We start from the raw sequence: 70,814 nt of genomic DNA, 5'->3' as shown, positions 1-70,814 counted from the left end.
TGCTGAGTAGTACTCCATTGTGTAAATATACCACATTTTCTCTATCCCCTCTTCAGTTGTGAGGCATCTAGGTTGCTTCCAGGATCTAGCTATTACAAATAATGCTGTTATGAACATAGTGGAACATCCTTGTTGTATGAATGTGCATCTTTTGTGTATATGCGTAAGAGTGGAATTGCTGGGTCTTGTGGTAGGCTGATTCCCATTTTTCTGAGGAATCTCCATACTGATTTCCAAAGTGGCTGTAGGAGTTGGCACTCCCACCAGCAGTGGAAGAGTGTTCCCCTTTCTCCACATCCTCTCTAGCATAAACTGTCATTGGTGTTTTTGATTTTAGCCATTCTGACAGGAGTAAGATGATGTCTCGGGGTTGTTTTGATTTGCATTTTCCTAATGGCTAAGGATGTTGAGCACTTTCTTATGTGCCTCTCAGCCATTTTAGACTCCTCTATTGAGAATTCTCTATTTAGTTCATTCCCCCGTTTTATAATTGGATCCTTTGGTGTTTTGGAGAATTGCTTCTTGAGTTCTTTATAAATTTTGGAGATCAGCCCTCTGTCAGATATGGAGTTAGTGAATATCCTTTCCCAACCTGTGGGTTGCCTTTTTGTCTTGTTGACTGTGTCCTTTGCCTTACAGAAGCTTCTCAGTTTCAGGAAGTCCCATTTATTAACTGCGGATCTCAGTGTTTGTGCTACTGGTGTTATGTTCAGGAACAGTCTCCTGTACCAATTCATTCAAGGAGGTACTACAATTTCTACTGGGTCCATTTCTTTCAATTCATGAAGAGTATATGTACCTTTTAGCATCAACTCGGAAACCTTTCCCATACATGTATGTAATTATTTACTCTATTTGTGTGGTAAGAATATACATTCTAAGACAACATCTTCACTCTGCATTAGTATTCCTGTAGAGGAATGCACAAAGGATTGAATAACCAGAATGCAGTCAAGATCCAGACCCAAATGATTCACATGTGCATCCTGCAATTTTTTTTTCCACAGAAAAGTCAATTCTCTCTCCGATTCTGCTGATAATTCTCTGGGACTATTCACATCCTTGTCATCTTTTAAAGTTTGAAACAAATTATTCAGTTATTCAGTTCTGTAGTGGTTACTACAATAGTGGTCCATAGATGGGCAATATCTCCCAGCAATTTTTGAAAGTCATTTAGTATCCACAATTGATCTCTCCTGATTTGTACCTTTCATGGTGGAATTTTTGTAGACCTATTTTATATCCTAAGGAATTAACTGTATCTCCTCTTTGTATTTTTTCAGGAACAGTTTGTAATCCCCAGCAAAACTTACCTTACTTCTTTTTAAGCACCTTTATAAAGTATGTACATTTGAATCAGCTAATTAGATGTTGTCTACATAATGGTAAATTATAGACTGTAGAAACTGTGCATGAATTATTTCCTATGGCTGCCACACAAATATTGGGACAGGGCAGAGCTATTTAACATTCCCTGTTTAACACTGAAATCTCTTAACAGGCTGAGAATTTTAAGTAGGCACCATGAAGGAAAATTTTTCCACTAACTTTTTCTTGTAGAGGTATAATGAAGAAACAGTCTTTCAAGTCAATAACTATAATAGACCATCCTTTAGGAAATAGACAAGGCAAAAGAATTCCAGGTGTTAGAAAGTCTATCTGTGGGCATGGAAATGAGGATACACTAGACCAGTATACTAGAAGTGGAGTTTATTAGGGGAAAGAATTTACACAGAAGCAAGTGATTGTTGCTGTGCTCCGGCTCCAGGCATACAGGCACTACAACCCTGATGCTCTCCACAAGCCGAAGAAGGGGCTCTAAGCCCCAGTTCTATCCCTTTTAACCCATTGTGTCCACACCTGTGACCATGCCCAAAAAGGTGTGATCAGTGCTGCAGGTACGGGTGGTGTGTGTGAATTTATCAGCTGAATTACTTCATTTGTAGCAATCAAATCTGTTAGCATTCTCCATTTTCCAGATTTCCTTTTAATAAAAAAATAAAAGAATTCTAAAGGCTGGTTGATTCATCAATATGTTGAGAATTTAGCTGCTCCAGAACCAGCTATTCTATTCAAAGACCTGTAGTTTTTCTGATGTCAAATGTCATTGATTGACACAGAAAGGTGTGTAAGTTAAGCATTTGAAAAGCAGGGCTATTGGTACCTCTGATAGATCAACAGCTATTGTGCCCTGTTTTTTCACAGCCTGAATGCTTGGTGAATGTTGTCTATACTACCTTTTAATATTTTACCCAGAAACATGATTTTGTTTATGGTCTGTTTCTAAGATTAGAAGAATGTTAATCTAGGTATTCCATTGCTGTAACAAACAAAAACCCCATAGGTTCACTATTTGTTAGCTGCATATGGCCTCAATTTTCCTCTCTGCCCTTCTGGCCCTATACACTTGACACATTCTGTGCATCATTTTACCGAAGACAAATTTCCAGTCCCTTAAAAACTGACCATCTACCTCCTGAAGAGGCCAATTTTGATGTCAAGATTTGGTGTAATTCTAGTCACATCTTTCCCTGTGTTCAAAAGACCTTCAATGATAATGTCATTTATTTGTACCCTTAGCTTTGGTCTTTGATAATTTGTATAAGTTCCCCAAAATATTTCTTTTATGATTTCTCTTGGAATTTTTCTTAATGTTCTAAACTTGTTCTGTCATCCAGAATAGTATTTTTTTTACAATAGGCACTGGATCCTTTAAGTGCTCTGAGGATGAGTTTCCCCCACAGTGAATGAGTGAACCACATTTGACATGAGGGTCCATAAAGGACCCCCAGGGTGTTTCCTGATGCTAATTGCCTTTGTCTCTTGTTGATCTGCATTTATTGATCCAATGTTATCCTTTGCCAAAACTTTGCATACCCCAGAATGCAAGGAACTTCAATTTGGATTAGAAGAAATTTTGTTTCTAGGAATGCCCTGTCTACATTACCTTTTTTAGGTGGCCCTGTTTGTCACAATTAAAACATTTGACATTTTGGTGTCTCTTTATGCCTTGCTTATTTTACCTTCCAAAGCCAGTGTCAAGTCTGCCAATTTCCCATAACCATTCTCCATGGTCTGCTTTTTTTTTCAGTTAATTTCCCACTGTCCTATTCCAAACTCCGTATCATTTTACTCAGTTTACTTTTTGGCAATATTATAAACCATTTTTAAGGATGCAGTATAAATTGCCAGACTAATAAACCTATAGCTGAAAGTATATTCATCCCAGCTAGGTTGCTCTTCTCTTCTAGCATCCCACCCATAGCAGAAATGAGCAGGGTCCTAATTGCTTGTACAGTGGTATTTCCTGCCATTGACATGGGAAAGGTTTACAAATTGTAAACTCTGATTCATATATTTATTTAGCCATTCATTTGTTTATTTGTTGGTCTAACGTTGTCAAGTAATTTACCTAGGTTAAAATCCTCAGAGAACCCCCCTGCCCACTGCTTGAGGTGAGTGTGGGCTCTTCTCGGAGCCCCAACTCCTGACATCCCCCTGCTTCAATCGTTCTGGGCCTGCCCCTCACCTAGAGTGTCTCAGACACACCTGCACCCATCGTGAGACCCACCAGAGTATTGGACTGCTTGAACCCACCAGAAGAGAACCTTAGACCCGTACCCACCAGGAGAGGAAGAGACCCCACAAGCTCCCATAGAAGAAGGAGGGATGGGAAGATGACAAAACACTCAGCAACAGAAAAAACAATATGACCCCACCAGAATCTAGAGACTCTACACCAGGAAGACCCGAACATCAACACAGATGACACAGAAAAGAATGACCTTCAAAACAACATCATGAATATGATAGAGACCTTCAAAGAAGATGTGAGAAAATCCTTTAAAGGAATAGAAGAAAAAATAAACCAAAAAAATGCAAGAAATCTCTTAAACAAAGCCAGTAAAAACAATCAAATGGATGAAGGAAGCAATTCAAACAAGCTCAAGACCTGAAAACTAAAATTGAGGCAATAAAGAAAACACAAACTGAGGGAATGCTGGAAATGGAAAAGCTGAGTAAATGATCAGGAACTGCAGATGCAAGCATAATCCACAGAATACAAGAGATGGAAGACAGAATCTCAGGTGCTGAAGATAAATTAGAGGAAATAGATTCATCAACCAAAGAAAATCTTAAATTCAACAAATCCTTAACACAAAATATCCAGGAAATATGGGACACCATGAAAAGACCAAACCTAAGAATAATAGGTATAGAAGAAGGCAAAGAAACCCAGCTCAAAGGTGCAGAAAATATATTCATCAAAATCATAGAAGGAAACTTCCCCAACCTGAAGAAGGACATACATGCCCATGAAAGTACAGGAAGCTTACTAAACACCAAAAAGACTGTACCAAAAACAAAGTTCCCTCATCACATAATAATCAAACACTAAACATACAGAATAAAGAAAGAATATTCAGAGCAGCAAAGGGAAAAGGCCAAGCAACATATAAAAGCAAACCTATTAGAATTACACCTGACTTCTCAATGGAAATCGTGAAAGCCAGACAGTCCTGGATAGATGTTCTACAAACCCTAAGAGACCACAGATGCCAGTCCAGATTACTATACCCAGCAAACTCTCAATCACTACAGATGGAGAAAACAAGATATTCATGACAAAACCAGATTTACACAATACATATTCACAAATCCAGCCCTACAGAAAGTTCTGAAAGGAAATCTCCAACCCAAGGAAATTAACTACACTCACAAAAATATAGGTAAGAGATAATCTCACTCTACCAAAAGTCAGAAATAGAGGAAAAACTCACACACAATACCACCACCAAAAATTAATCCAAAGCAAACAAGAAACAACAATCTATGGTCATTAATATCCCTCAATATCAATGGTCTTAACTCATCTATAAAAAACACAGGCTAACAGAAAGGATACCAAGACAGAATCCATCCTTCTGCTGCATACAAGAAACACACCTCAATTACAAAACAAGACATTACCTCATAGTAAAGGATTGGGATAAGATTTTCCAATCAAATGGACCCAAGAAACAAGCTGATGTAGCTATCCTAATATCTAACAAATTATGCTTCAAACTAAAATTAATCAAAAGAGATGAAGAAGGTCATTTCATATTCATCATAGAAAAAATACATCAGGATGAAGTCTCAATTCTGAACATCTATGTACCAAATACAAAGGCACCTACATTCATAAAAGAAACATTATTAAAGCTCAAATCACACATTAAACCTCACAAACTTATACTGGGGGACTTCAACACCCCACTCTCACCACTAGACATGACCACCAAATAGAAACTTAACAAAGGACTAACAGAAGTTATGACCCAATTGGGTTTAACAAACATCTATAGAATATTCCATCCAAACACAAAAGAATATACCTTCTCAGTGCCACATGGAACCTTCTCTGAAATTGACCACATACTTGTCAATACAGCAAACCTCAACAGACACCAAAAAATTGGAATAACCCCCTGTATCTTATCAAACCACCATGGCTTAAAATTAGAATTCAACAACAGCACAAATTGCAGAAACCCCACAAACTCATGGAAATTGGACAATGCTCAATTGCATCACTCCTGGGTAAAGGAAGAAATAAAGAAATAAATCAAATACTTCCAAGAATTCAATGAAAATGAAAGCACAACATACCCAAACCTACAGAGCACTCTGAAAGCAGTTCTAAGAGGAAAGTTCATAGCACTAAGTGCCCACATGAAGAAACTGGAGAAGAGCTAGAGAATTAACAGAACACCTGAAAGCTATAGAACCAAAAGAAGCAAACTCACCCAGGAAGGCTGGATGTCAGGAAATAATCAAATTGAGAGCTGAAATCAATAAAATAGAAACAAAGAAAACAATACAAAGAATCAATGAAACAAAGAGTTGGTTCTTTGATAAAATCAACAAGATAGACAAACCTATATCCAACCTAACCAAAAGGCAGAGAGAGAAAATGAAAATTAACAAAATCAGAAATGAAATGGGGGACATAACAACAGACACTGGGGAAATCCATAGAATCATCAGGTCACACTTTGAAAATTTAAAGGAAATGGATGATTTTCTGGATAGATATCAATTACAAAAATTAAATCAACAACAGATAAACAATTTAAATAGACCTATAACCCCTAAAGAAATAGAAGCAGTCATCAAAAGTCTCCCAACTAAAAAAAGTTCAGGGCCAGATGGTTTCAGTGCAGAATTCTAACAGAAATTCAAGGAACAGCTAATACCAATACTCTTCAAATTGTTTCACACAATAGAAGCAGAAGGACCACTACCAAACTCTTTTTATGAAGCTACAAACACCTTAGTACCCAAACCACACAAGATACAACTAAGAGATAGGGAACTACAGACCAATCTCCCTCATGAACATTGATGCAAAAATAGTCAATAAAATACTGGGAAATCAAATCCAAGAACACATCAGAAAAATCATCCACCATGATCAAGTAGGCTTCATCCCAGGAATGCAGGGATGGTTCCACATAAGAAAATCCACCAATGTAATCCACCATATAAACAATCGGAAAAAGAAAAACCACATGATCATCTCACTAGATGCAGAAAAAACCTACAACAAAATCCAGCACCACTTCATGATAAAGGTCTTGGAGAGATCTGGGATAACAGAAACATACCTAAACATAATAAAAAGCTATATTTAGCAAACCGACAGCCAACATCAAACTAAATGGAGAGAAACTCAATGCAATGCTTCTAAAATCAGGAACAAGGCAAGGTTGTCCACTCTCCACATATCTCTTCAGTATTGTACTTGAAGGTCTTGCTGGAGCAATAAGACAACAAAAGGAGATCAAGGGGATACAAATTGGAAAGGGAGAAGTCAAACTGTCACTTTGCTGATGATATGATAGTTTACATAAGTGACCTGAAAAACTCTACCGGGGAACTCCTACAGCTGATAAACACCTTCAGCAAAGTGACAGGATACAAAATTAATTCAAAAAACTCAGTAGCCAATAAATGTGCTGAGAAAGAAATCAGAGAAACATCACCCTTTACAATAGCCACAAACATAAAATATCTTGGGGTAACTCTAGCCAAACAGATGAAAGACCTGTATGACAAGAACTTTGAGTCTTTAAAGAAAGAAAGAAATATGATACCAGAAAATGGAAAGATCTCTCATGCTCTTGAATAGGTAGGATCAACACAGTAAAAATAGCAATCTTACAAAACCAATCTACAGATTCAATGCAATCCCCATCAAAATACCAGCACAATTTTCACAGACCTCAAAAGGACAATCCTCAAATTTATGTGGAAAAACAAAAGACTCAGGATAGCCAAAAACCCTGTACAATAAAGGAACTTCAGAAGGCATCACCAGCCCTGACTTCAAGCTCTACTACAGAGCTATAGTAATGCAAACAGCTTGACTGACACAAAAAATAGACAGGTATACCAATGGAATTTAGTTGAAGACCCTGATATTAACCCACACACCTGTAAACACCTGGTCTTCAACAAAGAAGCTAAAAATATACAATGTAAAAAAAAGCATCTTCAACAAATGGTGCTGGCATAACTGGATGCTGGCAGGTAGAAGAATGGGGATAAATCCATGTCTATTGTCATGCACAAAACTTGAGTCCAAATGGATCAAAGACCTTAACATAAATCCAGCCACACTGAACCTCTTAGAAGAGAAAATGGGTGGTACCCTTGAACAAATAGGTACAGGAGACCGCTTCCTGAACATAACACCAGTAGCACAGACACTGAGGTCAACAATTAATACATGAGACCTCCTGAAACTGAGAAGCTTCTGTAAGGCAAAGGACACAGTCAACAAGTCAAAAGGCAGCCCACAGAATGGGAAAAGATATTCACTAACCCCACATCTGACAGAGGGCTGATCTCCAAAATTTACAAAGAACTCAAGAAGCAAATCTCTAAAACACCAAAGGATCCAATTAAAAAGTGGGCTACAAAGCTAAACAGAGAATTCTCAATAGAGGAGTCTAAAACAGCTGAGAGGCACTTGAGAAAGTGCTCAACATCCCTAGCCACCAGGGAAATGCAAATCAAAACAACTCTGAGATACCATCTCACTCCTGTCAGAATGGCTAAAATCAAAAACACCAATGACAGTTTATGCTAGAGAGGATGTGGAGAAAGGGGAACACTCTTCCACTGCTGGTGGGAGTGCCAACTCCTACAGCCACTTTGGAAATCAGTATGGAGATTCCTCAGAAAAATGGGAATCAGCCTACCACAAGACCCAGCAATTCCACTCTTAGGCATATATCCAAAAGATGCACATTCATACAAGGACATATGTTCCACTATGTTCATAGCAGCATTATTTGTGATAGCCAAAACTTGGAAGCAACCTAGATGCCCCTCAACTGAAGAGTGGATAGAAAAAATGTGGTACATTTACACAATGGAGTACTTATTCAGCAGAAGAAAATAATGGACCCCTGAAATTTGCAGGCAAATGGATGGCACTAGAAGAAACCATCCTGAGTGAGGTAACCCAGTCACAAAAAGACAAACATGGTATGTACTCTCTCATATATGGATTTTAGACATAGATCTGGGGAGTGCCAGCCTACAATCCCACGGCCAGAGAGTCTGGGAAACAGAACCTTCATCCAATGACTGATGGAAGCAGAGGCAGACTCACACAGCTAAACACTGAGCTGAACTCAAGGAATCCAGTGACAGAGAGGGAGGACTGATGACCAAAGGGTTTAAGACTGGGCTGGTTTAACCCCCCAGAAACAGCTGGTCTGAACAAGGGGTAGCTCTTGAATCCCAAACTGATGGCTGGGAATCCAGCATGGGACTGATCAAGACCCCCTGAATGTGGGTGTCAGTGAGGAGGCCTAGGCAATCTATGGGACCTTGGGTAGTAGATCAGTATTTATCCCTGGCATTCAAATGGACTTTGGGTGCCCATCCCACAATGAGAGATGTACTCTTACCCTGAACTCTTGAGGGAGGGTCTAGGCCCTGCCCTGGATGAAATGACCGACTATGGACACCCCCATGGAGGACCTCACACTCCCTGGAGAAAAGAGGGGACATGGGGGGGTTGGTGGGAGGAGGGGAGTGAAAAGGAGAGGGACCTGGAATTGACATGTGAAGCAACCTTGTTTCTAATTTAAATTTAAATTTAAAAATAAAAATAAAATAAAATAAATAAAAGTGGGCTGATGGGGGAAATCCTGTACATTTGTCAATAAAGTACTGTTGAGCCAATAGGAATCTAGATGGGTGGGACTAGGAGTCCAGGAGGATTCTGGGAAGGAGAAACAGGAGAGAGTTCGAGATATAACACCATGGGGTAGGAGCCCGGAACTATTCTCCGGTAAGAGACATACTTAGATTAACAATTATGGGGTAATTACTTAAGTCAGAGCTAGCCAGTAAGAAACAAGCAAGGCCAACAGCTTCACAATTAATATAGCCTCCTGTATGTTTATTTGGGACTGATGCAGCTCTGGAATCAGGCTGGCGGGAAGGCATTTTCTCAAAGAAAAAGCTTCTCTTAACAGAATGGTTGTCAGGAGCAGGATTGAATTTCCATGCAAAATAACAAAAGATTTAAAGGAATTTTAGAAACAGAAGAACAGAGAGAAGCACAGATTTTTGGTAGCAGCATTTTCTCAGGTGGGCTCTGTTTTGCTATCAACAAGCCGAGATTCACGTGGCTCGCCTCCCGGAGTCTTCCTGACTCGGCATAAAAAGAAAAAAAAAAAACAAGGTTGTTTTAAGAGACTCTGCTAACGATTGAAAGGTGTGTACGTACAGCTGGAAGTGGCAGCTTTTGCTGGATGTCAGCATGGACTGAGGCGGTAAGCTGGAATCACGCTTACGCCCGCCATCTTCGAAATGGCAGTTTAAAACAGCCACGGTTTTAACAGATAAGACACGTGGCCAGAAAAACGTAAAGATTTACAGTAAAGTCAGACTTGGATGAACAAACCTCTAAAGGTTTACAGTGTGTTTAAAAATATACGTGAGATTGAGAGAGAAAATGAAACGGCAAAGTGGTAAATAAATACAAAAGCCGGCTGTGGTGGCACACGCCGGTAGGATTTACTTCAGAGGCAGAGGCAGGCGGATTTCTAAAGAGAAACCCTGTCTCAGAGAAAAAGAAATAAAAGTAAAAGAAATAAAGTAATAATAGATAAATAAATAAGCAACACAAAGATGGAAAATACACAGAGAGTCTGGATACTGTATACTATTGTGTTTTTCAGTTTTTTGATTACTCAGGAAGGAACTGCTAAAGTACACTTGATTATAAATGCTGCTAAATTAATCCAACTTCTATATTTTAAAAATGCCTTGACTTCAAAATTTAAGTATAATGATATGTTACTTGGGAAAGGAGATTTTACTTATGTTTCTACAGAAAATGAAAAGCTGAGGATTCCTTCCAGGCTTCTGTGGTTTGATGAACCAAGACCCCCAGAAGCAGTGGGCCAGATGTTCCAACAATTGAGACAGCTAAGATGATGCAGCCTTACAGACCACGAAAATAAGGACTTATACAGGTTTCTGAGTTTTGTCATGATCCCCATGGTATGAACAGCGCCCCCTTCCAGCACGAAGCAGTTTGGAATGAGCGACATCCCAATTCCCATCTTGTTTATAAATCTTTGTTTTCATTTAAATGGGATTGTTTATAATTGGTTAATGATCACAGCCAATCTCCTTTTAATGGTAAAAAGGGGAATTATGGTATGGGTATTGTTTTTCATTTATCGATACAAATTCAAGGTCAATTTTGTGATGCTTATATTTCTCCTCTTGATTAAGTATTGTGCTTATACTGATCTTTTAAAACTTAATACATAATTGAATACAGACTATAGATAGTTAATGATAATAGAATTTATAGTTAGGTAAGTTAGGTTTTCTAGATATATAGAGATGTATTTGAGACAGACAAATAGTCTTCAAACCTTTCAAAGACCTTCAGAAAATGGCATTTAAAATGGTTTAGGGTTTTTCTTGATACCTCTGTCAATCCTAGTGTTTATATATTTTCCTTCTGTGGTCTTTGATGGAGTTGAAGACAGATAGTTATAATTATAGTTTTCCTTAGTTATGATAAAAGATGAGCTAAATATAGAACTTTGGACTCACAAGGATGGGATGGATGATATTTTCTTTAAATCTTGCTAAAATATTGTAACTATGTTCTTACTTGATAACTATTCTGTTATATATAATTTGACTATGTTAAAGTTAAGACCTTTCTTTTTGTTTAAACAGAAAAGAGGAGATGATGGGGGAAGTCCTGTACATTTGTCAATAAAGTACTGTTGAGCCAATAGGAATCTAGATGGGTGGGACTAGGAGTCCAGGAGGATTCTGGGAAGGAGAAACAGGAGAGAGTTCGAGATGTAACGCCATGGGGTAGGAGCCCGAACTATTCTCCGGTAAGAGACATACTTAGATTAACAATTATGGGGTAATTACTTAAGTCAGAGCTAGCCAGTAAGAAACAAGCAAGGCCAACAGCTTCATAATTAATATAGCCTCCTGTGTGTTTATTTGGGACTGATGCGGCTCTGGAATCAGGCTGGCGGGAAGGCATTTTCTCAAAGAAAAAGCTTCTCTTAACAGTGGGGTACAGAACTTGTACAGCCACTTTGGAGATCAGTATGGAGATTTGTCAGGAAATTGGAAATCAGTCTACCACAAGATCCAGTAATTCCACTCTTAGGCATATACCCAAAAGATGCCCATTCATACAACAAGGATATATGTTCCATTATGTTCATAGCAGCATTATTTATAAAAGCCAGAACCTGGTCTTCCAGGTTCTAGACGGCCCTCAACTGAAGAGAGTGGTTGAATAAAATGTGGCACATTTACACAATGGAGTACTACTCAACAGATAAAAACAATGGAATCTTGAAATTTGCAGGAAAATGGATGGCACTAGAAGAACCCATCCTGGGTGAGGTAACCCAGTCACAAAAAAGACAGACATGGGATGTACTCACTCATATATGGATTTTAGACTTGGAGCAGGGGATTGCCAGCCTACAATCCCACTGCCAGAGATTCTGGGAAACAGGGAGGACCCTAAGAGAGATATTCGTGGTACCCCCAGAGAAGGGGAATGGAATGGGATCTCCTGAGGGGATTGGTAACATGGGGGGAGAGGAGAGGAGAGGAATCTGGGTAAAAGAGAGGGGTAGGAGAGGAGGGGAGAGAAGGACATGGGGGAGCAGGAAGATTGAGTCGGGGGAAGAATAGAGGAGAGCAGGATGAGAGATACCATATTAGAGGGAGCCACTGTAGGTTTGAGAAGAGATCTGGCACTAGTGATGTTTTCAGAGATCTACAAGAATGACACCAACTGGCAATCTAAGAAATAGTGGAGAGGCTACCTTAAATGCCCTTCTCCAATAATGAGATTGATGACTACCTTATATGCCATCCTAGAGTCTTCATCCAGTGGCTGATGGAAGCAGAAGCAGATAGGGAGGAGTGATGAGCAAAGGAGTCAAGACTTACATGGTGAAACACACAGAAACAGCTGACCTGAAGAAGGGGGATCTCATGGACCCCAGACTGGTGACTGAGAGACCAACATCAGACTGAGGACTGATTTAGTCCCCCTGAGCATGGGTGTCATTGAGGAGGCCTCTGCAATCTATGGGGCTTTGGAGAGTAGATCAGTATTTAGCTCTGGCGTACAAATGGACTTTGGGAGCCCATTCCACATGGAGGGATGCTCTCTCAGCCTGGACAAATGGGGTAGGACCTAGGCCCTGTCTGGGATGATATGACAGACTTTGAAGACTCCCCATGGAGGGCCTCACCCTCCCTGGGGAAGAGAGAGGGGATGGGGTGGGGAGTTGGTGGGACTGGTGAGGGAGCTAGGATTGGCAGCTTGTTTCTAATTTAAATTTTTTAAAAAAAGAAAAGAAAAAAGTCCTAGGAGAATTGTTGTAGGTTTGATAATCTTGATTGACCAGCAAACAGAGCCAATGATCAGATAGCTGATTCGGGCAGACTTAAGGATGTAATAACGATATTTGGCCAGCAGGTGTCGCAGTTGTTGTGCCAAAGCAGGTCGGGGAGATCCTGTAGAGCTGCTCTGACTCAATGCTCCAGTAGCTGACTGTCCTCTGGAAGGAGCTCACACCTAGGTCAGCCCCCAACCTGCCACCTGTGAGTGCTAGGCACTTCAGGGACCCCAGAATGGGGATGGGGATGGGAAACAAATGAACTATGTGCTTGGGCCACAGCAGATTATGTACACTGAGCATATTTGGGTAGAAAGAGCCACTGTATGCCGCAGCAGCTGTACTTTAGCCTTTGATTGAGCTGTATTTGGGAGGTTAGCCGCAAATGATGAAAATGCTCTAAGCAGCAGGACCAGAATATGCCTGGCATCTGTGCAAGCTGAGCAGGACCCATTCGGGAAGACAGCCTGCAAGCTGCAGCAGCCCAGAGTAGCCCAGGCTAGCCTAGGGCAGGTACTCCCTTCAGATCGCAGCAGGAGACTGTGGTGAAGGAGGTCAATGGGGAAAGAACCCCAGAAACGTCTGGGACCTAGCAAGCACCACACTGGCTGCACAGCAGCTGCCGCCAATGCAGTTAAACGTGCTGAGTGCCAGAGTCTTTTCTGCAGTCCCCAAAGTATTCAAAAGTCCCCAAATTCAAAGTTCCTCCTGAAATTCAAGGCACACTCTTAAGAGTCGAGCCATGTAGTGGCCAAAGGAGTAACAGGTCCAGGCATTCTCCAGTAAGCCAAGACCACATGGAAATACATAGATTAATAGAAATGAGTTACTAATTAAGACAGAGTTAGCCAATAAGAAGCCCTAGCCATCGGCCAACAGTTTAATAGTTAACATAAGTCTTTATGTGCTTATCCGGGCCTAAAGCAGCAACAGGACCTGGCGGGAAAGAAAAACTCTAGTGACAGCTGAGCAGCTGAGCTAAGAACAGCTCTTTAAAGGAAAGCTTTCCAATGTGATTACAGACCTTCGATCCCTTATTGGAAGGATCCTTTTGTGTGTGTGTTTTATTTTAACTTTTACTGATTTTTTTCATATTTCACATAATGCATCAGTTCTCACCCATCTCTCTGTCCCCCACATCTGCCCTCTGCCCTTGCAACACTCCCCAAACAAAACACAATTTAAAAGAAACCCAAAACAAAACAACAAACCAAAAAAAGAAAATAAACAAAAACAAACAACAAAAAGGGGAAGAATCTAGTGAAGGCTGTCGTGCGACCCACTGAGTTACACAGTTGGCCCCTTAGTCCTTTTGTCTTCAGTTGTCAGTGTTCTTTGCCGTGAGGCACTGGTCTGATTTGAAGCCTCTGGCTCCTGATACACCATCAGTAATGGACTCTCACAGGGGCTCCCTTCGACATTCTGTTGTTGTCCCGTGTCATGGGGATCCTGCTGTTTTGGGATCTGTAGGTTCGTCCCCTTCACCTGCTCCAATAGTTCACAGATGAGGCAGATGTCGGGGTGGGTCACCTCGTAGCCCTGGTCCTGGTCCTGAGCGGTAGCTGAGCTGGACAGGCCACCAGATCTCCCCCAAAGTCATCACCCAGGTGAGCTCTCCAGCACTGCCTAGGCCAACCCACCCAACGCGGCCTGCAGCAATGAGCAGGACCACTTCTCTTGCTCTCAGGCCCTCAGGCCTGGCTGGTCCCCACTCACACCACCAAGGCCAGCTCAACTGACTTTCCCAGGCAAGGCGCCGTCAGAGGCATGTAAGGTGGGGGAGAGGGGTGTCAGCTCGTCTGTTCTTAGGACTGGTTCACAAAGTTCCCTGAAAAAAAAAATGGTTACCTCTAGCTTGCTGCCCTGGAGAGGTGCAAGGTCTGCTCTCAGCAAGGTCTGTGCTGCAGCTGGTGCGGGGTAGGACCAGTTCTCCCAGTGTTGTGACCCCAGTGCCCGCTTTCCTCATCGGGCAGCTCTAGGGTGCTGCCTGTGTGAGGCCAATGTCATCGATGAGGGGTAGAGCCATCTCTCCTGACTACAGACGCATCCCTCCTGCTGCAGTCCCCAGGGAAGGGAAGCAGCAGCTATCCCAGGGCCAGGGTGGGGTGGGGCCAGCTCAGTGCAGCCCTCGGGTTTCAGTGCGATTGGTCCCTGTGGCCCCTGTTTTAACATGAGCCATGAACATCAACCCAGACCCAGCTGCAGAAGCACCCTAGACCCAGACACGGCCCTTGAGAGCAGCCTGGGCCTGGGTGTCACTGCGGCTCTGGTGGCAGCACAGGCCACGCAGATCGGCATGGCCCTGTTAGCATCATGGCCCTTGGACACAAACATGACCCGAGGTGGCTGCCCAGACTGCAGGCCTCCGCACAGCCCTAGTGATGACAGGAGTTACGGACATCAAGTCAGGCCTCCTGAACTGCTTCAGGGCCTCGGACAGAGGCTAGCTTTTGGCAGTAGCCCATGGCCATGATATCACCTCGGGCTCAGGTGGCAAGCGGGCCATTCACGGTGGCCTCCTCCTCACCACCCTCGCCCTTTCAGATCTGCTTTTCTCTCCTGCCCGTGAACTGCTCCTCCTCTCTCTTCTGCCCTCCAGACTGTATTCACTCACCTTAATGGTGTCTGACTGCCTGGTGGCTTAGGCACCAGGCAGCACTTGGTGGAGTCCTGCTCCCTCCAGATGCACGGCATGGCTCTGATCTGTTGCTCTTTCTGTGTCCCTGCGTGAATCCCAGGCAGCTTCTAGCTGAGTCCTGTCCCTGTGTCTCGCGGCGTGGTGCTGAGCTTCTGCTTCTGCAGTGCTGTGGTCAGGAGCTAGGGTCCCTGGGCGGCTTCTAGTTGAGTCCTGTCTCTGACACCTGCATGGCATGGTGTGGAAGCAGCCCAGGGCTACCAGCTCCTGGTCGAGTCCTTCCCCTGCCAGCTGCGTGGCGTGGTGAGGCACTGTTGCTGTGTCCTGGCCGAAAGTTCTGGTGGGAGGATTCCTGCTGTCAGCACATCTTTTCTACTGCTCCAGGGTGGAATGCATGAATTCTCTTTAATGCTAAGAACCCCTTAGCAATCAGAGATTCTTTGTCAATGTTTGCATTGTCCATAGTAAACACCATTTTCATGGTCAAACTGTATGCTTTTCAATCTCTCTAACGTTTTGATTCCTGTCTTCATTGAAAACCTAACTTAAAGCAGTGAGTAATGATTATGTTAAATAACAACCTGAATATTATATTGCCTTCAATTGCTTCTGCTTCTGTGCTCTGCACAGTTCCATGGATTTTATCTGACTGGGGTGGTGAAGGATTCAAGATAGGAAAGACACACAGACATAGGAAACTTGGGGAGGGTGGTCTAGGCTCTCTGTTGAAGAAGCAGAATGCCCTGGTAGCTCAGTGTTTTTGTTGTATACAGTTGAACAAGGAGGTGGGGTTGTTGCATGCAGCTGGACAAGGAGTCAGGTTTAGCTAATGTAGACAGGAGCAATCTCTCTAGGGGAGCAGTCTTCAGGCTGTAAACACCTGAGGGGAGAAAGCTATGGAGGACATTTTCCGCACATACTATCAACTTTTGCCTTTGGACCAGAGAAAGGTGTCATTTCCCATCTTTGTGGTGCCAGTCTGTATTAATCCCTGTTTGTACCTGAGAATGGGAGTGTGAATTGAGACATGGCAGGTAAAGACATTAAGGAAAAGACACAGACACAGAATAGAGTCAGGAGGGAAATCCAAAGAATACTGAATGCCCCAAGTTTATTCTTCGACATTCTCAAGTACCCCAACAAAAAAGTGGATCATGGCAAAAGACTCCTTCCTTAATTCTCCAAACATTTGGTAACCACACCTTAGATTAAATTTCTTGTTATCTGGCCGTGGGGGTTAAGAGTAACCAGACCTTAGGCCAGGTCTCTTGTTATTTAGCTAAGACATCCATGACTAAGACCAAACATCCTGCAATAGTCACACCTTAGAACTTTAGGTCTTATGACTTTAACCTTGAAAGACTAAGGATAGTTTCGAACTCTCTGACCATAAGCTAAGATGAAGTGAAGCCATTTTTATGGGCCCTGACAATTCCCCCTTCTAAATATAATTAAGTAATACCTGTGCTTCTGCCACAGGACAGACGGCTGTCTGTCTTAGGTTGTCTTCTTTCACCTTCCAGATTTACCCGTCATTGGAACACATTGCTGCCATGTGTGACCTGTCTTAGGTCTCCTGGAGGCAAAAAGGTTTTACCCGTCTTTGACTACCAGCCTCTGTAGTAATAAAGGTTAGGAGAAAGTGCATAGCTTGATGCCATGCACCTCTGAGACAACTTTTCATCGAAAGTTCACAAGAAGCTTGATCATACTAAGCAATACATATGCTTTTATGGCTACAGTATCTCCTATTAAAGGAATAGAGGATTATCAAGATGAAATGGCCTTTTTAAATTGGTTGAGGTATCAAAATCTGCCTTCTTAGTTGCATTGTATCAAATGACTCATTAGCATCATGTCAAATTCCTATCAGAATGAGCACTGACATTTTTCTATCCATTAGCATTTACATAGCATAGCAAAGGTTGCAAACATTAAGAATTCCAATATGATTATTAACAACAGACACATAATCAGCTAGATTACAATCTCATAATCTCAATTCAGTCAAAGGACAATACAGTGTTCTCATGGTGGGTGAAATGTGAGTAACTCCACAATTCTGAACCTTTTTTTTCCCCTCTTACAGTCCAATGCATTGCTGCTTTTAATTTCCACAGTTTGAGATACGGAATACCAGCAGCAATCCTTGTGTCCAACTGCACCTCTCATACTGAAGAGGGGCTTTAGCCATCTATAACCCCCATAATAGTGTTCACTTGTTCTAGTGAATCATTTTCCCGAAAAGGGGAAGTCTCTGAGGTAACAGCAGAAATGAGTTTCAACTGGCAAAAATGAGTTCTATGTCCCAAGATGCAGTGTGTATAAACTGCTAGACATTCAGTCCTTGGCTAGATCCAGGATAAAAACTCACAGACTTCTGGGAAGTTGATGCAGCAGGTTTGTTGAAAAACTGGAAATCTCCAAGTGTAGCCTCCTTCCCTTCTCAGACTGCAGAACGATGACATCAAAGGGGCAGGAGCACAGCTTCAGTAGATCTCATTCGAATTTGTTTGGGGTCAGTGCTCCAGCAGTCACAGTATCATCAGGTCTGGCATTCTTCTGCTCCACACACCTCACCAGATGTTCTGGCAGCCATTGAGCCTTGTATTCTCCCTTTGAGAAAACACGAACATGCCCACAACCCCATATTAAAACAGGATCGGGTCCTTTCCATAATCCAGTGCAAGGGTCCTTCCATTAGGCATCCACATTCAGAAAATTTAAAATGAAGAATGCATCTCTTTTGCTACTTTTAGTTTGAAATCTATTTCTGAGCTTGTTTCTTTAGTCCCCTTGATTGGAAAATATTTTCCCACCCCTTTACTCTGAGGTGACATCTGTCTTTGTAGTTGAGGTGTGCTTCTTGTATACAGCAGAAGGACAGATTTGTTTGCACATCCAATCTGATAGCCTGTGTCTTTTATAGGCAAATTGAGCCCACTGATATAAAGGAATAATAATGACCAGTGATTGCTAGTTCCTGGGGGGAAGTGTTTTGTTTTGTTTTTGTTGTTAGCGGTGGCATTGTGTGTGTGTTTTTCTTCTTAGGGATTGGCAGGTGTGGGATTATCTATTGCTTGTGTTTTTGTGGATGTAGCTAACTTCCTTGGTCTGGAATTTTCCTTATAGTATTTTCTGTAGGGCTGGATTTGTGGAAAGATATTGTTTAAATCTAGTTGGGTTTTTTTCATGGACTATCTTGTTTTCTCTGGTGACTGAAAGCATTGCTGGATATAGTATTCTGGGCTGGCATCTGTGGTTTCTTTGTGTCTACACAGTGCCTGACCAGGTCCTTCTGGCTTTCATTGTTTCCAATGAGAAGCTGGGTGTAATTCGGATATGTTTGCCTTTATATGCTACTTGGCCTTTTTCCTTTGATGCTTTTAATATTCTTTCTTTATTCTGTATGTTTAATGTTTTGATCATTAAGTGGCAGGGGAGCTTTTTCTTTTGGTCCAGACTATTTGGTGTTCTGTAAACTTCTTGTACTTTCATAGGCTTCTTTAGGTTGGGAAAGTTTTCTTCTACGATTTTGTTAAATATATTTCTATGCCTTTGAGTTGGACTTATTCTTCTTCTACCCCTATTATTCTCAGGTTTGGGCTTTTCATGGTGTTCCAGATTTCCTGGATATATTGTGTTAAGAATTTGTTGGATTTAACATTTTGCTTGACCGATGAATCTATTTCCTTTATTGTATCTTCAAGGTCTGAGATTCTCTTTTCCATCTCTTGTATTCTATTGTTTATGCTTGCATATGTAGTTCCTGATCATTTACCAAGATTTTCTTTATTGCCTCTATTTCAGTGTTGAACCGTTTCCTTCACCTGTTTGATTGCTTTTTATTGGTTTTCTTTAAGGGATTTGTTGGTCCCTTCCAGTTTTTTGTTTGTCTTCTCCTCCATTTCTTTAAGGGAATTTTTCATTTCCTCTTTAAGGGCCTCAATCATCTTCATAAAGCTGTTTTTAATGGTGCTTTCTTCTGCTTCATCTACATTGGGATTGTTCAGGTCTTGCTGTTGTAGCAGCACTGCTGTATTGTTCTTTGTGTTGCTGAGTGTGTTCTTACCGTGTCTACCCATCTCTTCTTCCATTCGGTAGAGGTGGCACCTGTGCTTCTGGGGGTCCCTCTTCCTCCAAGTGGTGTGGTTGGGGGCTGTGGTTCTATTGAATGCTCTTTCAGATGCAGGCAGGGCTGAGCTTTTGGTGATTCCCCCTCTAGTTGTATTTGGGCCCAAGGCTCAGATGGTCATTCCTTCCACTGCAGACAGATCCAAGACTCCAGTGGTCACTGCTCCAGGTTTCGGTGGTATCACGTCTCCAGTGATCACTCTTCTAGGTGCAGTTGGGGATGAGGGTGAGGGTCCCATTCTGGTGGTCAGATGACTCTGCTGTTCCCTGGCGTGGGTGGCAGCTAGGACCCATGGCGTGACTGGCTTCCACGGTCTCTCTCAGTTGGGGATTTTATTGAAGATAATTCAATACAAGCTTAAGGATAGGCGTTAAAAGAAAGAGGAATGCTCAGAACAAAGTCCAGCACACCCCAGTGGGGTTATGTGCTTCCCAAGAGAGAGTATGGGAAAGTAAGACACACCCAAGTGTGAATACAGGCTTCCCAGGGGAGAGCAAGCAGTGGATTGCCCTGGCATCTGCCATGTATACATTTGGGCAATTCTGAAGTTACATTCCTAAAGATAGCTAAGAACCATTTTCCCCACTCTTCTTTCTCTCACTCTCTCTCCTGGTAAGAGAGCTACAGGTGACTCTGGGATGCCTTGGATGGAGTTATAGTGAGTGAAGGTAGAACCAGAAGCCACTGGTGTTGCACAAGGTGTTAGCACATGCCTTTCCAATAAATGAGGATTCTAGGAAGGCTTCTAGGAAAGTGCTTACATGCACCTGGGAAGGGAGAAGGGCCTTGAAGAGCTGATAACTGAGATGAGTCCTGTTCTGCTACAATAAGATGTTGTGGGATTCCCGCCTGGGTCCCGTCACCACTTTAGCCCCCAAATAACACACAAGACACTATATTAATTAAGAAGCTGTTGGATGATTGCTATCGTTTCTCAATGGCTAGCTCTGACTTAATTATTAACCCATAATTACTAATATATATTTCTATAAGGACTTATCTTTTTGAGGATGCCCTCCTGACGTGTTCTTTCCTCCCAGGAGATCACATGGCAACTCTCTACTTTTGACTACATTTCCCAGAATCCTCTTTGACTCATATTCCCACCTATCTTGCTTCCCTATTGGCCAACAGTGCTTTATTAATCAACCAGTAGGACAACATATACACAGAAGGACTTCCCCAACCAATAAGAGACCCAGTCATGCTCCGAGACACCTGGGTGAGGGGCTTTTCTCTCTGCCTCCTGTCACTCAAATTTTCTCTCTCCTTTCCTATCTGTCTAACAGTCATGTGGCCAGAGTTTATCCCCAGCACTGCATGAACTGAGAACAGTGGAGCAGACCTGTGATCCCAGAACTTGGGAGGTATAGGCAGGAGAATCAGGAGTTCAAAACCATCCTCAGCTACACAGTGAATTGGAGGACAACCTGAACTACCAAAAGAAAAAGGAAAGAAAGAAAGAGAGAGAGAGAGAGAGAGAGAGAGAGGGAGGGAGGGAGGGAGGGAGGAAGGAAGGAAGGAAGGAAGGAAGGAAGGAAGGAAGGAAGGAAGAGTTGATGGATGGCTAGGTCAATGGTTAAAGCCCTGGCTGCTCTTCCAGAGGACCAGATCTCGATTTCCAGCACCCATACCAGGGGGGCTCACAACTCCTGTAATTCCAACTCAAAAGCTCTAACTCCCTCTTCTGGCCTCCACAGGTACCTGCATGTACCTTAGTCATACATAGAGACACAGAATTTAAAAAAAAAAAAAACGTTTATAAAGGTAAACAATACTTGAACTTCCTGTTTCTGGTTTTACAATGTTTCTGAAATTTGAAATACTGTGCAAGGAAAATTAAGAAGCAGGTGACTAGCTGGCAATATGGCAGGGGCAGGGAAGGGAACTGAAGAATGGTGAACACCTACCAAGTGCCCAGTTATACCTTGGCCCAACAACAATCCTACTAGACAACTAAACCACATCTTAGACCTGGGGTAGCCATACACTGATGTTTAGTTTTCCTGTCTGAAGTCATTTGGGATTTATTGAGGCAGCACTCACTTCTAGGAAGATCAGCCTGGTGGAGCAGCTCTTAGTATTTCACACTTAGTCTGCCCCACTTAGCCACCTTTCACAGAAAACAGCCTCGGGACTGGCCTTGGAGAGAAACGGGTGAGACAAGGCAGGAAACTGTCCCTCCCATCAAAGCCTGTTGCTTTCTCTGTCTCAAAGGCAGGCCTCAGCTCCTTCCAGCCCCACAGACATCAGCATTCACCCTGGAAGAAGCAGAGACCCAACCCGATCTGAGCAGTGTTTTTATAAAGTCATGAAAAGAGGCTTTATTGGAAAAGGCTTAGGCGGGAGGCAGGCATGGAGCCCGCAACATGACTGCTGGTTTCCTGTGGGCTCCTGGCAAGCAGTGATCATTAGCAGATTCTGTCCTGGGCTGAGGGTTGGCTCCACAAGATGGGGTTTATGAAACTTATATACAGAACTTTCTTGCAAAGGAACAGTGTTATAGGATGGTTTACTTGGTTCTGAGGAGCCAAGGGGCTGGCTCCTTCTCTGACTTGGGATTTTTCTTTTTGTTGCTATTGTTGGGTTTTTTTAGAGTTTTTAGAGGCCCATGTAGGGACTCTGGGACCTCACACCAGGACTTCCAATCCCTTTTTAAAGCCTACCGTTGCAAAAAAAGAAAAAAAATTAAAAATTAATCTCTAGGTGGGCACTCTCTAAAAGCTCAGGATACAACACTGATTATGTGTAAATGGGTATTTAGAGAAACTGCATGCAGAGATCTGGGTGTAGCCCAGTTGATAGAGTACTTGCTTAGCATGCATTAAATCCTGGGTTCAAGTCCCAATACCACATCATAAACTGGGTGTAGGGGTTCACACCCATAATTCCAACATTCAAGAGATGGAAGCTAGAAGGTTTGAAATTCAAGGTCATCTTCAGCTACACAGTGAGTCGGAGGCCAGGTACACACACACACACACACACACACACACACACGCATGCGCACACACACACACACACACAGGGGAGCAGGAGAAAGAGAGGGGAGAGTGGAAATCATATACGGTATTATTATCAAGAGACAGCCAGAGGGCTGGAGAGATGGCTCAGTGGTTAAGAGCACTTGTTGCTCTTGCAGAGGACCCAAGTTCAATGTCGAGCACCTACATGGTGACTCCTAACCATCTGTAACTCCAGTCCCAGGGGGATCTGATACCCTCTTCTGACACCCAAGGGCACCAGGCAGGCACCTGGTGCATTTACATACATACATGCAGGCAAAACATTCGTGCACACAAAATAAATTAAATCTAAAAAATAAAAAGAAACAGGCAGAGTTGCCACACTGGTAAGTCTGTCTGTCTGTCTATCTCTGTGTGCAGGTAGGTGCATCCATGTGTGGTCATGTGTATGGACATGCATGTATGCATGCATGTTCTCACATGGAAAAGATAGAGGCAGACAAAGCTTCAGGGAAGGGAACAGAGACCAAATTGGAGTGTGGGGGGGGTACTTTGGCTCAACCCTCAGCCAAAATTCTGCCTTCATATCTATTCCTCTTTGACTCCATAGCCTTGGCTGACTTCCTCAGTCCCCCTCCCACTGATGTAAGACAGGTTATAGACCCTACCTGTGGGGACTATTTCACTAGGTAAAATTAAGTACCAAGTGTATAGTAAGCTGCCTCTCACACAACTGAATAGCAAGCAGCTAAGCAAATAGGAGTACGTACATCAGGGCTTTTCCTTTACAAGCATGGGGTACCACTAATTGAAATCCGTATCTTGTTACCTTAAGTACTTCATCACGATAGATGTGGGGGAAAGGACCCTCTGTGATGGGTTGATGAGTGTCCCCATAGGCCGGTATATCAGATGCTTGAACTACTGGGAGGTGATGGGCCTTCAAAAGGTAGAACCTAGAGAGAGGCACCTAGCTCACATGGGGACATGCCCTCAAACTGTGGGACCGTGATCTCTCCCATCCATTCCCGACGCTTCGTGGCTCATCCAGGTAGCAAGTATGTTCTCCTACCATGATGGCCTACCCTCTCCAGACCACTTCAAAGCTGCAGGTCAAAGTCAACCTTTTCTCATTATAAGCTAATTGCTTCCGTTATATCAGGATAGCCACACAGGGTCAACCAGAACTAAATTTCAAATGTAAAACTTCGCAAACAGTCTGATTTCTAGAAAGAAGAGGGTTCTCACATACCCCAGGCTGTCCTCAAACGTGCTATATAGCCAAGGATGGCCTTGGACTTCCGATCTTTCTGCCCCGCCTCCCCAATGCCACTGTATCTGGTTTAATTAGTGCTGGGCATTGATCGGTGCATGTTAGGCACACTGAGCCGTATCCCCAGGCCTTGGCTATGTGTTTAATGACATCGCATAGCTTTGGCCAGTTCCTTCATAGCAACAGAGCCTCGCAAGTTCAGCAAGCAGTGACAGAGGCTGCAAGTTCTGGGCCTCCAGAAAACCTGCTCTGTACACCCGTGTCCTTCCCACACCGTTCAAACCTACATGATGTGGAGAGGTAACTTCTCTCCCTGACCTCAGCTGTTAAATGGGGACAAACCAGTGCTACACACACACACACACACACACACACACACACAGAGGCCTCAGCAGGAGACTGCCGTGGCCATTATACAAAGCAGTAGACCCCGTAACTGGAAAGTTCTAATGAAAAGGTAAAGTTAGTTACCAAGTTGGGGACAGAATTTTTTCTTTCATGGAATTTTACTTACCCGTTTACTTTTAGACAAGGTTTTACTTTGTAGCTCAGGCTAGCCTTGAACTTACAATCCTCCTTCCACCAACCTCTGGAGTACAAGAGTTCGAGTAAGGATGGAACCCAGAGCCTCACCTGTTAGACAAGCTACACCTACCCGAGCCTGAGACCTAAAGCTTCGTATTTTAAATACATACACTCTAATGGCCTCTGACCTCCACACATGCCATGCATGGCACTCATGCTCATCAGCAGGCATGCACATGTTCGCACACACAAAAATAGCAAAATTTAAATACATATGTAAACACACACACACTCTTATATTTGTCTGCTCTCTGATTTGTTTGTGGGTTTTTTTTTTGTTTCCTTTTGTTTTGGTTTTTTGCTTGTTTGTTTATTTGTTTGGGGTGTGCACATGTGTGTGTGTGTATGAGAGAGAGAGACAGAGAGAGAGACAGAGACAGAGAGAAAGAGAGAGAGAGAGAAAGAGAGAGAGAGAGAATGAGAGAGAGAGAGAGAGAGAGAGAGAGAGAGAGAATGAGAGAGAGAGAGAGAGAGAACAGAGAACATAGGGACAGAAGTGGCCAAACAGTCTTTACAAAGATGGAGTTGCAATGAAAAGCGTCACAGCGGGTGACAGCACCTCTAAGCTTGGTACCCACTGGCAGCCAGACACAGCTAAAGAAACAAGCGGCCCAGTGCCAGGGCGGGTGCACAAAGCCAGGAGCCTTCTGTGTGCCCCCAGAAGGCAGAAACAAAGCCTTGCCTGTGGCCTAAGAGCACTCTAAGTAAGTGCTGGTGACATAGGAAGTCCCCAGCAAGGCCAGTTTTCAGGGAGCAACAAGCTAAGGCCTGGGTTCTCCAGCAGACCCTAAGGGTTTAACCCTATGTTGCCACTTACAAGCCTGAGGCCATGTGACATTATCGTGGGTCTTAATGTCCTCATCCATTAGGAATAAATGACACATGACCTTTGAGAAGTCAGAATGGCATTTGGGGCACAATGGACATTTTTTAAATGTTTTGGCTAGTTTGGGGAAGTTTTAAGACTTCGTTTGTCATTTTTAAAATTTTGCTGTGTTTGATATTTATTTTTCTCGTGTGCCTGCCTGCACACACAGGGAGGCCGGAGGCTAACTTGCAAGAGTTCGTTCTCTCCTTCTACACTGAGGGTCTCAGAGGTGTTCAGTTCAGGTCATCAGGCTCAGTTGGAGCAGGTACCTTTACCCATGGAACATCTTGCCAGCCTTATTTTATTCTCCCCTTATTTCAAGAGTGTGTGGGGGAGAGAAGGAGAGAAGGAAAGAGAGAGAGAGATTAGCCACCTGACCACTACCCCTCCGACCACCCCCCTGTTCCTGCCACATCTCCTGCCTTGACTTTAGCCTGTGAGTTCATCTGACCCTGGCAACAAGAACCCTGTCTGCCCCTGTGTCAGCTCCCCCAGAGTTGGCAAAAACCCTTCTCCGTTGCCAGCCTGAGATCTGAGCAGCAAAATGAAAATCTCTGCCTGTGCTGAAGTGGGAATGGGGTGGGCTATGTGACAGCATGAAAAATAGCCACCTGTGCACCCAGGGCAATGGGGATTAGAGAGGGAACTGTGGTCTACCTGCTTCTCACAATTCTAGTCCTAGAGACCAGGCCTGGCCCAAGAGAAAGGAGCCCTGCTGACAGATGGTCTATATTAGAAGGGGAGGTGTTTTATAGGGGGCTGAAATAGTCTGGGCCTTTGCAGACGGCTTTCCTGTTATACGGAAGGGCCCAAAGGCCCCCTCCCCTCCCCACAGAGGTTTCCACCCATGCAAAGTCTGTTTCTTTTGGCCTGGCACGCCGCCCGGGCTGGTTGCCTTGTACAGCTCATGTGCCCCCAGACTTCCACCCATTGGGAAGACCCTGCAGAGCACAAGCCATTAGGTAGAGTCTCCAACTTCTCAGCCTGGAACTCACTATGGAGCCCAGACTGGCCTCAAACTATGATCCTCCTGCGTCTACCCGCTAAGTTAGAGGTGTATACTGTGTATCTGCGCTCTCTCTCTCTCTCTCTCTCTCTCTCTCTCTCTCTCTCTCTCTCTCTGTGTGTGTGTGTGTGTGTGTGTGTGTGTGTGTGTGTGTGTGTGTGCGCGCGCGCATTTGAAACCCTGTTCTAGAGCTGGAGGGCTGGGCTGGGTTGGGGGTGGGGCACTCGGTGGTAGAGCCCTTGCCCTGGTTTCCACTCCTGGTGCTGCAACAAATAAAAGAGCTGGAAGAGGGTGAGGGGGCAGAATGGCTCAGTGGTGGGTACTAGTATTGGTTTCTAGGGCTCTGCTGCACAGTCATCAGTCGCTTAGGAGTGTGGGGACCATGGCGGGGTCCCCAAGCTCGTGCTTCAGCCGTCAGCCAGTAGCATGGATCCACCCCTGAGCTGAGCAAAGTCTGAGGCTCGCCTTCCTATATCTTAGCTCTGGAGGTCCATGTGCAATGCAAAGGGAGCAAGGAGAGAGCTTTATAAGAGAAAACCTCTCAGCCTTCATTGCTTGGGACTGGGAGGAAAAACAGAACAAGCTCGGTGGCCAAGAAGCCACTGACTGCCTCGGAACGGCGTGAAACTAGCTCAGGGAATCCGCTGTGTGTGAGTGTGCACGCTTGCACATGCACGTGAATGGGAGTAAGCATCCCAGTGTACACGTGTACAGCGGCCTGAAAAGGACTCCGGACTTCTCCTGTCGGTCTCTGCCCCACTCCCTTGAGATGGGTTCTCTCACTGAACCTGGAGCTTGCTACTTTTCAGCCAGGTTGGCAGGCTAGCTGGCAAGCGCCAAGGGTCCACCCACCAGTTTGCCCTGCTCCCTTCCATCCCCAGGGATTATAGTAGCACATTGCCACATCCGTCTTTTTCACATGGGTACTGGGGACCCAAACTCAGGTCCTCATGCCTGCCTGTTTTCCCGGGGTTTATTTTGCTGTGATGGAATACCACAACCGAAAGCAACTTGGGAAGGGAAGGGCTTCCTTCGTTTACACTTCCACATCAAAGGAAGTCTGGGCAGGAGCCTAAAGGCAGGAGCTGACCCAGAGGCCCTGGAGGGCTTGCTTGTTCTATTTTCTTATGGCGTCCAAGACCACCGGCCTGGGGACCGCACTGCCCACAGTGAACTGGACCCTCCCACAACAATTACCAATTAAGGAAGTGTGCTACAGGCTTGCCTACAGAGTGATCTTCTAGAGACAATTTGTCAATTAAGGTTCTCTCCTCTCGGATGACTGTAGCTTGTGTCAGAGTTGATATAAACGCTAGCCAGCACGCACAGCAAGTGCTCTTACTCACTGAAACATCTCCCCAGTCCCTAGATTGCCTGCTTCTAACCCCGAGGCCAGCAACCGCTCCTCACTGTCTCTAATCACAAACCAGGAGAGCTGGAAGGCACCTCAGCCACCAGGCTCCAGCTGGCCCTACAGGGGAGGGATTGTTCCTTGCTCCTCCCTAGCTGTGCCCAGCCCCAGCAGGGCTGAGTCATGGAAAAGTTAGTTTTGTAGGCAGCCGCTCACCTCTCCCATCAAAGCCCACAAAGGCTTCTTTCAGGTTGTCAGGAGGGGGGGGGGGGGGGGGAGTGTGGGGCCCTCCGCCCAAGGCTCGGCTGTGAGATTTCAAACTGTGATCTGGAGTTAGATTCTGCACCTCCTGCCTCAAGAAAATGGATGGGAGGGCACCAAGAGGGGAGGAGCAATATCCTATATCACAAACTTCTTAGGAGAGCCAGGCCAGCCTAGCCTAGTGCCCCCCTCACCCCCACACGCCCCTATTTTTCTGGGAACTGAGGGATGAGGGTCTAAGACAGTTACAGCTCCTCTCTGGAAAGCTGACACTGGAGGAAGCCTGAGGGTTCCAGGGACACCAGGACCACAAAATCCACATCCTGAAAGTGAACCAAGTAGAAGCAGGGTCGTTGCCTGCCTCAGGCCGGCTTCAGGATCTGCCATTCCTTTTTTGGAATTGCTTTTGTCCCCCTCTGACTCCAGCTCAGGCTCAACAGGAATTTCCTCCTGCTTCAAAAGGGCACGTGATGCCCACCTCGCTGGGGTTCTCAATGTCTTTCCACCTATCGCTTGCCCTCTGTCCCAAACACACACCTATAGGACATGGTCACTCAGCAGATCTGGCATCTGAACTCAATAGGATGTACGGCTGAACATTTGGGTGTTAGTGACCTCTGGTATGAAACAGACAGAGAAGAGACTGTGATCTTTAACAAGTCCTTAGCTTTCCAAGGCTTGGGCTGTTAACCTCACACAGAGAGAAAGGCCCAAGCAAAAAGAATTAGCCCCACCACCACAGTGCTGGAAACTAGAGTAGCTTGGAGGCGTAGTGTCCCATGTTGGCCACTAGGCGGCTCCAAGGATAATAGATGAGGGCAGAAGCTATGCAGCCTGTTGGGGTCTCCCCAGTTGGAGTCTTCTACATAGGCCTTGGCAGCTAACGGCTGGGCACCAAGAGTCTGGCTCTCTGCTGCTGGGGTGTCTTTCCTGTGGGAAGACGGGGAGACATGGTCACTATGGTGGGAAGGGATCTGATGAAGGCAGTGGCCCGCCCTTCCGACAGGCCTTTAAAAAGAAGAATGGAGCCTGTCTGTAGGGAGCCTCTTCACTGCAGTCCTTGGCCAAGCCTGTCCTCCACCTCTCTCCTGCTTTCTTGCCAGAGTGGGGTGGGGTGGGAAGAGAAATTAGGTCTGGACTGAATCCCTCCCTCCTGCACTTCCTGGCTGGGTAACCTGGGAAGTGGGATGACAAAGTCCCCCGAGGCCCGTGCGAGGTCAGCCTGAGGGTGGGATGTCAGAACCCACAAGCCGGCAGGAGAGTGGCTCTCCCTCGTCCCTTTGGCTCCACCAGAAACTGGGAGTTCTCAGAACCAGTTTCTCCCAGAACCACAGTAGTTGGTAAATGAGGAGGTGACCTCCCCGCCCCCCGCCCCCTCCCCAAATCAGCTAAAGCGCTTGCTCACACCCAGGCGGGGAGTATAAAAGCAGTTGGTTCCCTGTGCGCCCAAGGCCTGCTGGATGGGTCTTTGGGACTGAGGCCCAGGACTCCCAGCCTGAACACGTCCAGGGCTGGAAAAGGCTGCCCCGGATTACAGGGCAGGCTCCCTGGCTGTCTCTCCTTCTCCCGCCCAAGGATGTGCAGAGGGGGCGGGCGGCAAGTCTCATCAGCGCTTTTAACTGGGCCTGCTGTTCATGACTCACCTCCTAGACTTCCCGCAACAGGCAACCCTAAATAGCTGGGACCCACCCTCCCAACAGGGAGACGTTCTTGTAAGGGGTGGGTAAGAGGTTATGAGGTGGGTACCCAACAAGGCAGAGGCGGGGGGGGCACCCACACAGTTCACTGCATGAACTGAACAGTGGCACAGGTTGAAAACGTGTTGTTTACAGGCTTTCCTTACTAAGGAAATTGCTGTCAGTCAAGGTAATTCTAGCCCAGATAAGCAATAAATACACTCCCAGCTAATCTTATGGGGATTTTATTAGCACCTGGGACCACAGGTTACTTTTCCCTGCTCCCATTTCTCTCAAAGCAAAATCCTGCTCCCAGAGGGTCCCCCATCTCCGCAACGTGGGAGACTCCACGTTCGTACAACTTCGAATGTACACTCCATGAAGGAAAAAGAGGACCAGGCAATGATGAGGTTTGACTTCCTGGCCCTACCTGGAGGCAGGGTGAATGACCAAGTGACCTGAAATGAACCCTTGGCGACCCGTTTGCATCAAGACATGCGCGAGTTTCCCCTCGGCTTGCCCCGCACGCGCTCAGGGGTGGTTACCTGGCCCGGGCTGGGAGGACTATCTGATGGAGCAAGCCTGTTTGCCTGAGACCGTTCCAGCGTGTTCGGATTCCAGGGGGAGCCCTTGGGGACTAGGGCGGCAAGTCCCGGCTTGCAGAAATGAGAAGCCAGTCCCAGGAGAGTGCGAGTCGCAGCGAGACCGGGTGCGCGCCCAGGCGCGTGCCCCGCCACGGCGCAGGGGGAGGGGAAGTCGCTGCAGCCACTCAGAGGCATGGTAGTGAAGCCTCCCAACAACTTTAACTGTCAATCAGACTTAATGGGGTATTAAAAAAAGGGAGGGGGCGCCCTTTCGGTGGGTCCACGCCGCAGCTGCCCTGCGAACGAAGGAATACGGCGGTGCAGACGAGGGCGTCCTATCCACGCGTACTCCACAAGCCGGCCCCGTCCAAGTTGGAAAGGACAAAAAGAAGGCAATAAATGCTAAAGGGGAGAGAAGGAGAGAGAGAGAGAGAGAGAGAGAGAGAGGAAGCCAGATCGAGCGGCAACTCCCAGCCCGGGCTGCAAGAGAAGGAGGCGGGAGCGGGAGAGAGCGGGCGCGCGCGAGGGCGAGCCGTGCACGGGAAGAAACTGACACCCGGACCCCCCACTTCTCTTGCACGGTGCTGGCAATCAGATCGCGTTTAAGCAATTTCCTGAGCCCAAGAATAGCAATGAGTTGGGAGACTTTGGCGGACTGAAATTGGGAGCTGCAATCACTCCCCAGGTTTTGTGTGTGTGGTGTTTTTTATTTGTTTGTTTTTGTTTTGTTTTGATTTCTCCTTTTCTGGAGGGGGCGCTACAATTGGGAAACAGCTTTTTGTTTGTTTTTTTTAATCTTGCACTTTGAAACCGCGGACTGTAGCAGTGTGCGCTCTTGTGGTTGGTGCTTTTTTTTTCTCCCCCCCTCCCTTCCCTTGCCTTGCTTAAACTCCACTGTCGGTCTGTAAACATTACCTGTGAATCGCCCAGCCGAAACGGCTGTGGAGGCAAGAAACTTCTTGTTAGAACTTCCCAACCCGGCCTCCCCGCTACCCCTCTCACCGTCCCGATCTTCTGAGACGCTTTTCCCCCCTCTGTCGGAGCAGAGTTTATACCCCCCCCCTTTTCCTCGCCCAGTGCTTTGCATCTGGAAAGAGATCTGTTCAAGAGTGGCCAGGTGGGACGCCTCTCTTTTTCCTTATTTATTTATTATTATTTGGGGGTATTTTCTTTCTTCCTTCCTTTTTTTTTTTTAATTCCTGTTTTGCTTAGTCCGGGGAGTTTCGTCCACCGCCTCTTACCTCCTCCCCCTGTGCCCGGCTCCGCCGCGCGGAGGATGGTGTGGAAATGGCTGGGCGCGCTGGTAGTGTTCCCCCTTCAAATGATCTATCTGGTGACCAAAGCAGCCGTGGGACTGGTGTTGCCCCCCAAGCTTCGGGACCTGTCCCGGGAGTCAGTCCTCATCACCGGCGGTGGGAGAGGCATCGGGCGCCACCTCGCTCGGGAGTTCGCAGAGCGTGGCGCCAGAAAGGTACGCGACTTGGGGGCGGGGTGGCACTGCGACACCTGGAAGTGGGCGCCAAGGGTGAGGGGATTCTGGCGCGCGCGCGTGCGGGGGTGGGGGTGATGTTGGGAGGGGAGGGTTCTCCCACCTGCTGCGGCTGCGGAAACCAGAGCCAACAAGCTGAGAGTCTCGGGTCACCCCTTGCATCATCACCAGGGACTGCTAAACCAGCCGGTTTCAACCTTTGTAAATTTCCCGGGCACCGGAGTTTTTTGGCAAATCCTGAGCTGATCGGCTCCCCTGGGATTGATAGCTGGCTGGCTATTTACCCCCACCCACTCCCAGACTTAGGACACCCACCCATTCCTCCTCCTGACTTCATCTCTAAGGTGTTGTGTCCCCCACCCTCCTCCTCTTTGCCGGCACCACACTGAGCGCGGGGTGTGCGCGCCCCTGGGTAGAGCTCGAAGCCCTGGCGGCTAGGTTGCGCTTGGTATTTTGCTTGGCAACTCGCTGCCTAGTCCAAACCTGGACGGCTGCAGCTCGGCAGGGACGTGAGAGGGGGTGCTCGGGTCGGGTTTGAAGAAGGGGTTGACTTGGATGGTCTAGCCCGGCGGAAAGACTAGGAAACCCGGGTCTTTAAAATCCGGAAAGAGAAGTGCGGGGGCAACCAGCTCTGATAAGAGCCCTTGCCCTCACCTTGAACCTTGATCCTCTTGCCCACCTCGGCAGAGGGGATCCCCACTGGATTAGGAGGTGGCACTAAGCCCCACCTTCCACTGCCTCTCGCTATGTAGATGGCTGTAGCTCCCCTTGCTCCCAGGTATTGGAGGGAGAGCCAGCTGTCACCCAATTTGAAACTGCAGACCAGGCTGACCCACCCGGTGGCAAGAGCAATGGAGAGGGATTTGAGCCCGGCAGGCCGGGCTGTCTCCAGCCGGCCCGCGAAGACGAAGAACAAACTAGGGAATTAGTTTGAAATTTAAACTGTTGCTAAGGAGGGGGGTAGGAGGACCAGGCAAGCCAGCTGATCTGACATGGAGCCGCATACCTTGGGGATTAGAGGAAATAAGCTCTGTGGAAAGCCAAACCTTCATGTAATTCCAGGTTGCTTTTGTTTTGTTAAATACTGCCCTGAGATTTACAATCCCTTCAGTGGCTGGGACTGAACTTTGGAGTCTGAACTATCAGCCAAAGCTGATTGCCCATTAACTCTTCCCTGACCAGGCTGCCCTAGCACAGATGGGGCGGGGGTCGTCCAGCTGTCCATGGCTCCTGAATCTCCTTGGGTGGTTTGGACAGCTGCTTAACCTTGCCTTTAGAAGGGGGGCGTTTCTAACCCCTGGACTCACTGAAGTAAAAGTTGTTCTCAGCAGTTTCTCTTGGGGAGGGAGTGTCCTCATGGAAGGCAGAGAAGGAGACGCTTGTGGAAGAGAAGCTCGGTGACAGTTGCTTATGCTTGACACTAATTGGCTGTCTATGGCCCAGTCCATCTGAATCTTCCAGCTGGCCCTGGTCCTGAGGTTCGTTCTCTGTTCTTGTGCTCGACTGCAGTAGGTTTATGAGGAAGGCTTTGTTAATCTGGAAAAACTTGACCGAATGTAAACAATCCTAAAGTGAAGGCACAGGGCCGGGGGGGGGGCTAACAGGGCAGAGTGGATCCGGCAGGTTCATACCCTGGAAGGCACAACCCCACCTACCTTGGAAAGGACAAACTTTTTCCAGAAACAAGCCTAGGCTGATGAGAAATAGGCCTTTAATTGGTGGCAGGGTCACCCGAAACAAAATCCAGGGAGGCCTGGGAAACTCCCGGTGCCATTCACTTGGCTGGCAGGATAACCCCCTCCCCCAGGGCTCCCTGGAATCGTAACTATCCGAAGTTAGTGGAGCCACTGACTGCACTCAGTAAGCTTTCTCCAGCTATCCCCGTGGGAACTTGGACTTTTACCCTCTTGCCTGAGTACTTCTGGGGCCGGTGCATGGACCGTGGGACCATCCCCAGAGTCAGGAGTATTTAAGGCCCAGTGGGCTTGGCAACAAAAGGGCTGAGCGCTATGGGGGTTGGGAGTTTGCAGTTGAGTTGGTTGGGGACAGGTGTGAACCGGGCCCTGGGGGTGGCCCAGGAGTATGGGAGGAAGCTAGAGAAGGCCAAGGATGTATGATGAGGGAGCCGCCGCCATCAGCAGCATTGGTGAAGGTAGAGGCTGACTCTGAGAGCACCCCCTGCCTGAATCTCTGCAGAGATCGAATCTAAGAGAGATTCCCCCAGTGCGAAGGACAGGAGGCTCTGAGCCTTTTGCAAACAGCCAGCCTGTCCAGGAGGGGGCGGGGCAACCCAGTTTCCCATAATGACCTTGAGTTAAGTAAGATTTGCAATATTTGTGGACCGTGGGGAGCCTTAGTCTACAAAGCTGATCTAAATAAAGGGCTTCTTTAAAAAAAAAAAAGGATTTATTTTGTTTGAGTGTGTGTGTGTGTGTGTGTGTGTGGTGTGTGTGTGTGTGTGTGTGTGTGTGTGTGTGTGTTGGTGCCTGTAAGAGCCAGAGGATGTCTGTTCCCTTAGAGCTTGATGTAGGTGCTCAGAACTGAACCCTGGATCTCTGCAAGATCACCAAATGCTCTTAAGCACTGAGCTATCTCTCCAACCACTAACAGTTTGTCTTAAAGGAACACAGATATCAAGAATCAAAAGTTCCTTATCAAGAAACGGCTCTCCCTACCTACAAGACACCAGGATGAGCAGAGACAGAAACAGTAACCTTTGCAGGTTCAGGGGGAAGTCCCTTGTTGTGTATCCCCTGAGCTAAGCTTTGTTAAGTTTTCAATGCCCCTGTAATTGCTCCCCACGAAACAGTCAAAACTCAGGCTCATCCTCAAGTTTGTCGGGGGTTCTAATTAACCTGCGCTCTTGATGCAAGCAAGAAAAGGTTTGTGAGGAGATTGTTCGGAAGTATTGGGGTACCCCAATACTTTGGTTCAGTTAGATGCAAACGTCCAGACCATGGCTGGAGACTTACAGAATCCCCACTGAGGATTCAAGGTCATATTTCAGGAAGGCAGTGTAAGAAGTACAGTTGCATCTGCCTCAGTATTTATGCATTTACAGGACATGCGGACACCGAGCAACCAGCCGGGGCCTGGCCCTCGGGTCCATTTGTAAGTGCCACTCTGTTTCGGGGCCCCCTTCCTTTCTGTGCCACCTTTCCCACTCCCAGTGACTGAGATGGCCCAAGCCTACCATTCCCTTGATTAAAGACCCGGTTCAAAGCTTGCCTACAGCATCAGGCAGGTGGTGGCCCAGCTCTGGGCTGGTAGCAGGGGTAGAGGCTAGGTGGACATATGTGTATACACCACAGATTCCCGAAGACTCCCTGTCACAGCTTGATGTTACAGCAAAGGCAGGAATCAGTCGTGGTAGCTTCCAGTGGCCTTTGTTGTGACTTAACCACACACCAGGTATCTTAATGACAGGTGACTTGTGGGCCTTGTCACTGACTGTCTCAGCCTTTCTCGATAGTCATTAAGTCTCACTGGGTGAAGAAAGATTGGGAAGAAACAGCGTGCCCCCATTTCTAAGACGAGCTCCTTCAACAGCCCCCAGCTTGCTGTTGATCATACACTTTGAGAAAGCAGGCTCAGCTGTACTTATGAGAAGGTGGCCTTCTACCTAGGTAAGGGGTACTGGTTGTCACAATCCCTGTAAGTCATTCCTAAAGCCATGTTGCCACCATGGAAACATTGCACAGTTGACGGGTTCTCCCTTACAACTGGGGATTGTCAGGCTAGACAGGAGAGGTATCTCAGCAGTTAAGAGCACTGACTGCCCTTCCAGAGGACCTGGGTTCAATTCCCAGCATCCACATGGCAGTGCACAACTGTCTGTAACTACAGTTTCAGGGGATCTGATGCCCTCTTCTGGCATCTGAGGGCACTGTTGCATGGGAAACACATACATACAGACAGAACACATATACACACATAAACAAATCTCTAAGTGGGGAGGGGTGTCTGCCCACACAACACAGGAGAAAACAGCTCCCTCTCCCAGCATGCCCTCACTAGGACCTTGGGTGGCTATGGCTTGCCATTGTCTGGGTTTCTCGTGGTGATGTAGGGAAGTACAGTCAGGTACGATCTCACCCTCCATTCTCAACAACAATCTCATTATACTGTGAGTCTCTGAAAGTGCGTGCTGATGTCTCCTTTGGCTCCTGGCTCCTGGTGGTACTTGGAACTGTCAGCCTGGCTGTGGTCATCTGTGTTGACTGGTGACGTGAATGACTGAAGTCACACCCATTACGGCCATAAGCATGACCGTCACTGTAGACAAGAGTAACCCCACACAGGGAAGCATTGCACATGGCTATGGCGACATCTGTGTGTGACAGTGTAACATACATGACCACAGGGCCTTTTTGTGTCATTGTTTTGAGTGGCCCTGATGGTGTGGCATGTGGCTTGTGTACAAAATGAAGATACAGTTGGGACCAGAGACCTTTACTAGAAGCCAGCTTTGAACTCCTGATTCCCAGTTTCACAACCCGAGTTTCTCTTTCTGGGCCAGCTAATCTCAGCCCCACCCAACTGTCTCCCTCGGGGGTCACAGAGAGGTCAGGCAAGAGCTGTTAAATCCTGGAGCCTGGTCTACTGAGGGCTCTGGAGGGGTGGGGGTGTCTGGTGAGCAGGAGTCAACAGGATGCAGGCAGGATGTAGATAAACCCACTTATTCAAGGAACCATGTTGGGGTGTATTTAAATACAATGGGTGGGATGCCTGCCAAAGGGTCAGGCCAACAGCCATCAGGGTTCATTTTAAGTTAAACTTGGTGACCCACGATTATTATTTCAGCACTTGAGAGCTAAGGCAGTCAAATCTGGAGCTCAAGGCCAGCCTCTGCTACATAGCAGAGTTCTTTTTGTTTTGTTTTGTTTTGTTTAGGGTTTACTTATTTATTTTGGATATGTGAGTGCGTGCGTGCATGCGTGCGTGCGTGCGTGCGTGCGTGTGTGTGTGTGTGTGTGTGTGTGTGTGTGTGTGTGTGTATTCCTGAGTGTACGTAAGTGTGCCGTCTGTGTGCAGACACCCCTGAAACTGAAATTACAAGTGTTTGAACTTCCCAGTGTGGGTGCTGGGAACAGAACCCCAGTGCTAGGCAGGAGCACCAAGTGCTCTTAGCTGCTGAGTCATCTCTCCAGACCCCATAGCAGGTTTGAGACTCTCTTTGGCTACCTGAAACTATTAACCATCACCCCCCAAAAAAAGGAATGGCCATCTGGTACAGTCCCTGAGAGAGGCTGTTAAAGGAATTCTCCTGGGTTTTTAGGCCCAAAGTCTGGGTTCTGGCAGCCTTAGAAACCCAGGGTTGGTCACCCTTTCTCAATACATCAATTAAACAAACAAGTTCTCGCAAGCCCATCTTTGGAGTACCAATATGGGGTTGACCTTCTAAGTAAAGGGCCAAGGCTATAAATAAGTAAGTCCTAGTCACAAAATTAAAAAGGGGGGGAAGCATAAATACCTCTCTTTACGTCACAAGATGAGTCCTCACTCCCTCCTGCCAAATCTGAGGCCACCAAGTTAGAGTCTCATGCTGAGAAATGATCTGTGACCTTTGAACCTACAGGGTGGAGGGAAATCTTGGGAGACTTCTAGAAGGAGGTGATTGCCAAGGGGAATGCAGTAAAGCCCCACCTCATCCTAGATGGTGTGTTGTAGGAATCTAGCAGAATCTTTGTGTCTAGGGTAAACATTAGGATGAAATAGTTGTTTTCCCTGTATCTAGGGTAGACACCAGAATGAATAGTTGTTTTCTAAAAGTGCTTAGGCCTTGGAGGAATCACAGTGAAAAGCAGTGGTTGGTTTCTGTCATCTATAGAGTTGTTTTTCTGAAGGAGCTTTATGGCCTTTGTATGGCTTTGGTCACGAGACAGTCCTGGCACACCTGGAGCTCCTGTATCATTGGGTAAGCAGTGGAGACCCCAGGGAAGAAGCTACATCGTGGAGCCTTTAGTTACCTTTCCACTTTCTATACAGAAGCATTTCCCAGGGTCACTTGCAGCTGTGGGTGGAGGTGGGGCAGGGCAGGGAGGAGTCCCCGGTGAGGGTTCTGCTACCCTCCCCTGCTCCACCCACGGGGCGTGTCATCGGCTCCCTCACTATTACCATAGACTTGGCAACCGCCTCATTGGTCTACTTTAGCAGCCATGGCCACTGGGCCAAGGTATTTCCCCCTCCAAGATGGAATCATGTTAGGCTTGGAGAAAAATACACCGCACAACAGGCACCCAGCCCAGGAGAGCGTGATTGGCCAGGCCAGCCTCAAAGCCAAAGCCTGACAGGCCAGGCAGGGTCACCTGCCAAGTCTCCTGAGTGTTAGTAGTGGCTCACTAGCCACAGCACCCAGTACTATTCCACCCAGGCTGCTGGGAACCAGTTCCTGATAATAGCGCTCTTAGTGGGGGACCTCCAAGGAACTTGCTGTGTGACCCCGGGCAAATGATTGCATCTCTCTGGGCATTGGCTCCGTCACCTGAAAAATGAAAGTGTAAAGATTCAACTAGAAACTCACATAAAGCTCTAGCTGCTTGTGAAAGCTTTTCCAAAAAGTGAGTGCCCATCCCTGGGGACAGTGGAAGCCAGGAAGGGGGAGGGGGACACTCACAGCCGAAGCCCTGCACTTTGTTCATACTGGAATACAGGTGGCACCAACCACAAGGCGTATGAAGCTTTGGGCTGCGACTCCTCCAGGACAGGATTCTTCCCAGGCCACAGAAGCTAGGGGCCAGTCTTAGCCTTTGACCTTGATCCTGACCCATTCGGGCCATTCACCATGCTGTTGCCATGAATGGTGACAATAGCCAGTTTCGTCCTGGACAGGGACTGGTCCAGTGCAGACTCTGCAGTGGCTGAAGGCTAGAGAGACCTGAACCCGGCTTCCCCTTCGTTTGTCACTCACTGCTCAAGGGCTGGACTGTGGAGAGCCCAGAGTCATGGGTTACCATGACAACTTGCTATACTGTGGCTGCTGCTTGACAAGTCTGTCCATCTAAATCCTCCAGGAAGAGGGAGGCCTGGGCAGGCCCTGGCTTTCCTTACTGACCAGGTGTCCTTGGGTGACCAAGTGTCTGGCACAGTGCCTGGCTCTCGGTGACACTTCATAAATGATTGTTGTCTAAATGGATACAGGACCCACACCGTTACTACTGAAAACTAGTGTTCATTTCACACATGGCAAGGCCACTTTCTCCCCAGAGTAACCTGGGCTAGTCACTTTTCTCATCGCTGTGACAAATACCTGGCAAAATATGGCTTAAGGGGAGGGAGGGCTTGTCCTGGCTCACAGTTGAGGGGTTACGGTTCATTGCGGCTGGAAGGCATGATGACCCGGAGTGTGAATAGCTGATCCCATCCCTGCAGTCAGGAAGCAGAGACTGAATTCTGCGGCTCAATTCCACCTCTCCTTTTCATTCAGGCCCAGTGATTATCCTAGACCCAGCCTGCACTCAGGGTGGGCCTCCCGACCCCAGCTAGCCTAACAGAGATAATGCCTTGAAGCACACCCAGATATGAGTCTACCAAGTGATTCTAGACCCTCTCAAGTCGACAGGGACTGTCAACCATAGCCCCTTCCAGTGGGGCTACCATTGCCACCCTCCCCTGGCAGCCAAGACTCTAAAAACAGGCAACCACCAGATGTGGGCCAGGGAGATGGGCCCATGGGTCAAGTACTTGCCTGTAAAGAGAAGCCTTTTCCTTGTCAGCCGCTTGCCAGTCGCCTGGGCTCTGTTGCGTTGTAGTCCCCAAATAACACACAAGACGCAGTATTAATTATGAAGCTGTTAGCCTTGCTTGTTTCTTATTGGCTAGCTCTGACTTAAGTATTTACCCCATAATTGTTAATCTAAGTATTTCTCTTACCGGAGCAAAGTTCCGGACATCTTATTTCTCTGGCAGGCTCCATCGTGACTCTCTGTGTTTCTCCTACCCAGAGTCCTCCTGGACTCCTAGTCCCACCTGTCTTGCTTCCCTGTTGGCCAACAGTGCTTTATTGACATATACACAGGACTTCCCCCATCACTTTCCATACAAGCGCGAGTTAGCCCCAGTACCCACATAAAAAGCTGAATGCATTGGCACATTCCCGCAATCCCAGCACTGAGAGACAAAGACTGAATTACAGAGACCGGCAGTCCCTGGGGTTTGCTGGCTAGACCACCCAGCCTATTTGGTGAGCTCCAGACCAGTGAGAAACCCTGTCTCAAAAAAAAAAATGAAGTGGAGATTGATTGGAGAAGACAACCGACATGAACCTCTGGCCTCCATGCGCAGCTGCTCAGACACGCATTCCTAGATACACACACATAGACCCGGAATCACAGCTCCTAAAAGACCCAGTGTGTCTGCCCCCATAGTGCCTCCCTCTGCTGCCTCTCAGTTACTTGTTGCCTGGAAGAGACCCTGCTGACAGCCTCCTGGAAAGGTGCATAGTGTGTGTCTCTAACAGCCAAGATAATCTACCCTGGTCAGACAACAGCGGTGCCAGCAAACCCAGTGGAGTTCTGGAGGTGTCCTGATAACCATGGGGGGGTCTGAGACCAGGAACTTCAGACCCATGCTCACACAGCAATCAGCACCTAGCTCTGTCATCTCACATGGCCGCTTCATAAGCTGCCCGACCTTGAGGCAGACTTCTCTGCCATGAGGCTACCCACACTGCCCTTTAGTCAATCTTCCGTAGAAACATCCAGAAGACCCAGGCCTGCTGGTGTCAGCCTGTCCTCCTTGTCTAGCCCTGTAGGATATTTGTCACGTCACTGTGTGCAGAAAGGGCGGAAGGGACTTCTAGCTGTTGAGAGGAAACCTCTCCATTCGCCAGAGTTAGCAGTCCAAAGGGACAAAGTGGACAGCCACCAAAGTGTTCCCAGTGGCCATCAAGGGAACCTCCTGTGCAAACTTTGTGGATGATTTACAGTCACTGTGATAGGCCAGTGGAGGAAAGCCTTTGCTAGGTAGATGTCTGAGGGTGTTTTTGTAGGTGAGAGATCTAGTCTCCCTCCTGGAGCCTTGGGCCCTTGAACAGGCAGTTCTGAATTGGCACAGGCAGGCTCCCCGAGCCCCTGTGCTCATGCAGCTCCTGCTACCTATCACCCAGGGCCTATAGCCAGTTGCTTGTCACAGCTGCACTGCAGGGCACTGTGGGGGTGGGGTCAGTGTGACCACACAGGGCAGCTTCACCTTCACGTGGGGATATGGTGCTGCCAGACACACCCACGAGGACCTGGCCACCTCCCATGGCCTCAACTATTGAAGACCTAGCAGTCCGCCCCGGCCTGTCACGGCTGCTTCCCTATGAACACACAGCAGCGTGGTCAGGGACGTTAGGGACAGCAAGGCACAGTTTCTGCATGGGCTGGAGACTGCCCTCCTGGGGTTTGCACCTGCTTGAGCGGCACAATTACTGCCCTGCACACCCTCATCCATGCAATTCTCAAGGAACAAGTCTAATGAAACAATACAGGTTTTTGAGCTCAGAGGTCAGGAACAGCAAAGTTCGAAGACTGGCCCTTCTGTTTGCTCACTGTGTTGCCCTGGGGCAAGTTGCTAAACCTCTCGGATGCTCTCTTTCCTTCTTTGCCAAATGGAATTAAGTAAGATAACCACGTGAAGTTCCTAGCACAAGGTGAAGAGAGGATCAGTAAGTGTTGGTCACAATGGTGAGTGAGGCTACGGGTCATAGTCTCTAAGGCAGAAACGGTTTAGTTCCTTTGAGCGGATGCTGATAAGGTTGCCATGGGTTGCTATGCTGTTGATTTTGTTGGGGACCCATGATCAGTGCTCTCTCCTTCTGAGCTCCCATGGTCACACTGCTGGTGCCCACAAATTCAGTGCCTTCACACAACAGTGCACACTGTCTCAAAAAAGGGATCCAGGGCCAGAAGCCCAGGCCACATCTCAGGACTGTGCTCTTTCTAGAAGCTGCTTCCTTCCTCTTCCCAGCTCCTCTGTCCAGGCTGTTCCCCAATCCAGAATCCTTGTACGTATCTCTCTTCCACACCAGGCCCTTCTGCCTCCCCCCTCCGTTCAGCAGGGGCCAGAACCCAGAATCCCACACATCATACATGCTGGGCGGGCACTCTGCCACCTCAGCCCCAGCCCTTCCTTTGCCGGCTTTCGAATTTTATTTTTCACTTTAATTATGTGTATGTGAAGAGAAGGACACGTGCGCCTCAATGCAGCGTGCGTGGGGGCGGAGACGGTGTCAGATCCCCTGGAGCTGGAGTTACAGGTGACTGTGGGTGCTAAAGACGTTACAGGTGACTGTGGGTGCTAAAGACGGTGTTCCGGTCTTCAGTGAGAGCAGTCTGAGCTCCTAACCGCGACACTGACTCTCCAGCCCTGCTTGCCTGCTCTTAGGGCACCCTGTGACTGTGTGTGCTAGCTTGAACAATCCAGGACAGTCCGGCTGAAAACCAAAGGGTCCGCATGCTCAGTTCCCCCAGGCTTCTTCGCTTCACCCCTTTCCCGTGGGAAGTAGCATGTTCTGAGGTGACCCTCCCCCCTTGGGGCCTGGTATCCTCGGAGTCACTCCCCAGTCCCTGGGCAGGTCTTGGTGTTCTTATCTATGAAATGGCCGTGCTTGCCCCAGCCTCCCAATGACTTTGGGAGCGCTGCCTAATGCTTGGGCTGTCTCTCAGGCCCCCTTGTCGCTCACTCTGCACCTGTTGCAGAAGACACACACACACACACACACACACACACACACACACACACACAGTCTCTGGGGCCAGAAGAGTTCACAGTCGCAGCAGGCAGTAGTAGTGTTATGATAAGGTTTGAGGGGGACCTTGGCAGATTCCGTGGCAGGTGAGGTTGGCCTAGGCGGAGGGACAAACGCGCCAGGCAGTCAGAGCTTAAGTGAGAAGTTTTTTTAGAAAGGGGAGGGGAGGGGGAAGGAAAGAGAACAGAGGTAAAGAGACACAGAGACAGAGGAGAAGAGGGAAATAGGAAAGGTCCTGTCTGCCCCAGGGGAGCAGAGGGAAAGAGAGTGGGAAAGAGAAGGGGGAGGGGAAAGAGAGCGGGTGGACGGGGGGGGGGGCAAAGAGAGCGTAAGTGGGCGGGTCCTTTTTAAAGGGGTCCTTTGCACCTGCGTGCAGACTACACAACCATGGAACCCTGGGCTGACCAGGGTACTGCCTGAGTGCGCTCTGCCAGGTGTCGGTCGGGCAGGCCAGCATAATGCCCGAATTCTTGCAAGCAGGACAGGGGCTGTGGACTCACTGGAGAAGTGGGTGTTAACTGTGGCCACGGGAGATTCTCCTAAGGGGTAGCAGACTGGAGAGAAGGACATCTGGGACTCTCTGAGGACACTGGTGGGCATCGCTCTAGTGTGGAAAGTTGGGCCAAGCATCTTCCTCTGCTGCCTGTGTGACCCCTTAGTGTGATGGCATCAGCATAGGATGGGAGCTCTGATGGGTTCTGGTGGTGCGGGAAGGTGGCTGCCACCTTTGACCCCACTGTTAACAAAGTACTTCCTGAGTCCCGAGCGGGGTCCAAGTGGGACATAAGGATGGGGTGGATGTAGCAGCAGCAGGAAACGTGTCTGGGAAAGAACAGAGGAGAGGATGGGCTGGCCAGAACAGAAGTACCGGAGGCAGCAGGCTAAAGACGGTGAGGGGAGTCTGATCTCCCGACCAGCATTCTCTGAAAGCGATCGTGGTGCCTTCTATGGAAGGCTACTTGTGCAGGGCTGGTCCCCAAGAAAAGCCCTGCCCTTCCTGTGGGCTGTGCTCCCACCATCCTTGCTCCCTGCAGGATGCGCTGACCCAGCCACTTCCTGTTGCGCTGCACCACTTCCTGTTGCGTTCCGCAGCCCTGCAGGCCTGGGTCCCCACTCTGACAGCCCACCAGCAGACAACTGGAAGGTCAACTCCGTGGCATGCGCCCTGTGTCCTCTCAGAGATGAAATGGGTTCCTAGCAAACAACCCGTGCACAGCATCTTTAAGGCTGGCCTTCGGAAGTTGGTCAATAAAATGCTTAACGAGCTAAGTCTCCCTGGGAACCAGCAGCCCTGGTGTGTCACCGGACACGTTTTGTGACCTCTGAATTACTTACGCCACCACGCTGAGGGGAGGAGTGGCCATAGGGGAAGTTCATCTTTCTAAACTGCAGCTGAATTCTCACCTCAGCTGTGCCAAATGCCACCGGCCAGGGCAGCCCCGCCCCGTCCTGGCTGTACTCTCAGTAGGCATGCTTCTAGGGTCTTGGCGCCCATCTCTAAAGTGATCTGATCCGGAGCCAGCAAAATACTCAACACATAAAGACAACCGATGCATAAACCTGGTGACCTGAATTCAATTCCCCAGAGCCCGCATAAAGGTAGGAGAGGACGGGCCAGTTCCACAAAGCTGTCTTCTGACTTCCACACATGTGTAGCAACACACGCCCCCACACACACTGTGCACACATACACACAATAATAACAGTTTCTTTGAGAAGTTAAGAGGGAAGGCTCAGTGGTTCAGAGGGTTTAGAAGGCTTGCTGCTCTCGCAGAGGACCCAGGTTCAGTCCCCAGCACCTACGTGGACGACTCACAACTGTTTATAATGCCACTTCCAGGGGACACTTTTAGGGTCCTGGCACCAGACATGCACACGCTGATCTGAAGGAATATTTTATGTGTATGTGTGCTCTTCATTCTCTGAGCCGTCCCCCACCCTAGCCTACATCTTAGATGTCGAATGGCAGGTCTGTGTTTCCTGCTACCCGGGATGGGCGGAAGGCCCGTGGGTCGCCCATAGCATTGAGCGTTGTTGATATGTGTCCCCTGTGAGGGCTAGGTTGGCTTCCTGAGTGTGACAGGCCATCGCAGCACTCAGTTCTCCCCTTGGTTTCCCTCTCTGGGACTCTCCGTGGTTAAATTCTTCACGGTGGCTTGACCAAAGGCCTTCTCGTTTTGTGACTGCTCCTGGCGGTCATCAGAAGCTTCATGGTTGCTGACGAAAATGGGAACATGGCGTCACCCGTCACTCACAGGCTCACCAGGCGCCCTGCGACCCAAAATGCCTGAATTCTCTGCAGGGGGTGGGGGAGGGGTCGGCACACCCTGACTGTGGTCCCTAGGCACAGTGACCAGGTGTTAGAAAGACAATGAAGTTGGCCAGTGGAAGGGGTGGGATTTACAGACCGAGTCAACCAGAAGAGAAGACTATGCCTCGCCAATCCAGGGGTGATTGTTCCCGGGGAGGGGGCGATGTCACGGGACTGGGGGATAGCTTGGTGGATGAAGTGCTCGCCTGGCAAGCATAAGGACTTTGAGTTCAAACATCCATGGAAAAGCCGTGGATGCTGTGGGCACATGTAACCCCAGGACTGGGAAGAGGAGACAGGTGGATCCCAGGATCCTGACGGCCAGCCAGTCTAGCCAGAACGGTGACATCCATGTTCAGTGACAAGACTTTGTCTCCAAAAAAATAAATTAGTAATAATAATAATAATAAATAAATAAGGTGTGGAGAGTCACAGAACATATCCCAGTGCCAACCTCTGCCCTGCGCCCAGGGATCCGGGGTCACTTCAAGGGTCTCTGCCCTCTACAAGGCAGATGTGAGTTCCACCACCCACCAGGGAAGTCAGTTCCTGAGAAAACCGCTTATCTCTAAGGGGCCAAAACCCCACTTCTCCTTGTAAATTGGAAGCCAAGTTTGAGGGCCATCAGGTACAGCAAATGCCATTGGCTCTCTGTGGCTCCAGGTTGTCCCCAAGCAGGTCCAGCGTCTCTGGCTACTTAGCAGCCTTCCTTCTCCAGAGAGCCTTTTCTTGCACTTTTGACCTTTCCCAGTACAAGAAAGCCAGCTGGAAACAGTGGAGTCCACAGACCCCAGTGACTCACCCAGCCACATAGCAAATTCACTCCTGAGTAGATTCCTGGGGGCCCTGACCAGACAGATTCCCACCCAAAGGGCAGCGCGGCCAAGAAGCTGCAGCCAGGGAGACCTCTGCGCTAACCAGGCTGGCTGGGGACAGCAGGCACCATCCCATTTGGCATATCGTTATTCCTGGAGAATACTGCGTCTGTCTCCATGAACTTTTGTAAAGTCCAGGGCCACTGTGGACACTGAGAGCCAAAGTAGAAACTCCCCAACCCACTGGACAAAGACCAGAGTAGACCCAAAGCCCTGACTCCGAGTTTGGAGGTCCCTTGAGGGAGGTGCAGGTCCGGGATTCCCCTGCAGTCCCTGCAGAGGAACCTGAGTGCAGATGGTGGAAGCTGCCAGTCCTGGAGGTGCTCCATAGGAGTCAAGCCCTCTCGCTGGGTGGGTGCCTGTGGCTGAGGTGGGTGGGTGGCGCATGGTTCACCCAGCGGCCAGCAGGCTAGCTGTGTGTCGCAATGTCTGGGTGGCTTTTGCAGCATCAGCTGGGCTGCCCTCACTCAAGAGCACGCATGTGGCTGGAGCAAGCCTGCATGTCTCTAACAGGCCGTGTGGCCTGAGGCTGCTTGGCACCTTGCAGCCCCTACACAGCTCTGGGTCCAGCTGCTAATCAGCAGCACCCAGGACATTCGAGTGTTTACTTACTGCCAGTCGGGTCATGGAGGAGGGGTCTGAGGTCTGAGGGACCAAGGGCTGTACCCCTTTTCTAACCCCTTGCCATCTGAGCCCAGCACCCCCTTTCGTGTCTCCCCTTTCTTCCCGTCTGTACTTGAGACCCCATTCCAATGCCCTACTCATTTCCTAACACTCCTGGGTCTCCACTCAGGACGCCACCCCAACCTCCTAACCCCTTTACCACTCCACCCCTACTTGAGCCCAGGATCCTAATCCCAACCCCCCTATTCAGCCCTTCCTCTGTGCCCACATGCTCCCAGGATCCCAATACCAGCTCCCCACTCCTCACCCCTGCCCTTATCTTCAGCCAGAATCCCCCACCTCACCTCTATCTGCACTTTGGACTCCAACCCCAGATCTCTGCTAACCCATTGTATCCCTGTCCCTCCTCTCCCCACCCAGCCTGGGACCCTAACCCATCCCCGATCAATCAGTCCCTACCCACTGCAGCCCAGCCCCCACCCTCCAGCATCAACACCCTCCTTCACCAACACCCCCCCCCACACACACACACCTTACCCACCCCTGCTCGCAGAAAAACTTCCTGGAGCCTCCTGTCAAACCAGTGTTCTGTGAGCCTGCTGGCCACTGCCTCTGTCATGCGAGCATGCTGGCCAGCCCTGCCCCATCCGCATGGAGCCACACAGACATGGCAGCAGCATGGTCATTGTCTGGTACCAGGGACAGGGGCCACTCTGTTATTTGTGTCTGTGTTTACAGCCTAGCTGGGTAGCTGGCCTGGCAGCCGGCTCCCTTCTGCTTCACCGGTGCTGGGCTTTTAGAAACTGAAGGAACCTGGGAGTTTACTTGGTCCACGTCTTTCTCTTCCCAGATACCCAGACTTAGCAAAGCCCGCTTTCCCGAGTGCAGGCGGTCTGGGGCTCTGCATGGCAGCCCTTTCTGCGCCTTCTCCTCTGACAGCCTACAACCAACCCTGCAAGCCTCCCAGATTCCTCTTCTCCACCACTCCTTCCCAAGTGCCCCATGTTCTCCAGCACACCTCCTGGCTTCTTCCACCCTAGCTGGATCCTGAATTCCTCTTCTGGGACTCCAGGCTTCTTCCAACATCCAAACCAGAGGCTGTCATGTCCGTCCCTGTTCATAGTACAACCACCTCCAAAGCCCACGCAATCACACTCAAAGTAGAATTCAGTGTCCCCTGTGGCTGGCATCTGCTGCTCCCCTCTGACACACAGGTCATCACACCGAGCCCCTGATTGGGGCCCGTCCATGCATTAGCTGCTCCCTTTGCCTTCCCATCCCCACACATCCTCGCGGCTCCCTCCCTCCTTCCTGCCCCCCAGGTCTCCACTGAAACATTGTTACCTTATTACAGCAGCCTGCCCGCTTCAGTGCCGCTCATAGCCACCATCTTTCTCCATCCTGGGAAACTCTGTTTCTCTTGGGACACTTTCAGCACCCCCTACGTCGCATGGGCATCTGGAGCTCTTGTCTTGTTTTGGGAGAGCTGTAGGATGGCGTTCATGCACGTGTGCCGGTGTGTTCAAATGTGTGAGCGTGTGCCTCTGTGTGCATATGAAGGCCCTAGGTCGAAGCTGACCCTCAGTCACTCTCCTGGTCATGCACTGAAGTGGGGTCTCTCACTGAACCTTGGGTTTGTTATTTGGGCTAGTCTCACAGCCAATGTGCTTCTGAGACCCAGTCTGCCTCCCGTGCTGGGATAAGAGGGGTGGTCCCCAGGCGACTCCGGGGATCCAAAATATGGTCTTCATTCTTACCTGGCAAGCGCCTTGAGACACACTGGCCTTCCGTTCCACAAGGTCCAACTGGAGGAACTGAGACAGAAGTCATAGGGTTGCAGCCGGGAACCATAGGCTGTGTCGTGCCCTTTGCCGTCTGTGGTGGTAACTGATACTTACGGAAAGAAGCAAGGGCCCTTGTTCTTCTAGCTAGAGAGAGCATCTGACTCAGAACCAACGTAAGAATCGAACCAGGGTGGGGGGTGGGGGCGGGGAGACCCCAGCTAGGTCTCACTTGATTCTGAGCAAAGCTAAACACTGCCTCTTAGCAGGTAGCAGTTTTAGGGTCTCAGGAGGGATCCGTTGTGGGGAGACAGGAGTGTCTGTCTCGAAGAGAAGACAAGGAGTGGCAAATAAAGCAGGGAAGGGGTGTCAGAGCAAGGGTCAGTCAGCTGGTGCTGACTCCCTGAAGGCCTCTTAGGTACACACTGGAGCAGTCATGACGAGATAGGATGCCCTTCAAGGACAGAGCACTAAAAAGCCACATTGAGGTGGGCAGAAGGGGACCAAATGACGGCTCGGGTGGAAGCTAATATGTCCTGAGAGGGTTGGCAAACAGCAAACATGGCCGTTGCTGAATTTTACTGAATGAGCTGTGGACTCCAGTGACAAAGTCCTGCTTCCGTTCTAGAAGGATCTCTGGTCATTGTGCTACCTGAAGCAGGGGCAAAGAGGGAAGGGATCAGTTGGGGCCATGGCCACAGTCTGTCTGAGGGGAGGGTGAGGCTGGGCATAGTGGGGCTGAATTCAGAGCGTGGATGAAGGTGGGGTTGTAATGAGTTCACTAGACCCAAGATAAATGATCAATGGGTGCTTATTGGGGAACAACTTACAGATTAATAGTAAAGAACCACCCCAGCCTTTCTCTGCCCTTCGGATCTGATCCATGACGAGAGAGAGTGGGAGGGAGGGAGGGACGGACAGACGGACAGACAATCCCAGGCTTCCCTGCCTTAGACAATCCCAGGCTTCCCTGCCTTAGACAATCCCAGGCTTCCCTGCCTTAGACAATCCCAGGCTTCCCTGCCTTAGACAATCCCAGGCTTCCCTGCCTTCCACACCTGAAGCTGGGTGCAGAGTTAGAGGAAAGAACCTCTGTGGGACCAGGAGGCATCTCGGGGAAGGAGAGAGGAGGCATCTACAAACAGCAGTGTGGTGGAGTGGTCTGGACACTGAGACCACAGGCACCGTGGCTTTCTGGCCTCAGGGTCACACAGGGTCTCTGGGGCTTGTCTATTGAATGGGGATGACAGGACCCATCTATGGCAACCACAAGCGGTGACCACAAGCTAAGGAGCTCAGGGCTACAGGCCTTAGCCTGGTGTGGTGGCACAAGCTGAGGCAGGTGAGTTGCCAAGTTTAAGGCCAGCCTGAGCTACAGAGTGAGACCTGGTCTCAAGGGAAAATAAATAAAACAGGCAAAAAATATATATACAGATATATTCTGTCACAGTTCTGAGCCCTACTCCCCCAACAGATTTCCCTGTTCAACCCTTCCGTCTCTAATAAGGACTTAGGACCCACTCTAACTCATAATAGTCTCACCTTGGGGGCCTTGCCTGGGCTGTATCTGCAACTAAGGCCACAGTTGCAAGCACTGGTTGTCAGGACTTGGACATGAGTCCATGAGGTCACATATCCTCCCACTCATCCAGTTCCTGGGCTGTTGTGCGGATTTAATCTAAGGTCCCTAAGATAGGGACACGCACAAAGCAAGAACCCAAGAAGCGCTGGCAGTGGCCTCCCTCCCACTCACGTGAGGCTCACAGATGGCCCTGGCTGGTGTCATCCTTCTTCCTATGCTGCCACCAATGGGAGCACATGACTTGCTGACCTGCCTGCGGGGCCTGGGCGTCTTCACAGCAGGCGAGGACTGTCACTCTTGCCCACTCAGTAGTCACCTGGCCAGCGGGAGCAGGAGCCACACAATTACAGGTTCATGCTGCCCCTCCTCCCCCGGGAGGCCATCCAGACAGGCACGTGGGTGCTGTAATACCCGGACACGTTGCTTGGTGATAGCCGTGCAGTGAGCTGGCATAAGGATCCCTTTGTTCTCCAAGGCAGTCTGTGGCCAAGGACACAGGTTTGAGAAGCAGGTGGCATATGAGTAAACCGTGTGATCCTTCCCCTCTGTGGCTCAGTTTTCTCGGGTGGTAATGTCTGTGGACCCTTTCCTAGAGTCATCAGAGCCACAGGACACGTGTCAGAGCTCCTGGTCATCATGCTAACCTCCTTGGAGGGCCCAGCTCCAGACTAGTGGCACCTGATCTGGAGGAAGTCACTGCCCAGCTCCAGGTTGCCATCAGGGACTTGTAGGTGGGCTTTGTCACCTTTGACCTGGAGTTGGCCGTCGTATTCCTAGAAAACCTGAGGCCATTAGTATTGTCAAATAAATGCTGATACTATTGTCACTAACATAGCAACAGAAACATGCCCCTTCTCATAAAAGATCTACCACCTAGGAGATGGCTCCACCGGCAAAGTGCTGACTGTATTCCCATAACGTCCTGAGTTCAAATCCCTGGCACCTGTGTAAAAAGCTAGGCCCAGCATCACACCGGAACCCTAGTCCTGGGGACATAGAGACGATATGATCTCTGGGGTTTGCTGGCCAGGTAGTCTTGCTGAAATCGATGAAGTGCAGGTTCTGCGAGAACCCTTTGTTGCAGAGTGGAGGGCAATCAAGTCGAGAAAGGTACCCACCATCACTCTCTGACCTCCACACACACGTGCACACACGTGCACACGTGCATGCACACGCACACACATCCTGCAAAAGCAGAGCTGTCCATGGTGGTGCTGAGAAGACCGTCTGAGGCTCTGCGTCTTGCCTTCCCTGGTCACAGTGTGCTGAATGTAGTGGCTGCTCCTCCAGGTCTCTCCCCTGGGAGTGTGGACTGGACCATATAGCCTTGGGGAATGACTGGGGGGGGGCAGCTCAGCAGGTATGTGGTCATCACTTTGAATGGTTGTTTTGGAAAGAAAGGGGGGGGGTCTTGTCCGTAAACACGGTGACAGGACAGCGCTGGCAATAGATGAGGAATGGAGCAGCCACCTAGGGCTTGTAGCTAGGAAAAGGGTCTCCTGACAGAGCCAGTTGGGGGCTGGAGTGTCAAGCCTGATGCTGGAAGCTGAATTAAAGTGATGGACACTATGTGGGGCAGACAGAGAGGGGGGTCCTAGAACAAGTCTTCCAAAACTCCTCCCTCTTAACAGCCCCAGAGGCTCCTCCCTAGAACTCCCAGGAACTCCCCGAGTCCAGCTTAAAAACCTAGTCTCCTAGGGAAATCTGCCCACCGAGGTCCTGCAGCTGACCCTGCAGATGGGCAGTTTGCACCCTGGTCTCTGCCTGCCTGGCCTGCGGCTGTAGCTGAAGGATGTCCTTCAAGTCTGGGGAAATGAGACAGAGACCACTAAGGTTCTGGAGTTCTGACCCAGGCAAGGTTGTATCTAAGGGAAGCAAACCAGAGTACCCCAGGTGGGGGCTTTGGACCACCGTCATCCTCAACACCTCCATTTGTGAGCCTGGCAAATCTACAAAAAGAGGGCTCTGTGGCTGTTGTGTTGTTGATAATGATCCCAGCTTGTTCAAAATGAGCTCCCTGGTGCTCCTGCTCCCCTTCCAAGCAAGCACTCAAACTTCAACTCACAGAGGTTCCTAGGGTCCCCACGCCCACAGTGACAGATCAGAGGGACTTAACCCAAACTGACTCCAGAGCCAGCTCCACTGTGTTCTAGAGATGGGTGTCCTCTCTTTAGAGATACCTTAGGGTTAAGTTTGTGGTGTAACTCGGTTGGTTGAGTGCCTGCCTAGACTGCAGGAAGCTCTGGGCTTGAATTCCCAGCATTGCATAAAACCAGCATGTTGACACATGACTGTAATCCTGAAAAAAGGGTGATAGAAGCAGGAGGATCAGAAGTTCAAGGTCACCCTCAGCCCCATATTGGATGTGAAGCCCTGTCTCAAAAAAGCAAAGTAGGTAGCCAGATGTGGTGACACACATCTGTAATCTCAGAACAAGGGAGGTAGAGACAGGAAGAGCTGGAGTTCAAGGTCACCCTCAGCCACCTAGAGTTCAAGGACAACCTAGGTTGTATGAGACCCAATCAGAAAAGAAAGAAAATACACAGGAATGTAAAAGGTATTTTTGAGACAGGCAGCCACGATCCTTCTGCCCCAACCTCCCGTTGATCATATTACAGATATGTGCCACCGTGCCTGACATCTTTAGCTTTGAGAGTGTGCTCTGTTTCCAGGCCTGTAGCACAAGCTACCTGGAAGGCTGATACAGAAGAGTCACATGGTCAACGCCTGCATAGGCTATAGAGTCAACTCAAGGCCAGCCTGGCCGACAGTTGACCCTGTCTCAAAATAAAATGCTTTTAAAAAAAGAGGTGGGGCTTGGAGGATTATAGTTCACTGGCAGAATGCTTACTTAGCATGTGCCGAGTCTAGAGTTCAATCCCTGGGACCACAAAAAACAAATAAATACAAAGTACGGTGTCCATGTGTCAGACACCACAGGCACTCCCTCAGGGCTGTGCCCTCCTCCTATTGAGGACCGCCCTAGCTCTGGCTGTAGGATAGACTGAACCTCCCTGGTTCACACTCACCCAGACATTAGCGTGGTTCTTAGTAAGCCTCCTCCTCTCGCTTGTCTGTCTGCTCTGCTTCGAGTGGAGGCAAGCCACGCCCGTTCCAAACCTCCCTCACACAGTCTGCTGTACTGCCCACCACCCTTGGAGTCTCTGCTGGGCATTTTCCTTCTGTCTGCAAGGCCAGCATTACCAGCCTGACTCTAAGCCACAAGGCCCATGGGCCCTGAACTCACTGACCAAAGACCTGCCCAAGGACTTGAACTTGAGACTACCTGCTCATGTGACCCACCCCCACCCCACCCACACACACACAGCTGATCTCTGGGATATCTCATCCCCCCCCACCATAGGAAAGGCAATGCTGAGTAGGAAGGGATACCAGTGCCCTAGGACCAGCGGGCTTCTAGGTGGACCAGTGCCGTGTGACTGGGTCAACTGAGCCTGGCTGGTGCTGGATTCACAAGATGAATAAGACTCCCTGGGGGACTCTGAGCCAAGGCAAAGGGCTTCCAAATGGTCGACACGCTCTTCTGTCTGCCAGTGGAAACACAAAACAAGGGCCAGCCTTAGCAGGGAGGAGCAGGGGTTCTGAGTCATAAGGATATGTAGATAGGAGAGTCGCTGTATGTGCCCGAGACTCACGTATTGTGGGGAGTGACATACCCACCCACAAAGTGTAAGGATGGAAGACGGCATGCCTATGTACTCGGCTCAGGGCCTGGCCCGTGACAAGGGCTCTGCTAATATCAGCCATTGGCCAGGGTTGTAGGAAGGGTGGAAGGGGCAGCCAGAGAGGTTTTGGAACCAAGGGGGACATTCAGGCCATGCTCTGCAGGATGAATAGGAGTTGCAGAGAGCCTTACTGTCTTGCTTTGAGACAGGGTCCCACTGTGTAGCCCATGTTGGCCTTGAACTGGCTATCCTCCTACCTCAGCCCCTGATACTGGGATTGCAGGTGTGTAACTTCTGGGTGGTTGTTGCTGTTATTGCTGACTTTTACATGGGGTAACACAGCACGCGTTAGGAAATCAGAGGACAACTTGGAGTAATCGGTTGTCTCCTTCCACCATGTGAGTCCTCGAGACCGAACTCAGGTCATCAGCTGAGCCATCTCGACGGCCCCTGGTTTCTAAGATCAGAAGTCACCTTTGTTCATTAGCAATTTCCCCCATAAACAGACATCAAGAATTGAGTAGCAGCCGGGCACCATCCTTCCCTCTGGGGTCCCCCGAAGTGACTTGCTCCTTGACCTGTTGAGGTGTCAGGGGTTTCTGGGTTATTCCTTCCTGCTCCCCTTTTGTTTGCACCCTGAACCCTGCACTTCTTTCCTGGCCGTAACCAGTTTCTCGAGTGACTGGAGAGTGTGTCAGGGGTGATGTGTGATTTGCCTGCCCTCCCTCCCCAGTGAAATCCCAGCAGAGCGAGCCTGCAGGACACTCAGGGGGCAGCAACGCTGTGCTGAGCCCCCTCAGGGCCTTTTGTTTTTGTTTTGTTTTCATTTCAGTAGTACTGGGGATTGCACTTGGAACAGGGAATAGTTGTCACTGGTCACCTGTGCTTGGAGTCAGACAATACTGATGCTCAGCTGTGAGCTCTGTCACTCGGTACATGGCCTCGGACAAGGTGCTTAGCCTCTCCGAGCTACAGTTCCCTTCTCTATGAGTAGTCACAGTATGGCTAGCTCCTGGATTTCCCTAGGTACCTTGGTTTATTCTTTATCCTCTTACCCTCAGCTCCGACTGATACTGCCTCTGTCTCTCAGCCTTCCTCACTGGGATGGGCTCCTGAGGCGGGAACCGCCTCTTTCGTTCTCTTAGGTCCGAGCCCCTTCCCGTAGCAGGTTCTCTGGCCCTGGCAGGTGGGTGGATGAGGTCGTGGAGGAGACATCGAGGTAGACGAGGCACAAGGAGAGCTTTCTGAGCAGGAATGGACTCCGGCAGGGGGTGCATTCGAAGTTGGGTCTTCAAAGCTTAACCTATGCTGCCACGCCTCAAGGCTATACCTTCAGAGAGTAGTGGACCCTGGGTTCAGATCCCACCTCCATCTCCCACCAGGTGTAGCTTTGGAGGTCTGACGTAATTCACTGAGCCTCAGTTCCCAAGTACGGAAAACGGCCAATGTAAGTCTCTAAGAGATGAGAAGGGCTTCCACTGCTGAGACTCGGATGCAGTAAGGCAAAACACGGCAGACCCTCGCTGGCAGTCCATACCCGGGGCCAAGGCCTTTTCTCTCCTCCTCCTGCAAGGGAAAGGGGACAGAACCACCGTCTCACCTCACAGAAGACTGGAGGCCAAGAGGTGGAAAGACCCCAATCCTGACCTCATAAGCTTAGGTTAGCCTGACCCTGCCAGCTGGTCAGCCAGGGAATTAAGAGGAGGCTGAACCACTTCCCAGGACTGTCCCTTCCCCAGGGCCCTATCCCTTCTCCCTCAGACCTCACCTCTCCCTACCACCTTTGTGTCACATCCGGTCTTGGGCAGGCCCTGTCGACACTTGCGGTCACCCAGAGGACTGTGGCAGAGCCACGTGGGCCGACCTTCTGCATGCAGGGCACACTTGAGGGACACAGATTCCCCGAGAGCCAGGAGGAGCCTGTCACTAGAGCAGCTTCACCTGGATAGTCGTGTGCCTCCAAGCCCTCTCCCCACACCACACTGCAGCCACCATCACCACAGAGATGCGGGCTGGTTCATAAGGACAGATGGACATAGGGTGTCCTATCCAAAGACCCATCTATGTGCCTTCACCAGAGGACCTGGGGGCACAGGCATCTAGGATTGCACACATTCACAGAAGCACACCTGTGTTCGGACGCAAGACTCAGACCTGTTCACAGATGCAGGCTTATAGACACAGGCCCACAGATACACACCCACAGAGCACACTTACTGACCCACAGACATCCGCAGCTGTGAACTCATAGATACACATACATCCACAGACACACAGGCGCACACTCAGATGGCCTCGGAGGCACTAGCACTCACAGACACACACACACAAACACCTGACAGGGAGACGCACCCGCTCCCTACAGCCCACCTTTGCCCAGCACCACGGCTAGCTCCGTGCCTGCACACTCCAGCCCCAGCAAGCCTCCCCTCAGCCCAGCCTTCCCCGGGTGGGTGCTCTGGGAAACCCCAGATCTCACTGACTCCTGGTCTGCACCCACTCATATATGGAAAGTTCTAGGGCTGCAATTAGCTCAGCCCCAGAGAGCTTGGGTAAGCTTTCAGTCTTGAGAGGTAGTTTAACACCCACCCACACTGTCCCGATACTTCACATGTATTCAGTCATCTAACAGACAACATGTGCTTTGACAGGCAGCGAGACCTTAAATAGAAGAGAATTAGGTCCTGGGGACTCCAGTTTCACAGAAACACTTAGCCATGATACCAGGGGGAGAGGTGGAGCCACTCTGCCGGTACATAAGGGGTGACCTCAAGAGGACCAGGGTTCTGATTGTGGGCTTCGCCTACGCACAGGAGACAGTGCATACAGGCCTTTATCCCACCTGCCTGACCACTGCTCTCCCCCTTTCCAGGGCCATCTCCCAGCCCAGTGGACAGGGTTGCTCTCCCCAGTTCCTGATTGCGAATATTCTGAGCAGAGCATGGCAAGCCTTAAACCCTGGCCATGTCCAGACAGCTGAGAACCAGTAAGAGCATGGATTATCTGGGCTCCTTTTGATGGAAGCCTCTGCACACTTGTTTGTGCCAAGAAAGCCACAGGGGTTCACAGTGACATAAGCCCCTCGAGAAAAGAAACATAAATCTGTGGCTGGAGAGATGGTTCGGCGGTGAAGAGCATTGGCTGCTCTTGCAGAGGACCCAGGTTCAGTTCCTAGCGCCTACATATAGCTTTACAACCGCCTGTAACAAGTTCCAGAGGGTGTTATATGTTCTTCTAGCCTACACAGGCACTGGCTTGCACGTGGTGCACATACACATATCAGACACATACACAAAGTAAAAGAAACAACTTTTAAATCCTTAAAAAAGAAAGGAACACAGACCCTTGCTGGAGCCCAGCCTCTCTTGTGCTGATTTTCCTGAATGCTGTGGTTCCCTAGTTCTGCCTCTCTACTTTAAAGCTGTATCTCAGGGCAGATAGCTCCCCAGGCATCCGAACTCGAGCTCTTTGGGATGGGTAGATGTATTGTCCTCCTTTAGGTCAAGGCTAAGGACCATCCAGGCTTCAATTCCCAGCATCCTGTGGACCAGTCATACACCTGCCCAACCCCTCCAATTACCCAATTACAGGTCGACTCAAGGTCACTGGGTCACTCCTACTTATTACCTGTTGGGTAAGGAAATCCTTGCTTCTAAGCAGGAGTCTCACTGGCTCTCCCGTCTCTCCTTGCATCCTTCCTTCCCGGTGTGACCACAGTGAGCTGGAAGCCCCCAAGGCCTTGTAGGAGAAGAGTGTGACCCCATCCTTCCTAGTGGCTGGTGGGAATAATCCCTGCTGTAAACATAACTGGTGAGAAGGCCAGCTGGTTCATCACGGAAAACATTCTAGAATAGTGTCCGGAAAGCTTTCCTGTTGCTTCTAAGAATCAAGGAAAAGGCTATCACTGGGCTGGCAGGAGGTGCCCTGCTGGGAAGAACAGATCAGAAAGACTTGAACTAATGTACCAGCTGACTGGCCGTAAGTGTGCGCCGAAGCCGCTGGCTCACTTAAGAGTAGCTGATGTCCCTTTTATAATCTTGTTGGAGCCCAGAGATGGCTCAATGGTTAAGAGCACTTGCTGCTCTTCCAGAGGACCTGGGTTCTGTTCCAGCACCCATATTGGGCAATCTGTAGCTCTAGCTCCAGGGGGATCTGATGGCCTTTTCTGGCCTATTAGATCCTGCACCCATTGTACACATACCCACATACAGGGGCACGCGCGCGCACACACACACACACACACACACACACAGTAAAAGTAAAAACTGAAAAAAGAAACTCTCATTGTTGGCCACTGTGCTGGCTAATTTTATGTCAACTTGACACATGCTAGAGTCATCTGTGAGGAGATGACTCCAGTTGAGAAAAGGCCTCCATAAACTTGGTCTATAGGCAAGCCTGTAGGGCGTTTTCTTAATTCGTGATTGCTAGGCGACTGCCAAGCCCGTTGTGGGTGATGCCTCCCCTGGGCTGGCTGGTGGCTCAGAGTTCTATAGGAAAGCAGGCTGAGCAAGCATGAGAGCAAGCCAGTAAGCAGCTCCCCTCCATGGCCTCTGCATCAGCTCCTGCCTTCTGGTTCCTGCCCTGAGTAAGTTCCTGTCCTGCCTTCTCTCAGTAACGTTAGTTACCTGCAAGTGTAAACTGAATAAACCCTTTACGTTGCTTTTGGTCTCAGTGTTTCGTTACAGCAGTAGAAACCCTAACTAAGACAGCTAGCAAGATGGCTTAGCAGGTAAACGCAGTCTTTACAACCTAAGTTCAATACTCAAACCCACAGCAGAAGGAGTAAATCGGCTTTTAAAAGTTGTCTTCTCACCTCCACCCATGCACAGGCATGCACCTGGTACACCCTCCCCCACACACATACAACAATGATTAATGTTTTATTTATAGTTCGCAGTTAATTTGTTTTGGGGACTTTATTTTGGGATGGAATCAAGGAAGCCAGCATTTTAAAGACTACTAAAATTCTTGGTAGCAGTCATTATATCGATAAGCCTGTTTCAGAACCACCTATTCCACGCTGGTTTTCTTTCCTTCCAGATTGTTCTCTGGGGCCGGACTGAGAAATGCCTGAAAGAGACGACAGAGGAGATTCGGCAGATGGGCACAGAGTGCCACTACTTCATCTGTGATGTGGGCAACCGGGAAGAGGTATACCAGATGGCCAAAGCTGTCCGCGAAAAGGTCAGTAGCCTGGGCATGTCTGGCCCCAGCATACTGAATTCATGTGGCCTGGGAGGGAGTGTTGTTATGGCAGACTGGCTTTGTACAGGACACCTTTGGGGACTCTCCATGAAGCTTGTCCAAGTTACATAGGCGGGGACTAGGGTTGATAACACAATAAGAGTAGATCTCTATGGTCCCTTAGCCATTTAGACCCTATGAGTTTCTCTCTAAGACAAATGTCCCATTGCCTTCTGGGAAAACCCTTTCCCTAATCCAAGACATTTGGGCTGGGTAAATCAGTGAGCACCAAGAGAGAAAAGAATTCACCCTGTGACATATCCCACGCATGGTAACATTTACCATTTTAATGTGCCCATAACCTCATTTATTATAAATATGCTACGTTCTGGGTATAGTATGTGCCATAAATTATTTCTAATCCTCAGACACAGCTGGTGTGGCACCAGCGCCATTTATAAACAAGACTGATGCTCAAAAAGGCCATGTAGCTGGTGGTTGCGGAGCCTGGTCTGTGCCCCTACAGGTACAGCCCCACAGGGACTGGCTGCCCTCACGGCTCCACAGCCCCCTCTTGCCCGCAGGTGGGTGACATCACCATCCTGGTGAACAATGCTGCTGTGGTCCATGGAAAGAGCTTGATGGACAGTGATGATGATGCCCTCCTCAAGTCCCAGCACGTCAATACCCTGGGCCAATTCTGGGTAAGGGCTTTCCTGGCCCAGAGCCAGCCATAGGTGTGACAGGAAGCCTGGGTGGGGTGAGGGGAAAAGAGAGGGACACTGGGACCAGGACTCACACTAGCAGGGGTGTTCCAAGGCAAAGTGGCTAGACAAAGGGGACACACAGGATCTTCTCACTGGCTAGCATAGTGCTCGGTAGCAGGGAGGCCTCAGCCCCTCCACACTGGAAGGCTTAGACACTAGGGTAGATATGCATCGAGAGTGGGCTGTTCTCCCCAGTGCAGGCAGGGGTGCAGGGCTTGGCAGAAGCTGCACGGCTCCACGCTGACCTCAGTTACCCACCCTCAGACCACCAAGGCCTTCTTGCCGCGCATGCTGGAGCTGCAGAACGGCCATATCGTGTGCCTCAATTCCGTGCTTGCACTGTCCGCCATCCCTGGAGCCATCGACTACTGCACATCGAAAGCATCGGCCTTCGCCTTCATGGAGAGCCTGACCTTGGGGCTGCTGGACTGTCCCGGCGTCGGCGCCACCACCGTGCTGCCCTTTCACACCAGCACGGAGATGTTCCAAGGCATGCGAGTCAGGTCAGTGGGGGAGACCCAGTGAGCCGACCCAGCCATCGGTCTTTACAGGAAGAGCCTCGGGATCCCTCGGCCTTGGTCACACTCTCAGACATCATTTTCCACTCACAGGGCAATAGGATACTGCTACACTGTATCAGTTACGTCTCCTGCTTTAAGGAAGGCGAGGCTCTTTGAGGTTCGCAGTAAGAGGGTGCATCTGTCCCGGTAGGAAGTCACAGTGGCAGGAGCATGAGGCAGCCGGTCCCATCGCATCCACTATCAGGAAGCAGAGAGAGACGAAACTGGCACCCAGCTCACTCTCCATTTTGCTCAGTCCAAGACCGACTGACTGCCCACACTTAGGACCCTGCTTCTCACTGCAGGAGCTTACAGAAGACACCAGCACCGGATGTGCACGGTGGGATACTACCTGACAACAAAAATAAAAGAGGAAATGAGTGATGTTTGGCCCGTGTAACGGAGCTCACGTCCATGATGCTGAGTGAAAGAGCCACACTAGCACATTCTGCACGGTCCCGTGTACGTGGCATTCAGAACCAGGCAGAACTGTGGTGCTGGAGACAGGATCAATGGTATAGAGCCTGGGAGGGAGCCCTCGGAAACTCCGTGGTGGTGGTGGTTAATTGGGTGAAAGGTAACTGAGCTGTGCGCTGAAGGTGCGAGCCCTTTGTAGAGCCAGGACCGGTGCGGTGGCTCAGTGGGTGAAGAACCTGAGTTTGATCCCTGGGACCCACATGGCGGAGGGAGAGAACCGGCTCCAGCAAGGTGCCCTCTGACTGCCACGTGCCTTCTGTGACACATGTGCACCCACACATAACACACAGTGTACACACGAGCACACATCACACACATGCACACACACACACACACCAATCATTTTTTTAATGAATAGATACAAACTGTAGCCCCATGTGAAGAAACCCCCAAAGCCCACTACTCAAGCTACTTTCAGACCCATCTGGTGTAGGGGAATGTGACCTCGGGCTCAGTGTTCACGCTTGAATGCCAAGACCTGGGGTGGCATCATGCTGTAGCTGCCACGCGTTGTGTGATGCCAGGCTTCATTGCCAGTTTATAGAGTGGTGTGATGACTGACGTCACAAGCGGAAAGTGACATTGATATGGAACATCGTGTCACTACACATTACACATCCCATTTAAGGGAAAATTTTGTTTACTTCCCATAAAATGGTAGGAATGGTATTTACCTGATAGATTGTTGGCAAAATGAGAAATAATAATGAATGTGGCATTCCTGGCACAAACCCTAGGATACACAAATCGCTCATAAAAGAGATGCTTCCCCTTTTTTATTTTTTGAAACCAGCTCTCACCTGTAGCCTAAGGTGGCCTTCAATTCATGGTAATCTCTTGCCTCAGCCCCTTGTTTGGCATTGTAACAGTGCACCACTACTCCTGGCCATTATTTTTACCAAGAACAAACATGGTCTTAGATGAGTTTTACTAGTTTTCCTAGAAGACAGTCCCTTTAGAGTTTACCCAGAAGCAGCAGATATCTCTACCTGACTTGCTAACAAATTATCATATATTCTCAATTTCAAGGAGGTTATACTCATGACTATCCCGATGTCGTGGGATCAAATCCTAGTTCTGCGTAGGTGACTTGACTTTCCTGTGCCTCAGTTTCCCTGTTTATACATTTGAAAGTGATTGCTAATAGCACCTCCTGCTTCACACACTGGGGGAGAGCCTGTGGCTGTGACTGCTCTGTGAGCACTAAGTAGACGCCAGTTACCTATAGCTGTGCAGGGGAGAGCCAAGGGCTTGGCCAGAAGAGCAATGCTTAACCAACTCCTATTTATCGAAAGAAAAAGGGAGAAAGAGAAGCCTCGGTATTGCCCTGAGGCCATCTTAGCAATTTTCCAGGGGTGGTGATGACCACAAAGGTTAGGACCGCACAGGTTAGGCTCCCACAGGTTAGGACCGCACAGGTGGCCGTGCAGCAAGACGGACTGCGTCTGAGGATGCCACCGTTCTCGTTTGCTGACTTACTCTGTATCCCAGCCACACTAGACACTTCCCTTTCCATTACACAGTTGTTGTATTTGGCCCTCCCAGTAGCCTTGCAAGTGAGCTATAAACCCATTTCACAGACAGAGGAGCTGAGTGTCAGAAGTCGTCTGTATGAGACAACACGGCTGGAATTGGGCCAGCTGAGCAGGCTTCTCTCGTCACTTCCCAGTGTCCTTTGTTGTCATCCTACCCACTATGGAGAGGAAGGGGGGAAATCTTAACAGGGTGGAGGACTCCCCATCAGGTCCTTCTGCTAGGGTCTTACCTGGAAGGGTCCCCTAAAGCCCACACGGAATTTTCTGGCCAGTCAGGCTAGCCAAGTCGCCGGGCTCTAGGCCCATGAGAGACCCCGTTTTAAAAAGCCAAAGTGGATGACTCCTGAGGAATGATACTGAAGGTTGACCTCTGCCCTCCACACACGTACACAGTATGTCCCTGCACACACACAGACACTCGTGCACAAACGCACACTGGCACACTCACAAACAAACAAACCAAAGCTGCGCTCGTCACATAACTGAGGAGGTACAGGGAGGGCAGCAGTCGGTGAGCCCCAAGGCTGCCCCTTGCTCAGGGATGGCTGATGACTCACCACTGGTAATCTTACTGGTACCACAGTGACTCATAAGGCCTTTGAGAGACAGAGGGCGGGGCCAGCAGCACATGCCCTGTACCTTCAGACTGGGGAAAGCGGGAAGAGCCAGAACAGAGTCGCTGGAGTGGTGTGAGGGGCTCACAGCTTTGCCCCCTTATCCATAAATTGGAGAGAATATTTATGCGTGGGCCCGACACTTAGGGAACACAGTGGGTGCACAGGTCTCAGGTCAGATCCCTCTGAACAGACATGGGAAGCCCCTGTTAGATGACATGTTCATAGTCTAGAAGTCCCACAGAAAGCCAGCCGCTTTGTGTTTGGCTGACAGCCTGGTGAGCCAACAGACTAAGGACCTCCCAATCAGGAAGGCCCAGCAGAGGAGCAGGGCCAAATGACAAGTACTTATTGAGTTCCTACTGTGTGCCAGGCCCTACTAGATGCCGAGGATGCAGCAGGGAGTGAGAGTCACTGGGCCTCCACCCTGAGGGGACTCATAACCTGAAGGAGGAGACAGGCCCTTGTCAAGGAACAACCTGACAAGCAAGGTCATTCTAGATCGCGGTTGTGGTTAAGGCAACTAGAAAGGAAGAGGTGAGATCAGAGGCCACCCAGCGGCGGGGGAGGTGGAGCGATCTCGCAGGGGAGGACCCAGGAGAAGTGAGCAGGCTGTGGGCGTGGCTGATGAGGAGAGATGGCAGAGTAACCAAGGCTGAGGGCTGGCCCAGCACTTTAGAACATGGAGGGAGCCCAGTGTGAGTGCCAGGAGCCTTGGAGGTCTTTGGAGAGTGAGCCTGGCAGGGTAAGCTCTAATTCCCTGACTCTGTCAGAGATGCCCCCCTGCTTGGGCAGACTCCATTTATGTGCTGGGGCCCGATGGAGCAGGATCAGGGAACTCTTAACAGGCTCAGACTAGGAGAGAATCCCACAGCCTCGAGTCCCTCACACAGGAGAGCCACAGTGATGCCCACAGGAACACCAGCCACTCACCAAGGTGCCCAGCAGAAAGGCCAACTTCCCCAAGAGAAACCAGTATTTTCCTGCCTCCAGGTTTCCCAACCTCTTCCCACCGCTGAAGCCAGAGACGGTAGCCCGGAGGACGGTGGAAGCTGTACGACAAAACCAGGCCCTCCTCCTGCTCCCATGGACCATGAACATCCTCGTCATCTTGAAAAGGTATGGGACAGAGAGAGAGAGTTCTGCACCGGGTTCAGGTCCAGCTTTTTGCTTTACTCCAGTGAGCCCTAGTGGACAAGAGGCAGCAGGCAGGAGGAGAAAGTGAATGTAAAATCGATTAGTCATGTCTGCACAGGGCAGGAGGTTGAGGAGTAGCACCTCTCTCTGACTGTACTGACCAGTAAGGCAGTCTCGGGCTCTCTGTGAGGTTTGTTTTTATTTTTTCCTTATTTTTGAGGCAGAGCCCACTGTAAGTCGGGCTTATCTGGAACACACTATAAAGCCTAGGTTGGCCTTGAACTTACAGCTCTCCTGTCTCTCTAGCACTGGGATTATTTAAGTATGCACTATGGTGCCTGGTTTAAAGGTTCTTGAGGGGATCCAAACAGCTCTTGCTTGTGTGAGTTTTATCTATCACTACTTTCTGCATTAGAAATTAAAACTGAGAGGGGAAGTTAGATTTACGAATTAGTTTCTATTTACAGTATTTTTCATCTATAAAGGACAGCAACAGAATTATTAAGTTATAGTAACCATTTTGTTTGCTTGCCTTTTTAGTTTTGTTTTTTCTTTTGTTTTTGTTTTTCTTTTGTTTGTTTGTTTTTTTTTTTTTTGGACAGGATCTCACTAGGTATCCCCGTCTAGCCTCAACTCATAAATATATTTTTGGGATAAGCAATTACACTTTCTAAAACAACACAGACAGTTGGTCGGGAGAGACACTGGGTTATGTTCTTGCAGATCTCTCCACTGTCTGGTTTAATCTGAAGCAACTAGACTCTTACATCTGCTTCTGATTTCAGTCAGTTGGGGTAGTCCCCTGCAGCAGAACCCCAGGGAAGCTCTACCGCACGTGCAGAGAAAATTAAAGGATAAAAGGCGAACGATGGGCCGGGGATGTGGCCCTCTAGGTAGAGAGCCTGAGACCCTGGGACTGGTCCTCAGCACTGCATGAGCCAGGTGTGGTGGCTTCCGCCCATAATCCCAGCATGTGGGGAGTAGAAGCAGGAGGGTGAGAAGTATCAGGCTATCCTACATAGTCAGTTTGAGGCTAACCTGAGTGACTTTTTTTTAAAGACAGAAAGAAAAAAAAAGAAGGAAGGAAGAAGGAGAAAAACAAATTATACTGCAGTGTTACTCTAAGCATCCTAGAGAGATCCCAGGCACCCCCAAGAGTCCCTGGACCACACTGTTAAGAACCACTGCCCTACACACTATCAGGCATAGCCCCAGCTCCAGTCTAATGGCGACAGGAGTTTTCGTGCCAAAAGCTCAGAATCTGGAGATGGGTCATAGCTCTAGTGGGGTGGGGTTTACCAGGGAAGACCACCTTGGGAGGCGGGCTTCCTAATGGAGATACTTTCTCCTCTAGAATCTTCCCAGCCCCGAATTCACCTACAACTGTCCAGACTTGGCACAGCAAGACCCTGCATCTGGGTCCCATGCTGAAGGGACTATTAGTGCCTGTGGCTGTATGCTCTCCATACGGGGAGACCTGCGTCCCTGCAGCCATGACCGTGGCTCCTGCTTTTCACAGAGTGTGGCCCCTTGTTCCAGGCTGTTATCGTCCAATGTTGACTCCCAGAAAAACCACACCCTTGGATGTGTGACTAAGGGAACAGTGGCAACCGGCCCTTTGTCTTTTCCACTCGGATAGCCTCCGTGCAAGCAGAGGGTGGAGCGTGGAGAGCTGGGAAGAGAACACTTAGAGCGTTCACACTGTCCCAGCATACCCTGACCTTCAGTCCAAGATGCTCTCTGACTGCCTGAGGGATCCTCCAGAGGGGCAGGCACCAAGCTCCCGAACTCTGGGGGATGGCTCAAAGGACAAAGCACTTGCTGTGAGAGTGTGAACTTGATGTGTGCACTGTAGCAGGTGAATGTATACACAACACACACACCCCACACACACACACAATACACACAACACACACACACACACAGAGAGAGAGAGAGAGAGAGAGAGAGAGAGAGAGAGAGAGATTTCTTTAAAAGAGGACTAGAGACATGGCAAGAGGTTAAAAACCCTTGCTGTTCTTGCAGAAGACCAGAGTTCAGTTCCCAGCACCCACCTCTGGCAGCTCACAACCACCTGTTAACGACAACTTTCAGGGGGATCTAATGCCCTCTTCTGGTCTCGTTGAGCAATTGCACTCAAGTGCACAAACAGGCACACACACATCCACATAATTAAAAATAAAACAGAGAAAAAAGAAAAGTGCATGCATCTTGGGGTTCTAGAGGCTGAGACACCCAAGAGTATGCCACAGCATCTGGCAAGGGCCTTCCTGCTGCCTCATGACATGACGGAGGGTTCCCCATGCAGGACAGAGCAAGTATGCCCAGAGAGCTGGCTGCAATAATAGAGTCACTCTGGCTGTCCATTAATCCATGACGGGGCGGATCCCCTCACGACCCAGCCACCTCAGTCTCACCACAAAGAAAGTCAAGTTTCGGCTTGCGTCTTGGAAGGGCCGGGACACACTGAACAGGCACCACGGCGCACAGCCCTTCCTTGTTCCTCTGCTTGCCCTTACCTAGTGAAAGTGTTCGTTCTGGGAGGTCAGGTGCTGTTTTTTCGGAAGGGGATCTGGGGCATGGGTTGCAGTGCATTGCCGCCCCCCCCCACTGTCGGCTGCCCTGCTAACCATCTGCCTTCTCCCCCTCAGCATACTCCCACAGGCCGCGCTGGAGGAGATCCACAGGTTCTCAGGGACGTACACCTGCATGAACACCTTTAAGGGAAGGACATAGAGGAAGACACACCTGAGGAGCCATGGAACCTGGGAGAAGCCGCAACCCCTGGGCACACGCCCATGTGCCTGTGCATTAGGAGCATCTGCTGGGTGAGCAGGACTGTTCCTGTCCCCAGGGAAGATTCTGCTGCTCCCAGGTCAACTCCAGGACCTTTGCAAGACTGATGTGTGTAACTCTGACCCCCATGGGGAGGCGAGATGCCATTCGGCAACCACCTGACAACTTTATGCACTTCTCACTCTGTAGGGTTCATTGTTAAATTGCTTCTCCAGTCTAACCCGCCTGAGCAGTATGCATCTACGATTTCCAGGAGAGTCCGCCCCCAGACACTCTGCCGTCCCCTCCAACCCCTCCCACCCTCAGCTCGTGCAAACTGGTTAAAGGGCAGTAAATAAAGAGGTGGCTTTTGCAGCTTCCTTTTGTTTGTGTCCCTAGGAGGGAGGCAGCCTGGGAAGGAGCCTGTCCCAACCACAAAGTCCCAGAGTCTACAGAGAGCAGCCCAGCCCCAGGAGAGGAGGTCAGGGAGGCCCCTCCAGACACATGGCTTCCCTGGTAGGATCCCTGAGAGCTAGTCCACAGAGGAACTCACCCCAGTTAGAGTCCTGCCTGTCCTTCCTTGACCCCACCGGGCCACCAACTTAAAAGTAAAGTCAGGGTTTACTGAGCACCTGCTGTCTGCCCCCCTCATGAAGAAGCCATGATGATACCAGCAGATGTCATTCATCTGGAGAAGAAAGACTCGTGAGCCGATAGTGACCATTCATCACTTAGCATTGTGGGCTGCTCAGACCCCACAGCAATCTAGTTGTGGGAGACGGGAAAGTCCAGGGAATGGAAGGAGCTGGCATGGTCTCAGACAGGAGCAGAGGTGCCCATGGTTCTCTGGTGTGACTCTCACGCTGAGAAAATTGAGTCGATGGCACTGTGGTCAGTGGGGAGCAGGGAGCAATGTGGCCTGCTAGGAATAGCATCCGTCTATATGCAGGTAAGTGACAGGAAGCAGGCAGGGGAGGTCCCCCAGAGAGGAGGAGAAGGTCCCAAGCCTCCGACTTAGTGGGGAGCTTCCTTGAAAGCTTCACAAAGACCACATAGACCTGAGCACCTCGGGCTGGACCCCCCACGCTCACAATAAAGAGGATGGGATGACCCAAGCGAAGGTGGGCTGGTCTGCGGGAGAAACACTAGGTGTCTGGTGTCTATGGAGTGTTGACAGGGCACAGCCAGCCTAAGACACGGTATTTGTACTGTGTCCTTTGCCAGCCCTCCCTGCAGCTACTGAAGAAGAAGAAAAAAAATCAGAGTGACCACATCAAACAATCTAACCACTTGGTGGTGGGTGTCAGCCAGATGTGACTCCCAGATAACCAAGGCTTCCAACAGGGATCTCAGTTTATTCATGAAACCGTCTCACTCTGGGCAGCCGAGATGTCCCAGGGAGGAAATGTGCGTTGGTCCACCATCATGCCCTCTTCAAGTTCTGCCCGGAAATGGTGTATGTTGCTTCCACTCCCATTTCATTGGCCAGATCCATCCAGTCATGTGATCATACCTGCCAAAGATCCTGGGAAGCTGAATGCAGTGATCACATGCCAAGCCGTGGAAGAAGACTTCATGAGTTAAAGTTAGAATTGAAGCCCGGATGGAGAGAAGACAACTTAAGGACAACTCAAGCAGCCCAGGAGACCCTGCTGGTGCTGCCCAGAAGACCCTGCTGGTGCTGCCCAGGAGACCCTGCTGGTGCTGCCCAGGAGACCCTGCTGGTGCTGCCCAGGAGACCCTGCTGGTGCTGCCCAGGAGACCCTGCTGGTGCTGCTCAGGAGACCCTGCTGGTGCTGCCCAGGAGACCCTGCTGGTGCTGCCCAGGAGACCCTGCTGGTGTTGCCCAGGAGACCCTGCTGGTGCTGCCCAGGAGACCCTGCTGGTGCTGGGCAACCCCTGCAAAGGCAGGTGCCTGGCTGTCTTCCCAAGCACCCTTCCAACAGGAGACTTCGGAACCCTGCCCCACAGGTGACAAGATGAATTCAGAAGAGGATGTGGGCTCAGCCAGGTCCACAACTAAACACAGCTCTGACTCCTGGTTTTCCATGGCACCAGACAGTAGCAAGCAACAAGGAGTCAAGTCAGGGCCATCCATCACCTTTTTCGTCCTTGAGGACAAGTGTCTCCACTGTGTGGGATGTTACTACCCACCTCAGCCCCCTGTGGTGTCCCGACAATTTCCCAAGGCCTGTGGCTGACTCTTCCAGGAGACAGACTGGGGTAAGGGTTGGGGGGGTTCATCTTAGTGGATAGAGAGAAGTGGGTGGGGCAAGGCGGGGTCTAGATTGTTGAGCCCCAACTTTTCTGACCATCTCTGAGCAGCTGTGTTTCTGTGCCCCTTCAGGAGACACTTGGATCGCTGGGGGTTCCATTGACCTTTAAACCAGAAATGCAGTGAGGATCCCAGGGGAATATGGTGGAACGCTGGGATCAGCCACGCCCAGACAGCCTGTCCCAGGATCCACCAAGCATGATCGCAGCCTTGGCTGCAGGGGGGAATCTCTGGGATTCCCAGAATGCAAATGGTTTCTCTTGGTGGTAGGATGGAGCCTCATCCTCCCACAATACATACACAACAGCACCCTGCTTTTGATCTTTTTTTTTTTTTTTTTTCCTTTTGGATCGATTCCCAGAGGAACCAGGGAAAAGGCCTTGGGCATATTCCCAGGAAACCTCTCTGATCCCTCACTGGAATGGTTTGACTGCCTGGAGAGCTTCAAGAGTGAGAATGGAGAGCTAATTCTGTCCCTTTGCTTGTCCAAGTGAAGGAGAGTGACGAGTGCCAACCCCCTGAGGGACATAACAAGCTGTGCCAACCTTGCAAAGAAGCCTTGGGTCCTGGGAAATGACCCAGTTGCCAGGCTGTTCCTCCCCAGCCCCAAAGAGAAGCACATCAGGGTGGGTGCCAAGCCCAGGGAGGCAGCAGACCTCAGCCCTGACTGGCTCTGGTCCAGGAGAGCAGGCTGTCTGGCTGGACCAGTGGTCAAGAATTCAGTCCTGTGGACACCAGTAGCTCCCGGGAACCAAATACTTTGAGAAACTGACCCTCCCAGGAACAAGCTGATGTCTAAAGGGACCAGGTGACAGAAAAGCCCCAGAGCTGACTCCAGGAGTCACTACCAGGCCTCTACCCCTCCTACCTGAGAGCCCCATCCCAAGGGAGGCAGTTTTCACCTTTGAGATGTTCCTATCCAACGGGAAGACAAAGAAAAAGAACCCAGGCCACAAGGCACAGGAGCTGAGGTCCTCAAAGAACAGCTCTGCATGGCTGGGAAAAGACAGAGGAGACAGGAGCCCATGCGGGACCCCTCCCCTGAAGGGCACCTTTCTGATCCTCAGGGTTTGGGACAGAATTAAGAGCCCAGAGGACTTTTCTACACACACACCCCTCGCTTCAGGCAAAGCCAAAAAGGCGACAAGGATCTGCTGACGCAGAAGGAGGGCTGGATCTCTTCCCAGACACATCTTACTGGGCTCCCAAACATTCCTTGGGTCTTGGAGTGCAGTTCAGTTAGTGGAATCTTGTCTAGCCCTGGGCTTGATCCCCAATACCGCAAAAACCAGGCTGGGTGCATACTTTTATTTCTAGCACTTGAGAGATGGAGGGCAAGAGAATCAAAAGGTCAAGGCTATCCTCAGCCACATAAAGAGCTTAAAGCCAGCCTGGGATGCAGGAAGCTCTGTAATCAAACCACAATCAGAAGCCATTGATTAGGGGCCAGAGAGATGACTCCGAGCCTGACGACATGAGTTAGATCCCTGAGACCTGCGTAGTAGAAGGAGAGGACCAATCCCCTCAGATTATTCTCTGACCTCCACGTGGACCCCATGGGCATACACACATGTACACATGTGCACACACAATAAATGGATCAGTGTAAAAAACACTGCTTTTCCAGCAAGCTCACCTGACTGCACCTGTGTCTACATGGGAGGCCTGTACAGAGAGCGACTAAGTCAGCGTCTCACATTCTCAAGGGCCACTGTGCCCCCCATCTGCTCAAAGGCCCAGCTCTCAGTCCCCACGCCTTCACGCTCACCCCTCCAAGCAGAGCCAGGGCTCAGATGCCCACCCCAACTCTGCCAGTCTTCTCGGGCCAACCATGAAGCCCGAAGGTTCTACAGGAAGTGGGAAAGAGACCCCGGGATCTGGGGGAGAGGGAGGGTGTCTTCGTCTCCTTTCCCATTGCTCTCATAAAGCACTCTGACAAAAGCCACTTAAGGAAGGAAGGGCTTACCTGGGCTCACAGTTCAAGGGACAGTCCACCACGCTGGGGACAGAGCTTGAGCTAGCTAGCTGATCATGTCATGTCTACTGTCGTCTGCAGTCAGAGTCATGAGTGCAAGCATCCTAGAGGTACT

At 49.4% G+C, this 70,814-nt stretch overlaps 1 protein-coding gene and 3 long non-coding RNA genes across 5 annotated transcripts; 1 reads left to right on the top strand and 3 right to left on the bottom strand.

Annotated features, from left to right (window-relative positions):
• Positions 1-13,951: 13,951 nt before the first annotated feature.
• LOC121135795 lies at positions 13,952-18,698 on the bottom strand. The gene is made up of 2 exons (XR_005872914.1): positions 15,592-18,698; positions 13,952-14,805 (listed from the first exon to the last, which is right to left on the bottom strand). It is a non-coding gene; the product is annotated as an uncharacterized LOC121135795 (long non-coding RNA).
• An 823-nt stretch (positions 18,699-19,521) lies between these two features.
• On the bottom strand, positions 19,522-30,411 carry LOC121135770. Its single transcript, XR_005872876.1, has 3 exons — positions 30,279-30,411; positions 28,595-28,987; positions 19,522-20,103 (listed from the first exon to the last, which is right to left on the bottom strand). It is a non-coding gene; the product is annotated as an uncharacterized LOC121135770 (long non-coding RNA).
• Positions 30,412-30,864: 453 nt separating this feature from the next.
• On the top strand, positions 30,865-66,824 carry Dhrs3 (dehydrogenase/reductase 3). Of its 2 annotated transcripts, none has more exons than XM_040734916.1 (6): positions 30,865-31,434; positions 58,441-58,584; positions 59,169-59,288; positions 59,616-59,854; positions 63,531-63,656; positions 66,326-66,824. In XM_040734916.1, the coding sequence occupies exons 2-6, from the start codon at positions 58,501-58,503 to the stop codon at positions 66,408-66,410; spliced, it is 654 nt and encodes a 217-aa protein (XP_040590850.1). In that variant the 5' UTR covers positions 30,865-31,434; positions 58,441-58,500; the 3' UTR covers positions 66,411-66,824. The 2 variants fall into 2 exon arrangements, with proteins under 2 accessions (XP_040590850.1, XP_005079407.1); XM_005079350.4 differs by having other exon boundaries at positions 30,865-31,788.
• Positions 58,302-62,533, bottom strand: LOC121135771. The gene is made up of 2 exons (XR_005872877.1): positions 62,154-62,533; positions 58,302-60,263 (listed from the first exon to the last, which is right to left on the bottom strand). It is a non-coding gene; the product is annotated as an uncharacterized LOC121135771 (long non-coding RNA).
• Positions 66,825-70,814: the final 3,990 nt, after the last annotated feature.

Source organism: Mesocricetus auratus, unplaced genomic scaffold, assembly GCF_017639785.1.
Source record: "Mesocricetus auratus isolate SY011 unplaced genomic scaffold, BCM_Maur_2.0 Super-Scaffold_100042, whole genome shotgun sequence".
NCBI lineage: Eukaryota > Metazoa > Chordata > Mammalia > Rodentia > Cricetidae > Mesocricetus > Mesocricetus auratus.
Note: the sequence above shows the minus strand (reverse complement) of the source record. Positions and strands in the feature narration are given on the sequence as shown.

What these genes read in the sequence shown, in the direction of transcription:
- Dhrs3 (XM_005079350.4), top strand. Translation starts at nt 31,594, where the DNA reads ATGGTGTGGAAATGGCTGGGCGCGCTGGTAGTGTTCCCCCTTCAAATG. An exon ending in CCAAAGCTGTCCGCGAAAAG is followed by an intron (nt 58,585 to 59,168) that starts GTCAGTAGCCTG and finishes TCTTGCCCGCAG; the next exon opens with GTGGGTGACATCACCATCCT. An exon ending in ATCCTCGTCATCTTGAAAAG is followed by an intron (nt 63,657 to 66,325) that starts GTATGGGACAGA and finishes TCTCCCCCTCAG; the next exon opens with CATACTCCCACAGGCCGCGC.